At 39.7% G+C, this 72,089-nt stretch overlaps 1 long non-coding RNA gene across 1 annotated transcript; it reads right to left on the reverse strand.

Moving 5' to 3' along the window:
• Positions 1–21,470: 21,470 nt before the first annotated feature.
• On the reverse strand, positions 21,471–48,990 carry LOC145792247 (uncharacterized). The gene is made up of 2 exons (XR_014331631.1): positions 48,831–48,990; positions 21,471–21,794 (listed from the first exon to the last, which is right to left on the reverse strand). It is a non-coding gene; the product is annotated as an uncharacterized LOC145792247 (long non-coding RNA).
• Positions 48,991–72,089: the final 23,099 nt, after the last annotated feature.

Consider the following 72,089-nt stretch of genomic DNA (forward strand, 5'->3'; position numbering starts at 1 on the left):
GTAATTCATGAAGTCTGGAAACTTGCAGTTGTTTTAAAAAAAATGACACTGAACATCATGAGCAAAGCAGATAAAAGATAATCAATGATCATAAGCTACATGAGAATGTACAACTCAAAATCCAACATGAGAGCTCACAAAAAAAATGTGTGTGTGTGCAATCCATGAGAGGTCACTGAGCTAGAGTTAATCCTAGTAGTGATCGGATGGCTGGACCTCCATCAAGAGTAACTCAACAATACAGAGAAAAGTCAAACCACTAGGAATCACGGGGTATTTGTTGAGTAAATGCGGAGGCTCCCCCTCAATCAATGAGTCCTAATTTTTTAATTTATTTATTTATTTTTTTTCTTATGGGCACTCACTGGTGGCTTTCACTCTCAAGAGTGTGGAAACCAAACCAGAGAAGAATGAAATCATAAAGGATGACCTGGTTGGTGCCTCTGAGGTAGCCTTTTCCTAATGCCCGGACTTCAAGGAACTGAGGGAGAAACCATGGAAGTGAAAAACAGATGGTAGATGGTTAAGAGACTCAACATCACCCATGATATGCTAGTCTCGGTCAATTCCACTGTAAAAGTACAAGAAACACTGTTAGTGGTCCATAGAGAACTTTGATCACATGTGCGGAAACCCCTGCAACAATTAATCTCAAGGATGTGTACAGAATGAGATCATGAGGTTAATGAGCATGGGCATTCAAAATGAGCTATGACCAATGATCAATGAGATCTTGTAAGCAGCATGAGTAGCGTATATAAAAAGTTGGATGCAAGTACAACAGATATCAATGAAAATGAGATTATAACATCCAAGCATACATAAGGAAAAAACACTATCACCTACTCAAGTAACAAGTAACACTCTAGTGATCGAGCATGACACCCAAGGTCTTTCTAAGGAACTCAAACCGAAGAAGATCAAGGGGTTTTGTAAAAATATCAGCTTTTTGATGCTCAGTGGGAATATGCTCAAGAACAACAAGGCCCTCTTCTACTAACTCTCGAATAAAATGATGATGAATGTCAATGTGTTTAGTGCGAGAGTGTTGGACAGGATTTTTTGAAATGTTTATGGCACTTGTGTTATCACAGAAAAGAGTAAGAGTGTTCTGTTCTATCCCATAGTCATGAAGCATTTGCTTCATCCACAACATTTGTGCACAACAACTCCCTGCAGCAATGTACTCAGCCTCAGCAGTCGAAAGAGAGATGGCATTTTACTTTTTACTATGCCAGGAAACCAGATTATTCCCAAGGTAAAAACACCCCCCGGATGTACTTTTCCTATCATCAGCACACCCTGCCCAGTCGGCATCAGAAAAACCAGTAATCTCAGCTGTAGTATCAGTAGAAAACCAAACCCCATACCCCAATGTCCCATTAACATATTTAATGATGCGTTTGACAGCAAGAAGGTGAGACTCTTTAGGACTAGCTTGGTAACGGGCACAAACACCTACACTGAAAGCAATATCAGGACGACTGGCTGTGAGGTACAAAAGACTCCCTATCATACTCCTATAAAGGGTAGGATCAACATCAATACCAGAGGAATCTTTGGAGAGGTGAAGACTGGTGCTCATGGGAGTGCGTGCATGTTTGGCAGACTCAAAACCAAACGTAGACACAAGATTTTTTGCATACTTAGACTGAGACACAAATATACCTGAAGGAGACTGTTTAATTTGAAGACCCAAAAAATAAGACAATTCTCCCATCATGCTCATCTCAAACTCATGTGTCATGCAATCCGAAAAATATTTCACAAGATGTTCAGCAGTGGATCCAAACACAATATCATCAACATAAATCTGAGCAACAAGAATATGAGATTTAGTATGTTTCACAAATAAAGTCTTATCCACACTACCCCTTTGAAAATCATTATCAAGAAGAAATGTAGTGAGTCTATCATACCAAGCTCGAGGGGCTTGTTTCAATCCATACAAAGCCTTGTCTAACTTGTAGACATGATTAGGACATTTAGGGTCCTCAAACCCTTTTGGTTGCTCAACATATGCCTCTTCTTTCAAGTACCCATTCAGAAAAGCACTTTTTACATCCATTTGAAACAATTTAAAGCCAAGAAAACATGCAACACCAAGTAAAATTCGAATGGATTCGAGACGTGCAACTGGGGCAAACGTCTCATCATAGTCAACACCCTCTACTTGTGTGTAGCCTTGAGCAACCAACCTAGCTTTGTTCCTAACAACTGTACCATTCTCATCAGATTTATTTTTAAAGATCCACTTGGTACCTATCATATTCATGTCTCTAGGTCTGGGAACTAGAGTCCAAACTTTGTTACGTTCAAATTGACCTAATTCTTCATGCATAGCATTGACCCAACTATTATCTAGCAAGGCCTCTTTAAAATTCTTAGGTTCAATTAAAGAAACATAACACATATGTGATACCTCATCTCGAATCTGTCTTCGGGTTTTCATTCGATCCGAGACACTTCCAATCACCTGTTGAGCTGGATGATTCAGTTTCACCCTAGCTGATGGTTTAAGCTCAGGACTTATGGTGACAGGGGCAACAGGAGTGATGTCCCTTGGAGCACTCTTTGGACTTGACCTTACCTGTGAGGATGGTTCGGTAACCATTTCTTGTGATGGGTCTGCACCTTCTCCTTGATTTTGTGATTCCGTATCCAAGATTGGAGACTCATCATTATCATCCTCATTTGTTGCTGGAGCAGGTGTACCTGTGTCATCTATAACCACATTGATAGATTCCATTAAAGATGAAGTTCGCAGGTTATAGACTCTAAAAGCCCTACTAGTGGTTGAATACCCTAGAAAAATACCTTCATCACTTCGGGAGTCAAATTTGCCCAAAGACTCTCTATCTTTGAAGATGTAACACTTACTCCCAAAAGTTTTGAAGTATTTTACATTAGGTTTCAAGCCCTTTCACAATTCATATGGAGTTTGTAAAGTGCCGGGCCTTAAATACACGCGATTTATGACATAAACAGCAGTATTTATGGCTTCGGCCCAAAATTTTGGAGGAAGTTTCTTACTAAGGAGCATGACCCTAGCCATTTCTTGAACAACCCTGTTCTTCCTCTCAACAACTCCATTTTGTTGTGGAGTAATGGGTGCAGAAAATTCATGCTTAATTCCATGTATATCACAAAAATCCGAAAACGAACTATTTTCAAACTCACGACCATGATCGGTTCGGATTCTTATGATACGATCAATGGAAATACCTTGTTCATTCTGGATTTTAAAGACTAAGGCCTGGAAAGCATCAAACGTATCAGATTTTTCCTTTAAAAAATTTACCCATGAAAATCGAGTAAAATCATCAACAGTTAAAAAAATGTATCTTTTACCTCCGATGCTTTCAGTGCGAGTAGGACCCATTAAATCCATGTGAACCAATTCGAGAGGACGTTTGGTTGTAAAGCTGTTCACCTTTTGATGAGGGGCACGAGTTTGCTTTCCAAGTTGACATGGTCCACACACATGGCTCAAATTCTTACCCAGTTTAGGTATTCCCCTCGCAAGCTCTTTGTTGGCTATCTTAGTTAGGTCATTGAAATTCATGTGACCTAATCTTTGATGCCACAGGTCAATGTTACTAATGATGACAGAGTGACAAGTGAGATCATTAGTAGTAACAATCCCATAGCAGTTATCAGATGTGCGAACCCCATGTAAGACAGTATTTCCCTTTTTATCCAAAATTTCACATGCCTCTTTAGCCTTTGTGCAACGAACAACCCGTTGCTGTTCTTCAGTAGAAATTGCTCCACGAATAGTGATCAGGGCTCTCTGATTGCTCGGATTGTCAGCCCTGTCTGTATCTTCTTCAATGGCCTGCCAGCCTTCTGGATCAAAAGCTCTCAGAAAAGCTCTCATTCTGATTTTCCAAAACAGGTAGTTACTTCCGTCAAAGGTGGGAGGAAGATGCAAGTTCTGACCACGAGCTAACTCTGCTGGCTTTGGAGGAGGTGGTGTCAAAGTAGACCAAAATGCCATGAAAGCATTATCCCCATCTTCTCCAGATTCAGGTTCTTCGGGTTCTTGCTCCGACCCGCTTTCATCATCCCAAGTTACAGTGTAGACTTTCTTTCGATTCTTTTTCGAAGGGCATTCAAGGGCAATGTGACCAAAACCTTGACATTCATAGCACTTGACTCCTTGCCCCTTTACAATCTTCTTTTCAGTTTTTGAAGCAAGTTTTGGTGGAAAAGTTTTGGGTTTTTCATTACTCTTGTCTTTTGAAATAGGGTCTCTGAAATTAGGCTTCTTTTTCTTCAAAATTTTTTTAAATTGTTTAGTAAACATAGCCGTCATCTCAGACTCTAAATCAAATTCAGCCTCCGGAGTTTTTGCAGACTCATGAGCACTAGTGAAAGCCACACTTTCTTTTTGTTTTTTCTTTGAAATCTGGTGTGCTTCATAAGTCTGCAAGTTTCCAACCAATTGATCAAGCTTGAGGGTATCAACATTCTGAGCCTCCTCAATGGCTGTCACTTTTGGTTGGAACCTCTCGGGTAAAGACCTCAAAATTTTTCCAACAATTTTAGCTTCCGGGATTTTTTCCTCGAGTGTGAAACAGGAATTCACGATATCACTAAGTTTTGCATAGAAATCATCAAACGTCTCCTCATCGCGCATAAAAAGGGTTTCAAAAGCGGAGGTGAGACGTTGAAGTTTTGACCTTTTGACAGAAGTAGTACCTTCGTGAATCGTTTCCAAAATGTCCCAAGCCTCTTTTGCTACCTCACACGTGCAGATACGTCGAAACTCTTCAGGTGTGACGGAGCAAAACAGGGAATTGAGAGCCTTACTGTTCCAACTCGAGTTTTGGTAATCAATTGTGTCCCATTTATCAAGGGGTTTAGGAATATTAACACCATCAATGGTGATAGTAGGTTCACTCCACCCATAGATCACGGAGTGCCAGACTTTCTCATCGATGGATTTTAAAAACGCTCTCATACGAGCTTTCCAGTAAGAATAGTTTGTACCATCGAGTAAAGGTGGTCTATGGGTCGAGTTACCTTCACGAATAGAATCCATAATACTAGTCACACAAAATCACACTCCTATATTTTTTTTAAAAAAAAGAGTGACCTGCTCTGATACCAAATGAAAATCCTAAGTGATTCGTGATTAGATCAAGATTAAAAAAATTCCAAATCCCAAAAATCCAAAACACACAATCTAAATCAACAAGCACTTACGAAAGTGATTTAGATTGTTTGTTTTTCAGATTAAATAATAAATTGACACAAACGATTTTTACGTGGAAAAAATCACAATTGGACACCTCCAACTGTGATTAAAAAAACCACGGGCGAAACGCCACTAATCAATCCACTACTGAAGTAAAAAAGATTACAAAGATAACATACAAATTACCCAACTTAGTCAATTTGTCTTCGAATCTTCTGTAACTCTTTCTCCACGACTTCGTCTCGGAACTGATCAATCCTGAAGTTGATTCCACAACCTCACTTGTTGAATTAACAACTACGTATAAAATCAAACGCCCTTTGAAACTATACGCTTGAATCTTCGGAATCCACCGAAGAGAACTCTCTCTTGAATATAAAGTAACCAACACCTTGATGTTTGTATTTTAGATCATGAGTGAAGAACTCTTCTCAAAACATCAAGGAAAACTAACCAAAACTTCAGAAGTACACCCCAAACAAAAACCTAGGACTCTTGAATAAGATCTAGGAAAAGTAAACCTAAAACAAACCCACAAAGCGAATATATAGAATATGGGATCGCGCGGTCCGCTCGAGCGTGGGTCTTCCCGCTCGAGCGGAGACTTCAACTTTTGTGATTTCATACAGGCTCCACGCTCGAGCGGTAGTTTCCACGCTCGAGCGTCGAATCACACCATCCAGTATTTTTTCAGGCGACTGCAGAGATGCTGAGAGCTTCCAATTTCCGCTCGAGCGTACCTTTCCCCGCTCGAGCGGAGAGACCAAAATTTGAAAAACTGGAAAACTGAAACCTGTAACAACCTTGGTTTTGATCCATGGATTTTGACAACAAAGGATCCTAACAACATTTTATAGGAATATAATCATAGTGAAGTCCAAAATCTTGAAGAAGTTGTTTTATCCAAAGTAATTGTGCACAACACCCAGCGGCTGCAATATATTCTGCTTCAACAGTTGACAGAGCCACTGAGTTTTGTTTTTTTGCAAAACCAAGAAGTGAGTGAGTGTCCAAGAAAGTGACAAGTACCACTTGTGCTTTTTTGATCAAGTCTACCATAATTTGAGTAACCAAATAGTTCAAAAGTGGTTCTCTTAGGATACCATAATCCCAAATTTGGAGTGCCAACAAGATATCTAAAAATACGTTTGACTGCGGTGATGTGTGACTCTTTAGGTGCAGATTGAAAATGTGCATACATACAAACACAAAACATTATATCGGGTCTACTAGCAGTAAGATAGAGCAAGGAACCGATCATACCTCGATATTTCTTTTCATCTACCTGTTTACCTTGCTTATCTTTGTCAATTTTTATTGATGTGCTGATTGGAGTTGCTGCAGGTTTTGATGATTCCATTTCAAACATTTTGAGTAGATCCTTGATATATTTTGTTTAATTTAAATGGATTCCATCCTGAGTTTGTTTAATTTGTAGACCGAGGAAATAATTTAACTCCCCCATTATACTCATTTCGAATTCACCCTACATATGTTTAGCAAACTCTTTGAACAAATTTTAATTAATAGCACCGAAAATAATATAATCAACATAAATTTGAACAATTAGCATATCCTCCTTTTTGGTTTTTATAAAAAGAGTTGCATCAATTTTTCCTCTAGAAAAACCTTTGTTAAGTATAAAATTACTTAATCTTTCATACCATGCACTAGGAGCTTGTTTTAAGCCATATAAGGCTTTTGAAAGTTTGAAAACATGATTTGGGTATTTATGATTTTCAAAACCGGGAGGTTGTTCAACATAAATTTCCTCCAAAATGTACTCATTTAAAAAAGCACTTTTAACATCCATTTGATATAATTTAAAATCTTTAAAACATGCAAAAGCAAGTAACATTCTAATATCTTTAAGTCTAGCAACTGGTGCAAAAGTTTCATCAAAATCAATGCCCTCTTCTTGATTATAGCCTTTGACTACCAATCTAGCTTTATTTCTAGTAACAACTCTAGATTCATCCATTTTATTTCGCAAAACCCATTTTGTACCAATAATTGGATGATCCTTAGGCCGAGGGGTCAAAAACCAAACTTCATTTCTTTCAAATTGATTTAATTCTTCTTGCATTGCTAAAATCCAATTTTCATCTTTTTCAGTTTCTAAAAATTATTTTGGTTCAATTTGTGAAACACATGCTAGGTTACCACAAGCATTTTGAATAGAGGAACGAGTTTTTATACCTTCCGTTGTATCACCTATGATAAGGTTTTTAGGGTGGCCATGAGCAAACTTTCATTTCTTTGGTAGATTTGATTCATTTTCTGGACGAGCATATTCTTTTTGAAGATTTTTTATTGTGATTTCTTCTTTTTGTTCAGGAGATGGATTTTCTTCATTTGTTGTGTAAATGCTCTCTATTCTTGGATGTGTTTCTGTAGTGTCATCACTTACAAGATTCTTGGAGACAACGTTGTTAGATTCATCAAAGGCAACGTGTACAGATCCTTCAACAAGTAAAGTCTTTTTATTGAATATTCTATAAGCTTTACTAGAATTTGAATAACTAAGAAATACAACTTCATCCAATTTAGTATCAAATTTTCATAAGTTATCTTTATTGTTATTTAATACAAAGCATTTACAACCAAAAGCACGCAAGTGGCTAATATTAGGCTTTCTACCTTTCCAAAGTTCATAAGGGGTTCTCTTAAGAATATGTATAATCATGGCACGGTTTACAACATAACATCCAGAGAAAACTGCTTCAGCCCAAAAATATCCAGGTAAATTATTCTTACAAAGCATAGTACGGGCCATTTCTTTAAGAGTTCTATATTTTCTTTCAACCACACCGTTTTGTCGAGGAGTTCTAGGGACTGAGAAATTATGATCTATTCCTAAGTCATCACAAAACATAATAAAATCATTATTTTCAAATTCTCTACCATGATCACTTCTAATACTACAAATATTAAGATTTTTTTCATTTTGAATTCTTTTACAAAGTCTTGAGAAATTATAAAATGTTTTATTTTTGTGTGCTAAAAATAATACTCATATATATCTAGTATAATCATCAACACAAACAAGAGCATACGATTTTCCTCCTAAACTTAATGTTCTAGATGGTCCTAATAAATCAATATGCAAGAGTTGAAGCGATTTAGTAGTTGAAACGATATTTTTGGATTTAAAAGAAATTCTAGTTTGTTTTCCAAATTGACATACATCACAAAGTTTGTCTTTTTCAAAAACAATTTTTGGTAATCAAATGACTAATTCATTTTTTTGAAAGTTTGGAAATTAAATCAAAATGCGCATGTCCTAATCTTCTATGCCAAAGCCAACCATTATCATTTATAGCAGATAAACATTTAATTTTAAAATGAGAAAGACAAATCATGCAAATCAAACACATATACATTCTCATGTCTATAACCTATAAATAAAATTTTGTTTTCTAGAGTGTTCTCAATAGTGCAATGAATTTTCTCAAAAATTATCCTATAACCTTTATCACATAATTGACTAATGCTATGCAAGTTATGTTTTAAACCTTCAACAAGTAAAACATTTTCAATAATAGGAGAAGGATTTTTACCAATACTTCCTGCACCAATGATTTTACCCTTGCTATTGTTGCCGAAAGTCACATATCCGCCATCATTTGGTTAGAGTGTGGCGAACATAACTTTATTTCCGGTCATGTGCCTCGAACATGCACTATTGAGATATCATCTATCATTACTGGATTTTGTCTTGAAACATACCTACAAAATGTTGATTTTTCTATTAGTACCCATATTTATTTGGGTCCATAAAAGTTAGAATTTAACACTCTTGAAATATCTTTAGGGACCCACATATTTTTTTATTTTAGCAAAGGATTTCTTATAACAGGACATGAAGGTAAAATATGACCTTTTGTACCACAAAAATGACATGTGAAATGAGAGTAACTAGAAGATGCATATACAAAACTATTTTTAACAGTTTTTACTTTTGAAAAAGGTTTATATTCAATTATGGCTCTACCAAAAGTACGATTTTGATTTTTAAGAATTTTATCTAAAGTCTCTATATCTTGAGTGAATTTTGAAAGAGTATTCAAGTCTTCAATATATTCTTTCAAAATAATTTGCTCCTTTTTTAAAGACTCATTTTCTTTTTGCAATATAACTAATTTTTTCTCAGAAATTGAAGACTCTTTTCGAGTTAAAATCTCATTTTCCTTTTTCATTGTCATGGCTTCATTTTCTAAAGCATTTATCTTGGAAGTTAATGATTCATTTTCTTTTGATAAACTTGAAATCACTTTCTTTTAACAATTACTTTTCAAACTAAGTTTCTTAAATTCAGCATGCAATTCACCAAAAGCTGATTGTAATTCATCAAACGTAAAAGATTCGTCATTTACCTCATCTTCATTTCCAAGTGCCATTAAGCATATGTTAGCAACCTCATTTTTACAAATTTCGATTTCTGAGTTGCTTTCATCGCTATCTGTTCCCCATTCTGTAATCATGGCTTTCTTCTTGTCCTTCTTGAATTGTTTCTTAAGTTCTGAACATTCTGATTTGTTGTGTCTAGGTTTGTTGCATTCGTAGTAGGTAACTTCAAATTTTTTCTAATTTTCTTACCTTTGAAAATCCCTGTTGTTGAAGTCTTTTTTGAAAATTTTTTACACGCCTTGTTTCTTTTTCACAAACCTTTTGAACTTCCTAGTGATGAATGTCATTTCCTCATATCATCTAAATCATCTTCTTTATCCACTTGATGTTTCGAGGTGGATTTGAAGGCTATTCATTTTTTCTTGTTGTTGTCCTCCTCTTCCTTTCCTTCTTGCATTATGAACTCATGAGTTAAGAGAGATCCCATTAACTCATCTAGACTTAGCTTTGATAAATCCTTGGCTTCGGTAATGGCAATGACTTTTGTCTCCCAACTTTTTGGCAATGACCTAAGTACTTTTCTTACAATTTCAGCATTAGTATATATTTTTCCAAGAGAAGTTAAACCATTAATAATATCAGTAAAGGGAGTAAACATTTGAGGAATAGTTTCATTAGGCTTTATTTTAAAGAGTTCATAATTATGGTCTAGCAAACTGGCTCTAGATTCTTTAACTTGTTCGGTTTCCTTATGAGTCACTATAAGCTTATCCGAAATTTCTTTTGCGGTTTTATATATGGAGATTCTGTTGAACTTGTTGGCATCTAAGGTGCAGTACAACATGTTTGTGGCTTTGACATTAATTTGGGCCATTCTAGTATCTGATTCATTCCACTCATCTTCAGGTTTTGGTACCTTAAGGCCATCTACGGTTTTGGTAGGAATTTTTGGACCATTGCAAATAATTTTCCAGCATTCATAGTCATTTTATTGAACATGTATAGTCATCCTAGTTTTCCAATAGCTAAAATTTGTGCCGCTAAATAGTGGTGGCCTATTGGACGCTTGTCCCTCAGGTAAAGAATAACTAAGAGTTGTCATGATCTACTCTAACATAGTTAAGTCACACAAACTAGTGTCTAGACTTTGATACCAATTATTATCCTAGGTAACCTAAGAGGGGGGGTGAATTGGGTTATTAAAAAAAATTTCAATATTAAAAAATAATAAACATAATATTCAGAATTTTAATAAATAAAAAATAGAACAATAATTATCAATATAAAAGAAAGAGAGATAGGAAGAGAAAATCTAACACTGAGATTTATAGTGGTTTGGCACGTCGGACCTACGTCCACTTCCCAAAGAACCTCGTTGAGAATTTTTTTACTATCAAAATGAATCAATACACTACTAAGGCTTTAGCAAGCCTGTGAATTTTGCACAGGTCTTATTTTTATCTATTGAGCCTCACTCAACAATAAATTCCCACTCTTACAAAATTCCTTCACAAAATAATAAATAGGGATAAGAGGTACTCAACCCTCTTTTACAATAACTCTCTCACAAAGAGTAGATATGAAAGTGTAAGAACAAAGGCTACACTTAGATCTGAAAGTGAAAGAGCATAATACAATACACTCAAAATTTCGAAGCACATAGATTTTTCTCTTCAAATTCTTGATTTTTCTCCACACACAACACTTCTATTTATACCAAAAAATATACCCCGTTGGAAGATAAGACGCTCCTCGATAGCATATCTTTTCTTTGTCAGACTTTATTTTTTTTCTTAGTCCACTTTTTCTTTATCAAAGTTTACACATTTTCTTTGTCCACTTTTTCTTTGTCAAAACTTTTGGAAGCAAGTCACCAAGATTTTGAATATAAAATTCAATTCACACTCTTATATATATATATATATATATATACATATCAGATAAAAAATATATGTATCTACTCCTTCTAAAAGTTTTGTAATTATTAAAGAGATTATAAAGACACTCAAATAAAAATAACCAATCATCCCATGTGAGTATATCAAAAGGAAACAATTCATCAATATCATATTTGTCAAAATAATACAACCAATCCATCAATTTTGTCACAATAATACGATTAATCAATTTAAATTTGTCAAAAAGTGAATAGTGACCAGCCAACCAATCAATCAATTTTGTCAAAAAGTGAATAGTAACCACCCGAATTTTTCAAAATTGTGAATAGTAATATTTTCAAAATATTTCCATTTAAATAATATTTATAACAAGTATATTATACAACTTATATTTTAAACAGATAATATTTTGTGCCAAATAATATAGAATATTTATATTAAAGAATCCAAAATTCTCAAATAATATTTTAGACATCATCAGAATTAAACAACATGATTAACAACCTCTAAACGGGTGCACACCATAAGAGAACCCTAAAATAAATTAGTATAATAGCTCTATTTTCTCCTTTCTAAATCCTAATCCTCAAACCATTAATCACCACCATCCTTCGCAACCTCCTTCCAACACTCATTTCTCATCACAACCCATTCCCCTCTTATTCTCTCATGTTGCCTTCACCATGCCTTCTTTCATCTCGTTCCAACCATCCTCCATTTTGTTGTATTTCTTCCTCTTTTGCCACTCTCTCTCTAACCCATTCTTATTATTTTTGTTCTTTCTAAATCTGGATTTTTAATGTGTTGCGAGGGTAGAGGAAGTGGTGTGAGGTATGGTCGAGGCTGGAGAATAAAGGGGTATAAACATAAGGCTATAACATGACAAAATTGGGGTTGTGAAAGAAGCGACAATAGTAGGGAAATGGGATTTAGAAGAGGGAAACAATGTATTTAGGATTAGGGTTTGAAGGTAGTGGTCACCAAGTGGTAGCTAAGGTTAGGATTTAAAGATTGAAGAAGGTGGACATATTTTTGATTTAATAGGTTGTGTATTGCGTAATGTTGGACCATTTTAATATCTTATATTTATTTATTGGTTTATCTTTTTCATAATGGGGTTTTATTTCTTTGGTAACCTCTTGGTCATAAATGGAGGTTAAATAGAATTCATGAACCTGGTTAATGGTCATTATTTTGGTGTAACCATTTTCTTGTTTAATGGTCATTTTTTTGGTGTAACTGTAAGGTCCTTATAGCCTATATATATAGTCTACTCTTTTCTATCTATAGAGATAAAGCTATTTTCTATACAAGAGAGATTACTAGCAAAGAAGGGTGTTTTATTGGTGGAGCTTTGGGTTCACCATCTTGTGCAGAGTTGGCCTGAACCATACGACAAGTGGTCGGAGGTTACCAAAGAAATAAAACCCCATTATGAAAAAGATAAACCAATAAATAAATATAAGATATTAAAATGGTCCAACAATCCCCACTCATTTTAATATCAACAAGGATAAAAATAAAAATAAGAGAGATTACTAGCAAAGAAGGGTGTTTTATTGGTGGAGCTTTGGGTTCACCATCTTGTGCAGAGTTGGCCTGAACCATACGACAAGTGGTCGGGCTGTTGTATCCTGGAGGGGACAAGTCATAGTATTGTGACTGCTGCATCGGTATTTGGATTCTTCCTACCGCAGTGGGCTTGATCTCCTTAAAGAAAACGAGATATCCGTGCCTCAGCCTGATCTATTTGTATCTCATTTTCTTTGCATCATTTATCAATAATATTGTTTAGTTTCTGGTATTTTCTCCAACAATTTTAAGGAGATCAAACATGGAACAAGTACCAGAAAAAACCAATGATGGAATTGGAGATCTCAACAAACCTTTCAAGTTCAAAGGAGTTCATTTTAAGAGGTGGAAAGGAAAAGTTCTTTTTTACCTTAGCCTTTTGAAAGTTGCATATGTTCTTACAGAAAAGAATCCGAACAAAATCCCAACCGAGGAGATGAATGATGAAGACTATGAGGCACATGAAGCAAAAGTGGCTTCTTATAATACAGATGAGTATAAATGTCGCTTTTATCTCTTAAATTGCCTTGCTGATCAATTTTATGATTACTATGACACCACTTACACTTCCGTAAAGAAAATTTGGAAAGCTTTACAGACTAAGTATGATACCGAAGAGGCAGGAGCAAAAAAGTATGCAGCTAGTCGGTTTTTTCGCTTCCAAATGGTAGATGGAAAATCCGTTGTCTACTCTTTTCTATCTATAGAGATAAGCTATTTTCTATACAAGAGAGATTACTAGCAAAGAAGGGTGTTTTATTGGTGGAGCTTTGGGTTCACCATCTTGTGCAGAGTTGGCCTGAACCATACGACAAGTGGTCGGGCTGTTGTATCCTGGAGGGGACAAGTCATAGTTTTGTGACTGCTGCATCGGTATTTGGATTCTTCCTACCGCAGTGGGCTTGATCTCCTTAAAGAAAACGAGATATCCGTGCCTCAGCCTGATCTATTTGTATCTCATTTTCTTTGCATCATTTATCAATAATATTGTTTAGTTTCTGGTATTTTCTCCAACAATTTTAAGGAGAGAAAACATGGAACAAGTACCAGAAAAAACCAATGATGGAATTGGAGATCTCAACAAACCTTTCAAGTTCAAAGGAGTTCATTTTAAGAGGTGGAAAGGAAAAGTTCTTTTTTACCTTAGCCTTTTGAAAGTTGCATATGTTCTTACAGAAAAGAATCCGAACAAAATCCCAACCGAGGAGATGAATGATGAAGACTATGAGGCACATGAAGCAAAAGTGGCTTCTTATAATACAGATGAGTATAAATGTCGCTTTTATCTCTTAAATTGCCTTGCTGATCAATTTTATGATTACTATGACACCGCTTACACTTCCGTAAAGAAAATTTGGAAAGCTTTACAGACTAAGTATGATACCGAAGAGGCAGGAGCAAAAAAGTATGCAGCTAGTCGGTTTTTTCGCTTCCAAATGGTAGATGGAAAATCCGTTGTAGAACAAGCACAAGATTTCCAAATGATAGTTGCAGAAGTAAGATCTGAAGGCATCAAGATTGGTGACAACTTGGTAGTTGCAGGACTTGTTGACAAGCTACCACCATCCTGGAGAGAATTCCAAAAGAGTATGCGTCACAAACAAAAGGAGACTTCCTTAGAGACGTTGATCACTCGCATCCGAGTAGAAGAGGAGGCTAGAGGCCAAGATGCATTAATAACACAAGCGGGTAATGGCAATTCTACCACAAAGGTAAACTTTGTTTCAGCAAATAATAACTTACCCAAAGGTCATAATTCCAAGAATGCTTATTTGCAGCCTTATAAAAAGAATATGAAGAATTATGGTAAACCTCACAATAAGTGGATTAATCCAGATAAGAACCAAGGTCCATCACCTCCACAAAATTTTACATGCTTTGTCTGTGGCAAAAGTGGGCATATTGCTCGAACTTGCAAATTCCGAAAACGTGCACCTACCCCAAAGGCTAACATTATCGAGGAGCCATTTGTGGCTATGATTACAGACATTTGCATGGTTAATTATGTGGACGGTTGGTGGGCAGATTCTGGTGCTAATAGACATGTTTGTTATGATCAAACTTGGTTCAAGGTGTATACTCCCTTTAATGATGAGAAAACAATTATGCTTGGTGACTCTAGTCAAACCAAGATACTTGGGAGTGGTGAGGTTGATCTAAAATTCACCTCTGGACGTGTGCTTACTTTAAAAGATGTGCTTTATACACCGTCCATGAGGAAGAATTTGATGTCAAGTTATTTGTTGAATAAGGCTGGTTTTAAGCAAACTATGGAATCTGATCAATATGTGATTACCAAGAAGGGTATTTTTGTGGGTAAGGGTTATGCTTGTGATGGGATGTTCAAATTGAATGTTGAGATTAATAAACCATCTACTAATTCGGTTTACATGTTGTCTTCTATTAATTTGTGGCAAGCTCGCTTGTGTCATATAAATAGTAAATATGTGGGAATCATGAGTAGTTTAGAATTAATTCCTAAAGTGACAAAAAATTTTGAGAAATGTGAAGTTTGCAGTAAAGCAAAAATTACCAAGAGGCCTCATAAAAGTGTTGAAAAAAATACCGAATTGCTAGAATTATTTCATACTGATTTGTGTGAGTTTGAAGGAATTTTAACTCGGGGTGGTAACCGATATTTTATCACTTTTATTGATGATTTTTCAAAATATACAAACGTATATTTATTAAAAAATAAAAGTGATGCTTTTGAGAAATTTAAAGAATTCCTTCTTGAAGTGGAAAATCAATTCGGTAAAAAGATTAAAAGAATTAGAAGTGATAGAGGCCGGGAGTATGAATCTCTAGGATTCAACTCTTTTGTTCAGTCATTGGGAATTATTCATGAGACTACTCCACCATATTCACCTTCATCAAATGGCGTAGCTGAAAGAAAAAATAGAACGTTAATTGACTTGACGAATGCTATGCTTATTGATTCAGGTACTCCCTCAAATTTTTGGGGTGAGGCTATTTTGACAGCTTGCCATGTGATAAATAGAGTGCCACACAAAAAGACTAAAATTGTCCCTTATGAGTTGTGGCGAGGGCATAAACCAAATTTAGGTTATTTGAGGGTTTGGGGTTGTTTAGCTTTTGTGAGGCTTGCAGATCCTAAACGACCTAAATTGGGTGAACGAGCTACCACTTGTGCTTTTCTTGGATATGCGTTGCATAGTACAGCTTATAGATTTTTTGATATGGAAAATAATATTATTTTTGAATCAGGTGATGCTATTTTTCATGAAAATAAATTTCCTTTCAAATCTAGAAATAGTGGGGGTCAAATAATATCTGAAAATATTTTTAGCTCTTCTACTCCTTCTCAAGTTTTTCAAGAAAAAGAAAATTTTCAAATTCAACCAAGAAGAAGTAAACGAGCTAGAGTTGAAAAAGATTTTGGCCCTGACTATTATCTTTACAATGTGGAAGAAATTCCTCATACGGTACAAGAAGCTTTATTATCACCTGATGCTATTTTCTGGAGAGAGGCTGTAAATGATGAGATAGACTCACTACTTTCAAATAAAACATGGAAGTTAGTGGATTTACCTCCAGGTTGTAAAACTATTGGGTGTAAATGGGTCCTTCGTAAAAAACTTAAACCGGATGGAACTATTGATAAATATAAAGCGAGGCTTGTCGCTAAAGGTTTTAAGCAACAAGTTGATCTTGATTTCTTTGATACTTTTTCTCCGGTTACTAGAGTAACATCCATTAGACTGTTGATTGCAGTGGCTGCAATTCATGATTTAAAAATTCATCAAATGGATGTAAAAATAGCATTTTTAAATGGAGATCTAGATGAGGAGATTTATATGGACCAACCTGAAGGCTTTGTGGAGCCTGGCCAAGAAAGCAAGGTGTGTAAGCTAACTAAATCCCTTTATGGTTTAAAACAAGCTCCTAAACAGTGGCATGAGAAATTTGATTCCTGCATGCTTGAGAATGGCTATAAGACTAATGAATGTGATAAGTGCATATATTATAAAACTTGTGAGAATGCACATGTGATTTTTAGTCTATATGTGGATGATCTACTTATCTTTGGCTCTAATTTGCATATTATAAATGAGACTAAAAATATGCTTAATAGCCACTTTGATATGAAAGATCTTGGTGAAGCTAATTTTATTTTGGGAATTAAAGTTACCAAGACTGCGGATGGCATTTTTCTTGATCAGTCGCATTATGTTGAGAAAATTTTAAAGAAATATAATTTTCTAGACTGTAAACATGTTGCTACTCCTTTTGATGCAAGCATACACTTATCTGTTGTAACAAATGAAAAAGAAGTGATTAATCAAAAGGAATATGCTAGTATGATTGGTAGTTTGAGATATGCTACTGACTGTACTAGACCTGACATTGCATATGCTGTTGGAGTACTTAGCAGGTTTACTAGCAAACCCAGTCGAGATCATTGGCTAGCCATGGGAAGAATTATGAGATATTTATTTGGAACAAAAAATTATGGTTTGTTTTATAACAAGTATCCTGCGGTACTTGAGGGATATAGTGATGCCGATTGGAACACTTTGTCAGGTGATTCTCTCTCTACCTCGGGTTTTATTTTTACCTTGGGTGGTGGTGCTATATGTTGGAAGTCTAAAAAACAGACGATAATTGCTAATTCTACAATGGAAGCTGAGCTTATAGCGTTAGCTTCAGCATGTGAGGAAGCGAATTGGTTAAGAGATTTGTTACATGAAATTCCTTTTTGGGAAAAACCAATTCCTCCTGTGTTAATTCGTTGTGATAGCACTGCTGCTATTGGTAGAGTGAACAATCATTTTTATAATGGTAAATCCAGACCTATTAGAAGGAAACACAGTAATGTGAGATCCTATTTGAGTAATGGCATCATAACTGTGAATTATGTAAGATCTTGTGATAATATTGCGGATCCATTGACCAAGGCCTTGGCGAGAGATAGGGTCTGAAATACATCGAGGGGGATGGGTTTGAAGCCTATAAAATCAAAAACCATGTATGAGGATACCCAACCTAGGGACCAGAGATCCTGTAACTAGGTTCAATGGGAAGAACGAATCATGTGGTGGTTGTAAAAATGCACTCTTTAATATTTTGTTATCCATCCCTATGATGTAAGTGCATTTGTCCTGTAATGTTGGAGGGTTGAGTTTTTATACTCTTAATGAAATTCTGTAGCTCTTGTTGAGTGGGGTGTGTAAATTACAGGAACATCCTTGACAGATTTCACCTATGTGAGCATGAAAGTGGGGCCGCTTTCTATGAGAACTAGGCTTATTCTCAAATATGCTCATGAAAACTGGGATTAGCACAAGGCCGTAATGTGCTGGCTATTAAAGCTCATGTCAACACCTGGACTATTATGTGTGAGCAGTAATACTTTATTTCCCCTAAGCAGTCATAGTTCAAGTCTGAGACCACTACTGACTCTGGAGTAGAGGTTGCTGTTTCACTAATGAAGGTTCAATGCAGAGCACACCTTCATGATGCATACTAATCTATCTTTGTTTGGTAATCTCTCTTATTTTTATTTTTATCCTTGTTGATATTAAAATGAGTGGGGGATTGTTGGACCATTTTAATATCTTATATTTATTTATTGGTTTATCTTTTTCATAATGGGGTTTTATTTCTTTGGTAACCTCTTGGTCATAAATGGAGGTTAAATAGAATTCATGAACCTGGTTAATGGTCATTATTTTGGTGTAACCATTTTCTTGTTTAATGGTCATTTTTTTGGTGTAACTGTAAGGTCCTTATAGCCTATATATATAGTCTACTCTTTTCTATCTATAGAGATAAAGCTATTTTCTATACAAGAGAGATTACTAGCAAAGAAGGGTGTTTTATTGGTGGAGCTTTGGGTTCACCATCTTGTGCAGAGTTGGCCTGAACCATACGACAAGTGGTCGGGCTGTTGTATCCTGGAGGGGACAAGTCATAGTATTGTGACTGCTGCATCGGTATTTGGATTCTTCCTACCGCAGTGGGCTTGATCTCCTTAAAGAAAACGAGATATCCGTGCCTCAGCCTGATCTATTTATATCTCATTTTCTTTGCATCATTTATCAATAATATTGTTTAGTTTCTGGTATTTTCTCCAACACGTAAAATATTAACATCCCACGTACTCACTCAATTAATAAATCTTAATACACAAAATTAAGGCCAACTTTTATTACTTTTTGTTATGTACATATTAATTCACGCAATTTTAACATCATCAAAGATGCTTTAAAACACTTGACAAGAAAAAGTAAGGGAAACGGTCCTAAAGTACAACAACAAAAAGTTGAGTTGTCGTTTGGCAAACATTTTTTTTAGTTGGCTTTTTGAAGTCAGACTTTTTAGCTTAGAACTAAAAACTTTAGCCTATTTTGTCAATTGGGTTAAAACTAGCTTTTTAGCTTTTTGACTTTTTTGGATCATATCATCTTTCTATTTTTTTTGCATGTTCTTTTTAAGAAAAAAAAAAACTAAAAAAAAAACAAAAAAGTTGGCTTTTAATCTACTTCCCACTTTTTTGATTTTTTGACTTTTATGAGAGAAAAAATGAAATGATTATGATTTGGATATGACATTTTGTCTTATTAGCTTTTTAACTTACTTTGTTTTTTAGTGACTAATTTAGCCCCAACCATGATTGCTAAACGAAGAGTATTTTAACAAATCAAGTTATTTTAATGATTTTTTATAATGTAAGTCATTTTAAATTTATTTTTAAATCCGTATTAATTTTTTAATTAAATCCATATATTATTGTAGGTCTCATCAAACATATCGTCTATTCAAAATCAAGTTGATCAAAGATTAGTAATTACACAATCGAATTGTATTTGGCTTAGAAAAAATTGAATGACAATTATAATTTTAAATAGACCATCTATTTCTTTTAAAACAATTATAATCCATTCATGTAACTACCTTCATTCGATTAACTCAATTACTTTTACATAAATAAATTTAGGTAAAATTACCAGTCAACCCTATCAATTCGAGTTTTTACTCAATGAGTTTTGAGTGAAATTTTTATAGACATATTAGTCGTGAAAATCATGCCTTTTACGGTTGAGAATCATTGAAAAAAGCGGTGAATTTCTTGTGAGAATTGATGTGTGTTAAGAATCGTGAGTTAGCGAGTTGGGTTGTGAGAGTAAAATAAAAAATATAAACCTATCAATTTGGAGGACTTATTGGGTATATTAAATACTGTCTATAAAATTGGGCCATAAGTCTCCCAATAATTTACTTGATAGAGCCCACAAGATCGACAAATGGGTCACCAAAATTGGGCCTAAGTGGCTTACAACCTAGCAACTGGACATCTCGAGTCTCATTAAAACAATTGGAGAAAAGTTACATTCTTTAGAGCATGTTCAGTATGAAGAAATGGAATGAAATGGGAATGGAATGAAAGTGAGAATAGAATACAAGATTGAATGGATGGAATGGACATTCACATTTCCTTATTTGGTTGTCAACATAGAATGATATATGAGTAATTCTCATTCTCGTATTTGGTTATTATACCTATTAAAATTAATGGAATAGAATAAGTTTTTATTTATTATTTATTTATTTAACAAGCTTGTAACATCCCAAAATAATAACAACTATCCACATCAATATTCTGTAGAATTGATCACTAACATTATATTTAACATTTCCATTTATACTCCTTGATCATACAAAAGATGACATATGCATGTATATATTCATAAATCTTAGATCTTGAATCTATAGCATATGACATGTACACAAATTGAAATAAAAGGAGAATCAAGTACTTTCATGCCCTAATGACTAAATCTTTCCAAGTTAATGCTTGGTTATAGCAAAATGAGTTCAACTCAGCACAGTTTAAGCCCATGGCTTGTACAAAATCAATTATACTATGAAACAAAAGAAACTCTTAGCTCCAAGTCCTCCCAAGCTATGTCCTTGGTGGAGGCATATCATCAGCACTTGAAAGTTATTTTCCACATGGGGTGAACTAGAGCCCAATAGAGATACTTTAACACAATATATAAATTTTAACGAAGTCATAAGGTGAATGCATATGCATGTGATTTGTCAAACATTTTACATCTACATCTCAAAACAATTCAATGTCAAGATTATATATCAATTCATGAAAAATATCCTTTTATATTAGAAAATAGGGCAGTGAATACAAAACACCGGGAATCTCTAGATACATGTTTGTCAGTAGGCTATACAAGCACTATCAAAACTATTTCATCGGTACTAATCAGAAGGATCAGACCTAACAACACGGGTTTCTAGACTTTCATCAAGGACACACAGGCCAACATAATAACCACAACCACACCCCTAACCAGACTCACCAAGGTATTCACCAATTTTTCTCAAAACAATATATTTTCAATGTTCAAGTATGAAACAATACTCAATGTAAGATGTGTAACGCCCCGATATAATTAACAGCAATAGATCAACAATCTCCTATCTTCTATTCATTATAGCTTTGATCTTTACAAAAGGTGGCATATGCAATATATATTCACAAATCCTAGATCATGAATCTATAGCATATGCCATGGATACATGGTAAAAAGGAAATTGAAATCAAATAAGAAATTCCCTAATAGCTTACAATATCCCAAGACAGTGCTTGGTTACAACAAAATGAGTTTAAACTCAATACACATAATACCTGAGGCTTAAACAAAATAATTACATCAAGAAATAAAAAAGAAGCCTTAAGCTCCGAGTCCTCCCAAGCTATGTCCTTAGCGGAGGAATATTATTAGCACCTGAACATTGTTTCCACATAGGGTGAGCCAAAGACCAGTAGAGATACTCTAACACAATATATAAATCTTAGCAAAATCATAAGGTGAATGCACATGCATGCCATTTTCCATCTCAAAAAAATGCAATGCTAGATTATATATCAATTTATGAAAATAATCATTTTATACAAAAAAAATAGGGCAGTTGATACAGAACACTGAGAATCTCTAGGTGTGCCAGTAGGCTATACAAGCACTACCAAAGCCATTTTACTAGCACTAATCAGAAGGATTGACACCTAACCGTGCAGGTTTTTAGACTTTCACTAAGGACACACATGCCAACATAACAAAACCACAACTACACCCCTTAACTAGATTCACCACGGTATTTACCCATTTTTCTCAAAAACAAATACATTTACAATGTTCAATGTATAATGATGAACAATCCACAATGGATGAGAAATTTATTTCAATTCAACCTAATCCTCATGCAACGTCTATAACAATTAAGACTATCTTTTATCTATAGCCTAAAATAGATATTTTTATTCCATAGATAAATTTCTAATCAAAAGATACATTTTTATCAATTACAACAGGAGTGATATTACATATCCAACTCCACCATTATCATCCACATAACCATTATTCCAATTCCACAATATCCAACATCATTTTCCATTTTTCTTTTTACAATTTCAAATATCCAAAATTAGGACAAACCCATTTTTGTTCAAATTCAATTTCGGGAAAAGATTTCCATTATTTCAACACAACTCACCCACAACCATTTTCAAGAATCAATTTGGAAACCCTTCTTTTGATTTCAAATCAAACCCTAGGTTTTACCAAAAATTTCCAAATAACTAACCCATTTTCAAAGAACAAATAACTAAGCTAAAAATCATATAAAGAGTCAAAGGAATCCCTACCTCAAAGAAGAAGACATGAAGAAAAGATGGGTAGAACTTGACAGTGTCAAAAACACTAGATGCTCCAATCAAAATGAAGCCCTCGACGTGCTCAATGTTTTTCTCCAAAGGACTAGGGTGAGGAAATTCTCGGATTGAGAGTATTTGGGACTAAAGATCAAGAACTAGAGAGAGAGAGAGAGAGAGTAGATCTAGGGTTTTAAAATGTTTAGAGAGAGAAAGAGATGAAAAAGTGATTCAAAAAGGATGTCTTTCAGACTGATATACGCATAGACCGCTCGAGTGACCAAAACACTGCTCGAGTAAACAGACACGATAAGTGACACTACTTAAGCAAACAAAACCACCACTCTAGCGCACAATGACCCCCTTCCAATAGTTTAGACCTGTAAAAGTTCACTCGAGTGCAAGAAGCGTCACTTGAGCACAGATATCAAACTCTCGGTAGTTTTACAGACTGTAAAAGGCTGCTTGAGCATAGGAACGGTTGCTCAACCGAACAAGCCAAAATCTAGGCAACAACACTTTGAAAAAAAATAACTTCCCAACCTGTCTCAAATACAACCAAAACTCCCAATAGCCAAACCCAACAAACAATAAGAAGGAAAACAATAACAAGATGGAAAACAACAACAAGATGGAAATGAGCTTAATCACAATTAAATACACAGTTTCATTGATCCAAAAGTAATAAAATTGTCTCGTTAGAACTAGAATCATTATAAGATGTGTAAGTAATTAGTTTCAATTTACCTAATCCTCATGCAATTTCTATAACAATCAAAGTTATCCTCCACCGATAGCCCAAAAATAGATATTTCTACTCAACAAATAATTTCCAACAAAAGGTATAATCTCATCAATTTCAAAATGGGAGTGATACCACATATCCAACACCACTCTTATCAATCAACAGATACATTCCCTATATCTTTTCAAAACCCAACATCTTTTCCATTTTTGCTTCATAAATCAAATATTAATAGTTTTTGAACAAAACTTCCTTTACTTTCAAAATCACATGTAAGTAAAGAAATTCTAACATTTCAACATATCTCAACTATAAACACATCCCCACAACCTTTCTCAAGAACCCATTTGAAAACCCCTCTTTTACATTTCAAAAATCAAACTCTAGGTTTAACCTAAAATTTCCAAATCACTAAATCTTTTCAATGAGCAAATAACTAGGCTAAAAATCATACCAAAGGTTGAAGAAATTCCTACCCCAAGACTAGAAGAAAAAGAGAGCAAGGGTTGAAGTTTGGTAGAGCCAAAAACGATATCCTCTCCAATTAAAACAAAACTTTCTATGAGCTCTACCTTTTCTCCAAGGAACTAGGGTGGAGAAATCAATAGATTGAGAGTATTTGGGGTTTTAATGTAAGAACTAGAGAGAGAAAGAGTGAAGAAATTAAGGTTTTAGGACGTTTTAGAGAGAGAGAGAGGAAGTGAAAAAGTGATAAAATCTCATTTTTCTCGATCTGATATACGCATAGACTGTCTGGGTGACCAAAACACTTCTCGAGCGTCAGACATAATAAGAGACACCGCTCAAGTGACCAAAACACCGATCGAATGCACAATGACCCCCTCTTAGAAGTTTAGACCTGCAAAAGAGTACTTGAGCACAAAAAATACCGCTCGAGCAAAGATACCATACTTCTAGAAGTTTTACAGACCTATAAAAATACTAGAGAATCTCAAAGATCGCTCGAGCAAACAAGAAGAAAAAATTGGACAATAACACTTTTGAAAAACTAACTCTTAACCTGTTTCAAACGGAACCAACACTCAACTCAACTACCACCAAGATGAAAATGCCATGAACAATAATTAAAGACACGCAATCCCGAATCCAAGAGCAAGAAATGGATTGGATTTAATTGGAACCATTATAAAGCTTGTAATAAACAAGTTTAAAAATTATACAAATCATGATAGTGTCAATAGTCATGAAAGTGGTGATGGTGGTGATAACAGTGGTAATTGGATAGTGGTGGTGGTAGGTCATTATAGCGTTGGTAGTGGTAGTAAGGTGGTGTTGTGGTAGTGGTGTGGTGGTTATGATGGTGTCGATGGTGGTGGTTGTGATGTGGTAGTTGTGGTAGCGACTGTGGTGGTGGCAAATAATGAGAGTAGAGTGGTGGTTCTTGCGATGGTAATGGTGGTGATGGTGGTAGTGTGGCTTTTGTGACGGTGGTAGGAGAAGGCAGTGGTGGTGGTAATTGAGTAGTGGTTCTAGCAATGGTGGTAGTTGTTTGATAATTGTAGTGATAGTGGTGGTAATAGTGGTGGTAATGGCACCGACGGTAGTAGAGTGGTAGTTATATGGTGATGTGGTGATTGTAGAGGTGGTGGTGGTAGTAGCGATGATGATAGTAGTGTGGTAGCAGAGGTAGTGGTGGTTGGTGGTGACGGTGGTGCTAGTGGTGGTGATGTAATAGTGGTAGTGGCAATGATGGTAGAAGGATGGTGGTGATAATGGTGGGAGTGGTGCTGATGGCAATATGATGGTGGTTGTGTCCATGGTGGCGGTGACAATAGTGGTGATAGTAGTAATGGCAGCGACGGCAGCGACGACGATGATGATAGGGTGTAAAAAGTGTTAGAATAACTATTCTATTAGAATGGCGATTCTCACTTAGATAAAACGTTGTTTCATTGGAATGATTATTTTGACTTAGATAAAAAAATACTAAATAAGGAATGCAAAACTAGAATGAGTTTTTCATTACAGTCTTTCATTATACTAACCGTACTCTTACCTATGTTTGGTTCATAAATTTAAATAGAGATTTAGAAAAAAAAAATCAAAAAGGTGTGTGATAAACAATTATATTTTATTCAAATTTCACTTATTTATTTTTGATATTTCCTTTTCAAATGTCTAACAAAATCTTTGAACCAAACACAATGTTACTTAAAAGGGAAATTCTAACATATACCTGGTTTAAAGAAGTGGATTCGATAGAGAAACCAATTTTCACAAACAAACAAACTGATTAGGCAATGCGGTTAGTGTCCTATGCCTTGACAGATTCAATGACTTATTTGGAGGTTGTAATGTGAAGAAACAAAGATGAACAAACTGGAAATGTGATTAATACAAACTAGAAATGTGATTAATTACACTTTAACTTGTCACTTAATTACAAGAATTAGCATTATAATCGACAGGTCCAAATTGAGTTACAAGCACTGAAATTACCGTTAATCTACTCCTAAGTTACAGAACTACTCCTAAATAAGTTACACTACTCCTAGATTGCACAAGTGATATGAATTTGGTTGAAGGTCCTCTTCTCTTCAAATTCCCAACACTTATATGGCTTCATTGGCCATGACATGCTGCTACGTGTCTATTTGCTGGTTGATCTACAACTGCCCTTAACTTCATTTTCTCTTGGAAGTGCCATGTGCCTTATCTTTGATCCTTACTTTCAGACCACCATCTTCATGCCCACGATTCTTAGACTCTTAGTGATTACGCCCATGCTCCTGTCGACAGAGGATTCAAATTTTGGTGCCAACAATGCCCCTTCATTTAAGGTAAAACTATGTTTTGACTTGAATGAATATTCACTGAAAATGACATACTTCAAAGGCCCATGGAGACAAGGATAAACAAGCTTCCATTTGAACAAAAATGGGCCATTTTTGTCACCATATGACTTGTCAACAGATCCAAAAATTCTAGGATCATGTCCATCATCTACTTGACTTTTATCTCTTGTTTTCCCACATAGTTAGATAATATTTCTTCAAGTATTTATCATTAATTACTCTTTTATGTGGTTTTTTTTTTCTTTCTAGGAATGCAAAATGATATGCTCCTCCTTTAAGAACTTTAAAAATCTTGAATGGTCCTTCCCAATTAAGAGACCATTTTCCATACCCTGGATTCTTTGTTCCAAGAGGTAAAATAGTTTTCCAAACTAAATCTCCTTCAGAGAACACTTTATGCTTTACTTTCTTGTTATAGCTTCTTTTTACTTTCTTTTTTTGAGCTATCAAATGATTGAAAGCAAAAATCCTCTTTTCTTCTAAATCTTGTAATTCAATTGACATGGCTTCATTGTATTCATCCATTGGAATGTCTAACCGTTGAGCCAGTTGATTAGATCTTGCATTGAATTCCAAAGAAAGTACAACATCATGTCCATACACCAACTCATATGGAGTTGTCCATATACTATTTCTCCTAGAATTTTTGTAAGCCCACAGTACTTTAGATAATAGATTGTGCCAATCCCTAAGATTGTCCTCAATTATTCTCTCTAAAGTATTCCTTACAATTTTGTTTGTTGTCTTAGCTTGTCTATTTAATTTAGGATTTGAATGCCATACTCTTTGGCAAACTATTTTATTTCATCCCCATTGAACATAGTCCCTTGATCGATAGTAATAGACTGAGGCAAACCAAACCTATGGATCACATTCTCTTTAAGGAACTCAATAACCTAAGTTTGTGTGGCAACTTTTAATAGAATTGTTTTCACTCATTTTGTGAAATAATCAGTTACCACCAACAAATATGAGTGTGCCTTTGAAGAAGGTGGGAAAATCTAGCCTATCAAGTCCATTGTCCAACCTCTAAAAGGCCATGGTCTTAGTATTGAATTCAAACTTACAGTTGTGACCCTTTGGACATTGCCATGTTTTTGACAACTTTGGCATCCTTTAGCATGTGTAATTGTAGACACCCCATTTTTGACCGTCCTCAAGACTTGGACGTCACCGTTTGAACACTCGGTGATTACCCATGTTTGTGTTCGTTTGGAGTTCCCGGAGGTCTCGGCTCGCGCGCCTTGCCTCAGGATCTCCGAACTCGACTGTTTAGTGTCTGGTTTCACACCAAACACTTGTGTTTTGCCTTTGAGAGGCAGGGTAGGGCTTGTAGACCATCCCCATCCACCACCGGCAGTGGCTAGAGGCCACCGGCTGGTTTTTGCTGCCACCGGCAATGTATATTGCCGGCCGGCACTATTTGTTGCCGGTCAGCACTTTTTAGTACCGACCGGCACTCTTTTTGGCCAAGATGGCATTTTTGGCCGGCCGATTACTGTGCATCTGCTTTTGCAGATATTTTAAGACAGCTGTCTTGCTTTTGCTCCCCTCCATACACATGTATGGAGGGATCTCCCTCTTATGAAGCTTGTCTTGTAAGCTTTACAAGACAAGAAGTGCCATATAGAGAGAGGTGGGTCTCTTGGCTAGAGAGGTTAGAGACTTAAGATATTTTGAGAGCTTAGATAGCCATTGTTAGGGTTTGAGTTCTAGGGTTAGGGTTAGATACACATTATATCTCTCTTTCCCTCTCTTTTGTGCCCTTGTGTGTGTTTTAGTCCATACTATTGCACACAAGCACCTAGTGTTCCACCTTCCTCTTGGAACTGAGGTTCTAAGGGACTGATTTTGAGGTTTTGGTGTTGGATTCAAGCTAAGGAAGGCCATTGGAGCATCATTGTTGAAGAAGGCTTCAAGGGTAAGAATCTCACCCCTTTTTACCCCATTTTTGCATTGTATTTCTACCTATCTTAAATTCATTTTTGAGCTTAGTGTATAATACAAAAAAGTTCTGTTTTTAGACCCTCTTAGTTGTTTGTTAAGAGTGTTTTGTGGTTTGGGTAAGTTTGAACACCCTTAGGCCTTAAAAGGCCTCATTTTGTGCCCTTTTGTGCTAGCTTCGGGATTTTGGTGTTGGGGTCCCTTCACCACTGAAATCTTGAGGGATTTCAGTGGTGAAGGTGATGCCTCGAAGTCCCAAGAAGGAGAGGGCCACCCCCTCTCCTTGTTGTCCTTGAAAAGGACATGTTTTGGTCTCTAAAGGGAGCCTATGCTTGAGTGTGTGTTGAGCATGTTTAGGCTATTTTTCATGCTTATATATCCATAATATAACATGATTTTAAATTGGTTTTGGTACTCCATGCATGCCTAGCATAGTTGCCATGTAATGCCTTGTTATGCCTTAACATGTCTTAGGTTGTGTGCCTTTGTTTCTAGCATGTTTTAGGCTTACATTTGTGAAGATTTTGTGCATGTTTTGCCCTGTTCTAGGTCTGTCCTAGGTTATTTGGGTCGAATTTGGCATGCATCATATAGCCTCTTTGCATTCCGGCTTGTTGGCCTTAAGTATGTGAATGTATAGCATGCCATCCTTGCATTGTTTTGGTGATTTGAGACCATCCACCATGCCATTTCAGACCTTATTGTATACTTGAGAGCTCGCATTTGATGTCCCTTTAATGCCTTGTAAGGTTGTCATCTCATGCTCCATGTTTTGGTGATTATGCATGCCTTTGTATTTGAGTCATTTGGATGCCATCTAAGTGATCCTTAGGCCTTGTATTAATGTCCTAAAACTCTGTTTTTGGTCAATAAGTTCATGCCATGTTTGGGCTTGCTAAGTGTAGTTCAATACTCCGTTGGTTTGTTTTGAGCACTTAGGCCATTTGTTGCATGCTTGGCTTGATTTGTTGCTTGGTTTGGCACCATGTTTTGGCATGATTTTAGAGCTCATATTGCATGCTAATTGTCCATGAAATCTCTTGTCGAGTGTGCTTGAATGTTGCTTGCTTAATGCTTAAGGTTTGGACCATAACATGTGTATGTGTGCATGTGTGTTTAGCCTCCATTTTTGGGCATTTTGGCTACTGTTTTGGGCCTTATTAGAGCTGCCCAAATCATGTTTAAGACCACCTTTGCATCTATTAGCATTGCCTCATGTTTGCTTGTATGCTTGCATAAGTGCCTTGCCATGCCATGTTGCATCCTTAGCTTGCATGCTTAGGTTGCATTGCATCTTGCATGCATGCCTTGTTCCTTGACTTAGTGATAGGAATTGGGCCTTGTTTGGTTTGATTTGGTTTGCATGCATTTGAAATCAAAGTTGCATACTTGGTTCTTTGGGCCATCATGCATGGAAATCGTGATTGGTGGTCCGAGAATCGAGGCACATGCCCCTTTGAGTCATTATCATGATAAGGGACATGGTTGGTGCATATATGCCTTGAATTGCGCTGCCATGCTTTGCCTTGCCCTCTGTTGCTGTCATTTGCAGATTCTGCAGGAACACTCTGCCGACCGGCAGTGTAAGGTGCCGACCGGCAACAATTCCTCTGCCGACAGCTTCATTTTGTGTCGATGGCCACACACCACTGCCGGTGGTAATTCCACTCAGCCGGTGGCACTCCCCAGTGTCCAGGGATGCAGTCTTGAGGTTTTGACAGCCTCCAGAGGAGTGAAGAAAGGAAAACAGAGGCAGCCTATGCATGGCGGCGCGTTTCCCGAGGCGTCTTTCCTATTTTCTTAGTTTTAGTTAATTTGCTTAGTTGATTAGGTAATTTGTAATATTTAATTAACTTGCGTAGTTAATTAATTTGTAATATTTATTTGGTCTCTCCGAGTGAGGGTAAATATGTAATAAGTGTGCGTGGGTGGTGTGTATGTCTTCCAATCCCCATTTCTTTCTTCCCTTTTATTTACCTGCTTATGATGGTAGATTAGGGCACGTTTAATTTAGCATACCTTATGCTATGCATGCGTGCATCCATGCATTTGTACTGCATGCATTAGGCTCGGTACATCACGCTAACTGCATTTGTACTTTAATTCAAAAATTGAATATGTGATAGTTGATCGCATTTCATATGCCATGCTTAGGTTAGCCGAGCCTATCTAATTGCATCCTGTATGTGTTGCATTAGGCAATTTAACATGAACTAGGACACGCATGTTTGCTAACTAGTTTACTGTTTTGGCACGGAGTACAATGTAAGTATTTTCGCTTTAGCATCTCGCATGCGTGTGAATGTTAACATGACAGTATGCTTGCCATGCGGCTAAATGCTTATGTGAGATTAAATTGTTTGAATGCCTGTGGGTGAAGGTTGGATTGTTTGAGTTGGAAAAACTCATTGAAATCCGTGTTTTAGCCTACTTGCGAGTAGCAAATTCCAAAGCATTTTCAAAACAAACGGATATGCAATGTTTCTTTCCAAATTAGGCAATCTAGTCTATACTTGTTTGCTGCGCGCATAACATAGTAATTCTAGGCTAATAAATGGAATAAGAACACATAACATTTTCAAAATCGGATATCGTGGTTAGTAGAGGCCGGTCTTCGGACCGGGCGAAAGGGGGTGCTCATAGCTGACCTTCCCCGATCGTACCCAAGCTCCCGAGCCGAGACAACTCCGGTGATGACGGACATGTGGCCTTCGGCACCGAGTTAGGGTTTCCTAAGTTTCCCCATTTTAACAATATTTAGGTGGTGACTCTGTATCTGGCAAAGCAGTCCATGTTTGGCACTACTTTTTCAAAAATCTGTTTCTCAAAACGATTTGCCAGATTTGGACTCTTTGGTTCAGATTAAGAACCGCGACAACAAAAATCGCGAGTCCGAACTGTAGTAGCGAGGTCCCCCTCCGCAGGCGCGTGCTACAGTAATGTAATCCTTTCTTACAGATGGCCAAAAATAGCAATACATATTAATCAACCATCTCATTTTATCCCAACTTGATGGGCTCCATAAATGCCTTCATGTGCCTCAGCCATTGCTTTAATTTGATCTTCTTAGCCAATGCAGAACAATGTCAAACCATCATGTGCCTCTCTAAACAAATCATCACCCATGATGAAATAGTTTAGAGCTTGGTATCTTACTTGTCTGTTAGATCCTATATTAGGATTAGACAAGTATCTGATTAGAGGAAATCTCCAATCATTTTTAGATACTTCTAAGGCCATTACTGGTAAAAAAAATTCTATGTCTGTCCCTAAAGGTCAAGAAATTCCTCCTTTGAATTCTTATTATTCTTTCTTGGGCCCTTTTAGAAATCTTCAATCCTGATGCTGCTTGAGCCATCTCATTGGCTTCTTTGTTTTCTATTCTACATATGTGTGTAAATGATACATGGTAAAAAAAACTCATTAACCACCTTTTACACACTTAAACTCTCCCTCACTTTGCTTGATGACTAACTGAGAATCACCAAACACTTGTAACCTTCTAATTTTGAACTCTATAGCCAACTCAAGTCCAATTATCAAGGCTTGATATTCAGCCTAGTTACAAGACTGTACATGTTATTCATCTAATTGGTTGGAAAATCGGTACATCTATCTATTAGGTGAAACCAGAACAATACCTGCACCAACTCCATCATCTGTTTTTGACCCATCAAACATCAACCTCCAAGGTTTAATCTCTTCTATCACATGAACCTCAAATAAATCTAGTTCGATAGGTAAACATGGATGTTCTGCTAAAAAGCCTACTAAAGCCTGTCCAGGTTTAGATCCCTTCCATTATTTCAGCATGGCCCTAATGTTGCTTGGGCCAGCAAACATGGATGCACAGGAGCCCTTTGAAACAAAAATGGAGCATCATCCTCACCATAATCTTCTGCATGCCCAAATATCCCTGGGTCTGATCCATCACAGAACATGTGGTCAATGTCAAATATCTCTAAGTCACTTCCACCCATGGTATTGAATCAAAGACCAACATCCTTTCCTATTTTCTGAATCCTATTTTCTAAATCCCATTTATGACAATGGCTCTGGCTCTTTCTGTTTTAGTGTCACATCTAAAGCAAATGAACCTCTCATCAGGCTTTTGTTGAATCTTCTTTCCTTTTCCTTCCTTAGCAATTTTCTCCATTCTCTCTTTATGAAGTCTCTCTAACTCTATCAAGAGGACTCTAGGGTTTCTTCCTTTCTTTTTCTGGCCAGTCAACTAAAGGTCAGTGGACACCATATTAATTCCCACCATGTCTGGGAATGGATCACTGTCAACTGCTATTGCTCCTTAGTCTTTCTCAGTATACTTCAACTTCCCTTACTAGATCAAGTCATGCACATAGTTTCGAAATATGACAATTGTTAGTTAAGTGTCTAAAGGAATTTTGCCATTTGCAGTACTCTTTTCCAATTCTATCTATTTCTTTTGGAATGTTATGGCCAGGAGTTAAAAGTTAAAAATTTGTTGGCCAATAACTCATCAAACAAAGCATCTGCTTTTTGTAAGTCAAATGAATACTGTCTACTTGATGCAACCATATTTCTTTTGGCTGGTTGTGTTCCATCAATAGGTTTCTCAACCTTTCTCAAGGTCTCACAACCCATAGGCTTCTTTCCAATCACTTGTGCCATATCAACATCTACATCAAAGTAAAATTCAATTTTTTGGTAATAAGTACCAAGTGAAGTTGCCTTTCTTTGTTGTTCTTCTCTAAAGATTGACTCATAACTAGTTGGCCTTAAAGACAACTCACACAAGTCCCTAAACATCATTCCCTCAAATTTCTTTCTTAACTCAAAATCTAAATCATTTTGAGCCGATCTTATGACTTCTATATCAGGCACATATGCAAAACACCTATTTTTTGCTCTTTTAAACTTATCCATGTATTGTTCTGTTGTTTCTTTTTGTTTTTGTTTAAATTTCGACAGTTCTACCAAAGTAACTTCAGGTTCAGTTCTAAAGAACTGAGTATGAAATTGACTTTCCATTTCTTGCCATGTGTGCACATAATTTTCTAGCAAGTTAATAAACCAGGTAAACGCAGTTTTAGATAATGAATTTGGGAATAGTTTCATCTTTAGAAAATCATTTTGCCAAACTTCTCCACACTGTAGAACAAATATTCCTATATGTTCAAATGTGGTCTGCCTTTCTTTCCTTGTAAACAAAAAGAATTTAGGCACTTTAAAGTTCCTTGGGAGAGGTGTATTATCCACTTTTGGAGGATATGGACTTCTAAACATAAGTCTGTTTGGCCTTCTTAGACCTGGGCCATAAATTTCCTGAATTAAGTTAATTATTTGTTGCCTATTATTCATCATAGGGTCTACTCCTATGTATGCTTGCTGTTGTCCTCCTCCATGAAATTATGGTTGATAATAAGGGAAATGAGGTCCAGGCCCTCCAGGCCTTGGGTTCATAGAATGGTTGTTCCATGACAAGTTTTTCCATATTTGGAGGCCTTACTTGATTAGGTGGCCTAAGTCTTTGCTCTGCTATACCATAATGATCAACTACGGGCCTATCAAAAACATAATTATTATATATTTGTGGCCTTGGTTGCCCCCCAGGTCTTGATCCTAAGTCATTTGGATTATAATTAAAGACTGGATTTGGGGGGTATTCCCTCATTTCTATGTATTAGAACATAGGGTTTGTATTCATTCCCTCCTCATATCGTTCTTGAAGTGTAAGAGGTCTGTAAAATGATACATGTTCATTTACAATTGTGTGCTCTTGACGAGTGATATAAGGACCACATTGTACCTTGTATACTTGAGTCTCCTTCATAGATTTCCTTGATTGGCTTGGCTTGATGTTGATATTTTCAAATAAAGCTAGCAAATCATCAATCATCATCTAGTTCTCATGTGCAGACATAGAACTAATCATCTACCATGCGTGCTGTAGATAAGCCCTTCTTGGGTCTGTGGTAGGGCCACTTGTTTGGCCTGCAAAAGCTACACTCTAGCCATTTTCTTGGCCTTCTTCTTGCTTAGCCACTGAATAGCCATCTTCTACGTTGTTTTTAACTCCTTCAAACTCACCATCAAGGTCATCTCTAAAAAATCTAGAAATCCCCTAGAATTATTGATTTGTGGTCATGTATCAATTTTAATCAGTAAATAGCAATCCCAATCAAACAATCAAGACAAATCGACACAACGATTTCAACGTGGAAAAATTACAATTAGAGCACCTCCAATTGTGATAAAAAAATCATGGGAAAAAGCCACAAAACAATCCACTAAGAAGACAAAAGGAATTACACAAGTGCACTCTCAATTACATAGCGAATCCACGCCCAAATTGAACCGACCCCTATATGCCTCTTCCACCACGGTCTTTGTCACGACCCAAACCCACCCTTATAGGTTTAGCATCGTAACCGGCCAGTAATCCTGGGATTACCAAAGGCCTCTAAGACAAATTAACATAATATTAGGGCTAGCGGAAGCAAATAACAAATATACAACGTCCATTGAGCTGTGCAGACTCATATAAGATAGAAAATTTTTAAAATTTTTATATACATATATACACATCATCCTTACGTCATTAGATATATAAAAATTAGACAAAAAGAGACTTAGCCCTATTTACAAAATACACAAAGACTTGTTTAACCAAACAAGAAAACAAAACTTAAACTTTAAATCACATAGCCATAGCCACTTGACATATCCAGAACCTCCACGAGAGGCACATAGGTTGGCTGACAAAAACAGATTCCAAGCAAACGCCTCTAAGCCTGGTCACGTGCTTGATCACCTACGTACATAAACAATACAGTGAGCTAGAGCCCAGTGAATAATAACAGCGTAAAGAGTTTTAATGAATGATGTCTATACCAGATTTAGAAATCATAATTCAGATTCATAAACAGATTCATATCTGTACGGGAAGGAAATGTTCGTCGCTGTCTGTACTCCTTTCGTCCAAGCTCCTTGTCTATCCGATCGACCTGCGAGCACAACGGCGGTGAGCTGCCCGACGGTGTGTTGCCGGAAAACCCCTTCGACGGTCAAGTTAGCACACACTCAGGGAGAGAGAGGAAGAGAGAGATATAGCACAATGAGGGTTTCTCACCAAATGATCTCCCATCCCCAGCATGGAGGGTGCAGTCATGCTTATATACTTTTTGCGCTCAACTCTGCACCCATTAGTCTCTTGACACGTGGATCTACTCTCCCATCTGTCAGCACAAATCCAGCGAACACCACCTAACCAAACCGCCAGACAGCATTAGTGGGAACTCAGCAGCCCAGCGGCATCACCTCAGCCTCACACGACCATACTACGTAACGAGTCTGAGTGCTCCACTTGCCGAGCTCCAGAACAACCGAGCTTAGTAGCATTCTGGCAGAGCCGAGTTCAAGATTGGTCAAGTCGGTAAACGGAAGGCCTTTCCCGTCGAGCTAAATGTGCGAACCATGGAACCCGGGGTACCCGACGATCATCCCGGCCAAATTAGCTCGGTCCAAACATGGGACTCGGACCTCGGGCCTGGGCCTCGACCGAGCAAGACCAACTCCAGGGAAACCCAAGTTAGCTCGGCCTGAATAGTGGGCCCGAGCCTTAACCGGGCAAAACCCACTCTGAATAGGCCCAAGTTAGCTCGACCCTATCCTGTCCGGCTTCTACCACGGCCCAAAGCCAGATTATAAATCTCCTTCTCAATTGCCCCTTAATTCCGTCCGCGCAAGCATGACAGGGATTACATGATTCGAACAGGGTAGATTCTCCCTCGGTTCTTAGTTCGCAAGACGTTAACCGCGCTAATCCCTATGCTCGATTTCTTGATTTGCTCGATCAACGCCTCAACTCGCCTTCCTGTCTCTTCAATACTGACGCCGCCATCAATAGGGATACGCGTTGATCATTTATTAGCCCCGAGCAGCCAACCCAGCCGTCTCTTCATATTCAAATTTAGGCGGTTCTTTTCTCCTATAAACACGCCACTTCCCCCTGCATTTTCTTCCTACTGTCTCTCCTTCACTCCAGACGACCTGACGCTGCAGTGCCCTCCTCTCTATCAAACACCTTCCTAGCCTTGGACTGACTTTGAGCTCGAAGATTCGACTGTCGCCCTCATTCTGGTAAGTTCTTCGAATCTCTTCATTGCTTTTTCATTTGGTATTTTACATTTTACGGCATAAAGCCATAGGTTTTAGGATAGAGCTCCCCAAAAACCTCCTCTGCCCCTGTTCTCTTTACTGTTCTTCAACCTCAGTGATGAACACACGAGGATCTGGGGCGAACCGGGCTCCAGGTCTTCTTTTGATCCCAAAAAGCATCGAAACTGAGCAAGTTGCGAGTTTGCAAAACTCGTGTAGAAACCGAGGTAACAGAGTGCTGGACCGCTCCACCGGGCTAAAATCTAGTCCGCTTAAGCGGCCGAGCTTCTGGTTTACCTTTGTGACCGAGATAAACTGGCACACCATATGACCGAGCTAAAGTCAAGCTCGTTTTGCGCGACCGCGCTCCCACTTACACTTGCACTCCTTTTACTACAGAGTCCAAGGGGACCACGCACCAACACTGAGGCTCTCAAAGACCGAGCAGCCATCAAATGAGAGTTTTTGCCAAACCAACATAGCCGTGCTAAAACCAGCCAGCTACACATGGGGCGCTACCGCTTCCTGGTCGACACGCCGGTCGCATTAGCCGCGTTTCGGGAAGAATACGGTGTCCCTGCTGACGTGCATCTCGAGCTCAGTGCCGAGGACACAGGCCCTTGGGGCAGATTGGACCAGTGCCCTTTTACCGTGCTGTCCATTATCGAAGGCGGCCTTCGCTTCCCGGTGAATCCTCTAATGTGCGAGTTCCTGAGGTGCACCGAGCTAACACCAACACACATCTCAACCAACACCTATAGAATAATTAACGGGATAGCAGAGCTGAACAACCGGCTAGGAATCAGCCTAGGATTAGCCGAGATACTCCACCAGTACACCCTCGGGCATACAGGCGATGGACTTAACTACTACATAAAGATCAGACCGGGCAAGGAGAAGATAGTAACCGGCACCCCGGATAAAGATAAGCGCAACAACGACTTTTTCTGGGTGTCTGGAAACTATGAAACAGCCGACGTGCCCGGCTGGTGCATCAGCAAGAACTTCAGTTCGACATGTAAGCTGTGCTCACTGCTCGGTCAAATTATTTTCCTTCACTATTCTGTACTAATGCCTTTTCTTTTTTTCCTCATTACAGCCATCGAAGCTTTGCAAGCCAACTACCATAATCCCAATGAAGCAGTCATCAGAACTGTATTGTGGTACCGTAACCGGGATTGCCACGAATTTCTCAGCTACGTATCGACCTACAGATAGCAGTCATCAGAACTGTATTGTGGTACCGTAACCGGGATTGCCACGAATTTCTCAGCTACGTATCGACCTACAGATACTCCACTCCTCGCCGAAGTAGAGTAACAGACTTCCTCCGAGCGCCGTCTCCACCTCCCGATCCAACACTACCGGACGTGCCACTAATTCGGCTGACCGAGGAAGAGGAAATGGCCAAGCGAAACCGCATCAAGAATCTCATCACCGCCACATCCACCGAGCTGCCGAGCATCCCTTCCCACGCAGCTGCTGCCGGTCAAACAAACGGGGCCGTGGTTGCGTTGGCGTCAACTGCCGTGGTGCAGCCTAGCAAGGACAACTGCCGGGTTGGAAAAAGGCCTCGGACCGCCGACCCCTCAGCCAAGCTTGTTGCGGAGCTGAGCACCAAGCAACCCGCGGCCATAACTGAGCTGACACCTCCCTGGAAGCCTCAATTGATGCACCGGGGAAAACAGATCTCGGCCAGTGCTTCGGTCAAAGGAGATAAAGAGCATCTCCTCGCCTTTGACCTAACAAAAGCCCTGCTCCTGCCGAGCGATGTGACCGGTAGCAACCACGTGCTCGACACCCGGCTCGTGAAGTCCTCGGTCAAGTCTATGACCCGGGTAAGAATTTTGCATGTTTTATTCAAAATTTTCCAAGTGTTTGCTCGGTTCCTTTTCTCTAATCAAACTCTCTTCTTGCAGGCCATCCAAAAACAACACCTTATAATGGAGTGGATTCACAAACTCCGGCAAAAGGCGACCGACACCGCCAGCCAGGTCAAGCATCTGCAGACCGAGCCGGGATAGTTAAAGGCTTCTTTGGAGATTGCAAACACAGACAACTCCAAATTGCTCGGCCAACTTGGAGCCACCGAGAAAGAAAAGGACGCTCTCCGAGCTGAGCTGGAAGCGTTGAAACAATCAAGGAAGGATGAGGTGGACGAGGCCAACAATGCATGTTTCAAGGAGGCCGAAGAAAGCTACACCAAGCAAGTCGAGGCCACCAAGGACATATTCTTCAAGTCCGGTTGGAAGGCTGCTTGCGAACAGCTCGGCCAAGGATCTGGAACCGACGTGTTTGCCTCTCCTCCAGCTACCTTTCTGCCAACGTACATGGTGCCATACGCCAACGACGTCTTCAGTGCATTGCAGGCTGAGGCCGAGGAGGAAAGTGGGGATGAAGCCGAGGAAAATGCCGAAGGAGAAAACCACCCAAAGCAAGCCGGCCAGGTGGAGACCGGCGTCCAAGAAACCACAACTACGGTCGACCTGGAGGCAGTTGCAACCGGGAATGACTTCGCTGACCTTTCCCCCTTAGTTTAGTTTTTTTTTTTCTTTTAAGAATGTAACCGGGCTGTCTGCCCTACCTTATGTAATTCAGTTTCGCATCAATGAAAAGTTTTGATTTTGTTAACTGTTGCACTGCTTGTTGGACTGTGTTTCATTATCTCGGCAGGAACCCTTAAGCAAAACGTCAACTACTTTAGCCGGGGGAAAGCACCTCGGTTAAATCTTTTGAGTTAGGCAAATCACCAACCCTTTAGCCGGGACAAAGCATCTCGGCCAAAGCCTTGAGTAAATCATCAACTCATTCAATCGGAGTAAGACATCTCGGTTGAAACCACAGAGTTGAGTAAATCATCAACTCATTTAACCGGAGTAAAACATCTCAGTTGAAACCACAGAGTTGAGTAAATCATTAACTCATTCAACTAGAGTAAAACATCTCGGTTGAAACCACAGAGTTGAGTGAATCATCAACTCATTCAACCAGAGTAAAACGTCTCGGTTGAAACCACAGAGTTGAGTAAATCATCAACTCATTCAACCGGAGTAAAACATCTCGGTTGAAACCATAGAGTTTAGTAAATCATCAACTCATCTAACCGAAGTAAAACATCTCGGTTGAAACCACAGAGTTGAGTAAATCATCAACTCATTCAACCGGAGTAAAACATCTCGGTTGAAACCACAGAGGAGTAAATCATTAACTCATTTAACCGGAGTAAAACATCTCGATTGAAACCACAGAGTTGAGTAAATCATCAACTCATTCAACTGGAGTAAAACATCTTAGTTGAAACCATAGAGGAGTAAATCATCAACTCATCTAACCGGAGTAAAACATCTCGGTTGAAACCACAGAGTTGAGTAAATCATCAACTCATTCAACCGGAGTAAAACATCTCGGTTAAAACCACATGAGTAAATCATCAACTCATTTAACCGGAGTAAAACATCTCGGTTAAAACCACAAAGTTGAGTAAATCATCAACTCATTCAACCGGAGTAAAACATCTCGGTTGAAATCTCAAAGTAGGTATCGCAAACAACAAAATGCTTCAGCAAAAAAAAGTCACTTCTATTATATTGACAAAAAGAGTATTACATTCAGAAGTACAGGGAGAGCAAGTCCTTCCACAAAAAATTACATAAGAACATCAAATCCTAAAAATAGTACAGTTTGAGGTTGGCCGCATTCCATGGCTGGGGTATGCCTTTTCCTTTCAAATCTTCCAAGTGGTATGCCCCCTTGCCCGCCAGACCGGTTATCTTGTAAGGCCCTTCCCAGTTTGCCCCTAGCTTGCCTTCGCCCGGCACCAGTGTGTTGCTCATGACCTTTCTTAAAACCCAGTCGCCCACTTTAAACAGTCTGGGGTGCACGATTTTGTTGTATTTCCTGGACAATTCTTGTTGGTATGCGGCCATGTGGATCAAAGCTTTTTCTTGGCGCTTTTCAGCTAGGTCCAATTCCAGGGCGACTGCCTCAGAGTTCATCTCGGGCTCAAAATTTTCACTGTGGATGGTGGGCATGCCGATTTCCAATAGGATGACCGCCTCCATGCCGTATGCCAAGGCAAAAGGAGTTTCCCCGGTAGATCGCCTCGGGGTCGTCCGATGTGCCCAAAGGACACTTGGGAGTTCCTCGGCCCATTTTCCTTTGGCTTTTTCAAGTCTTTTCTTCAACCCATCAAGAATGGTCTTGTTTGATGCTTCAGCTTGGCCGTTGGACTGCGGGTAAGTCGGAGTGGAGTTGTAGAATTCGATCTTCAATTCCTCACAAAATCCTCTGAATAAGCACCCGTCAAATTGGGTGCCATTATCAAAAATCAGAATCTTGGGGACGCCAAATCGCGTTATCACATTCTGCCAGACAAACCATTTGACGTTTTTCTCCTTGATAGTCACTAAGGGCTCAACTTCCACCCATTTGGTGAAGTAATCCGTAGCTGCAATGAAGAACTTCCAGTTGCCTGGTGCCGTTGGGAGTGGTCCCACTATGTATAGCCCCCACATCGCAAAAAGCCAAGGGCTTGTGAGGGAGAGAAGTTCTCTGGCCGGCTGGTGAATTTGGTGGGCGAACTTCTGGCACTTCTCACATTTTATAACATATTTTTGAGCGTCCGCTTGCATGCACGACCACCAATATCCTTGTGAGATAGCTCGGTAGGCCAAAGATCCTCCCACAATGTGACTTCTGCATATGCCTTCATGAATCTCGTACAGGAATGCATTCACGCTGTTTGGGTGCACACATTTGATGTAAGGACAGGTGAATGACTTCTTGTATAAAGCACCAGATGGAGAGAGCCAAAACTACTCTGACTTCACCTGGACTTTATGCGCTTCCTTTTTATCGGCCGGAAGGGTCCACTCTTTCAAGAAGAGGATAATAGGGTCCATCCAAGAAGGGCCAAACTCGATGTAGAGTACTTCTGTCTGCTCGGGTTCCTCAATACTAGGCCTTGGAAGAAACTCAATCAGGAGAGGGCTGGAAGATGTTCTGTCGACCATGGAAGCTAGGCCGGCTAATTCATCCGCACAGCTGTTTTCTTCACGACCAATTTGTTGGACCCTTATGGCCTGGAATCGCTTGATGTGTTCTCTTACGAGAGCTTGGTACTTGGCCATTCTGTCGTCTTTGGCTTCATAGACCCCGGACACTTGGTTGACTACAAGTTGGGAGTCACTGTAAATTATCAGCTCGGAGGCGTGCAACTGAAGCGCGCTCTTGAGCCCGACCAATAGTGCCTCGTATTCAGCCTCGTTGTTTGACGCAGGGAATCCGAGGGTGATAGAGTGCTCGATGGTCAGACCATCTGGCGAGATCAAAACTATGCCGAGCTCGGCACCGTGACGATTTGAGGCTCCATCTACAAAAAGTTTCCACATTTCACCGACAAAGAGCTTCCAATACTCTGATAGGTCCTGGGAGGCTTGAAGGTTGATGGGATCACGGTCGCTCGGCTGTTCGATTTCTGATTGGCTACTGTTCGGTTCCATTTCATCCCCTCTCGGCGATGCGGCACTGGACCCAACAGGTTGGTCTGTTATGCCCAAGTCCGGCGTCGCATTGCCGGGCTGCAATACTGTGCCGGTTGGAGGTTCTATAGCGGGGCGCGCAAGTTCCGCGTCGCCAACATTGCCCTGCTGTGCAATTTCTGTTGAGCCTACGTTCACCTCCTCGGCTACCGTGGCAAGATCCACCGAGCATACTGGATGAATTCCAGGTGAGAATTCAGCGACAAAATCAGCCAATGTCTGTGCTTTTATGGCAGTTCGGGGTTAGAACTTGACGTCGAATTGTCCCAATTCGACTGCCCACTTGAGGATTCGACCGGAGAAATTCGCCTGCTCAAACAAGGCTTTGAGGGGGAACTCGGTCAACACGATGATTGTGTGAGCATGAGAATAGTGGGCCAATTTCCTAGAGGCCATCATCAACGCCAAAGCAAGTTTTTCCAGCGGCAAGTACCTCGACTCTGCCGGTAGCAAGGTTTTGCTCACGTAGAAGATGGGGAAATGCTAGATACCTTATGACCGGACAAGCACTACGCTAACTGCATGCTGAGAAACGGCCAGGTTAAGGAAGAGTTCTTCGTCGGGCTTGGGTGTCACCAATAATGGAGTAGAAGACAAATACGCCTTGAGCTCGGCCAAAGCCCTGTCACATTCCTCATCCCATGAAAACTTGGATTTTAGGGCTCGAAAGAAAGGGCGGCAGCGATCTGATGACCGACTTATGAATCGGTTAAGCGCGGCGGTCATTCCGGCCAGATGCTGCACGTTCTTCGCCGAGTTGGGTTGCTTCAATTCTTATATGGCTTTGATTTGTGTGGGGTCCGCCTCGATGCCTTGGTTTATGACTAGGAAGCCTAGGAATTTCCCAGATCCCACGCCGAAGGCACACTTAGACGCATTCAGGCGTAGCTTGTGCTGTTTGAGAATGGCGAACATCTCGGCTAGGTCAGACAAGTGGTCTGCCTGATGCCTACTTTTAACAACCATGTCATCGATATAAGCCTCCATCGTCCGGCCTAGCAGATGAGTGAACATTTTGGTCACAATCCTTTGGAAAATTGTCCCGACATTCTTCAAACCAAAAGGCATGAATCGATAGCAGAATAGTCCCCTTGGAGTGGTGAAAGAGGTTATCTCACGGTCGGGGCCATGCATGGCAATCTAATGATAACCGCGGTAGGCATCCAAGAAACTGAGCCTATTATGTTCGGCCGTTAGATTCACCAGCTGGTCTATTCTGGGCAGAGGAAAGCTGTCTTTAGGGCAAGCTCGGTTGACGGTCTTGTAGTCAACACAAACTCGCCACTTCTCATTCTTCTTGGGTACTACGACCGTGTTTGATATCCACCGAGGGTAGTGTATTTCCTGAATACCCCGTGCTTCAAGCAAGTTCCTTACCTCCTCCGCAACTACCTCGGCATGATGAAGAGCCGATCTCCTTGTTCTTTGAATGACAGGACATGCATCCGGGAAGACATTGAGTTAGTGGAAAATAAAGCTTGGGTCAACGCCGGGCATGTCGTACGGCGTCCAGGCGAAGACTTCGATATTCGCCATCAAGAAATCTACCATCTCGGTTCTTTCTTGGGCGGTAAGGCTTGACCCTAGCAAAAAGAATTTGTTTGGACTTTCGGTGTCGATCCGCACTTCCACCAACTCTTCCACAGCCTTGTCCTCAGCCTTGGCACCCACATCTTCAAGGACTCCCTGGCCTTCCGGTCCTTCAATTATTTGGACGAAGCCTTTGGTAGCCCAACTCCCATTCACTGCCACGAAGCATTGTTTCGACATGACTTGATTGCCCTAAATTTCCTCAATTTCCCCCATAGTCGAGGGAAATCTTATAACCTGGTGGTAGGTCGACGCTACAGCCTGCATAGTGTGAAGCCATCCCCTACCGAGGATCAGATTGTACGTAGACAGCACCTTCAATACCCAGAACTCCACCTGCTTGACCACGGATCCAGCTTTAACCGGTAAAATTATCTTTCCCATAGGCCACTCCGGTTGCGAATTGAAACCAACCAGTGGCGAAGTTGCTAGAGCCAAATCTGTATCCCGGAGTTTGAGTTGCTTGAACACATCGTAGTACATAATCTCAACAGAGCTTCCTTGGTCAATCAAGATGCGCTTGACATCGAACTCTCTGACACGGAGGGTGACCAATGCGCTCTAGGTACCTTGTGGAAAAACTAATCACGTCTTTCTCCTCGGTCTTGCCCTTTTTGACCACGGACTGGATTGACAAAACTTCCCTCATATGTTCCGCCTTTTTGATCATTCCTCAGAGCTCGCACACACGCGCTGGTTCCACTATGCCGTGGATCACATTGACCACTCCTTGAGAGGGCGCTTCTAAGTCATCCAAACCATTCAGATCAGTCGGGGCAGGATGCGCAGCTTTGACGCCCCCATCAATGTAAAGGTCTAAGTGACTGGCGGCGACTAACTCCTCCAAGTTTTGCTTCAAAGGCAAACAGTCCTCTATTTGGTGTCCTCGCTCTCGATGATATGTGCAACAGTACCGCGGATTGAAGCCCTTTTGCGCATCGCCTAACTTAGCAGGAAACCGGACGTAATCCTCGTCACGGATTTCACTAAGTATGCAATAGATTGGAATCTTAAAGACCGTGGTGATGCCCGTCCGAGCGTTCAACCTTCTGTTAGCATCAGCTGCATCATCGCGGGGGTATTCTGCTCGGTCATTTCGATGACCCCTACCCTGGTTTCAATGATTTGGTCCACGATCAGATTCCCCGGCGCGATCATTTGGACGGTTAGGCTCCTGTCCGACCGCGTGTACCTTGCCAGCCGACCTCTTATCTGTTACCATCGGAGTTGTCTTCGCGGTGGACGCTGCCGCATCATCCTCTACTCGGATGTGCTCATTGATGCGCTGCATTAGTTGCCCCATGGATGTCGGCTGGTTCATGGTAAGCGAGTCCCGCAACCTATGTCCGATCGGGAGACCGCGCTTATATTGGGTGATTGTCAGGTTGATAGGGCAATCTAGAATCTCATTGAAGGTTTCCCAGTACCTGGAGTTGTATGCCTTGAGAGTGTCACTCGACTCCATCTTGACACTGAGAAGGTGGTCCATTTCCTTTGGTGTTTTGGTATTGGTTTTGAAACGAGTCACGAATGCTTCCACCAACTGCTGCCACCTTTCGATGCTTTCCTCCGGCCGCCTTTCAAACCATTTGAAGCCCAATTCGCCCAAACTTGACGGGAAAATAAGGCACATAAGAGCGTCATTGCGCCTATGTCCGGCCATAACCTGCCAGAAGTGGCTTACATGCATGTACGGATCGGTTTTTCCGTTATAAAGCGTAAACTTGGGCTGGTGAAAGCCCGCCGGGAGCGGTGTGGTTTCTATCTCAAAGGAGAAGGGGGTGGCGTTCAGCCTCGCCAAATCTGTGTCTAGAGGGACAGACACGGCTGGGCGGGGTGGCGGCATTATGACCTCCTCACTGGCGTGACCCCCGTAAGATAGCCGCTGGAGCGCTGACACCCTTTCGGCCTTCCGTCGGTGAGCTCGCTCCTTCAAGACATCCCTCAAGTCCTCTGAACGGATGGAGTAAGAATATCCTGAAGTGGTCGCCGGACGTGAGGGATGGTAGGTACTATCTTGCGCGCTAGACTTCTCTGCAGGCATGTCTAGGTCTCCACCCCTATAGCTTCTGGTGATAGAAAGGGATGGAGTGCGCCGCTGGCTCTAGCTGCCTGAACGGCGGGGTTGGGTGCGCTCACTATGGTCTCTCACTCCAGCAACACCCGTCTCTTTGACCTGGCATTTGAGAGCTTCCATCTCTGCCGCCATTCTCTGGATGACAGTGTCTTAGTCCCTTAACTTGTGCTCCAAACGTCTAGCGTGCGATTCTTTTCACTGCCGGTGTCCGTCTGGGCTCTATGAATGACCGAAACTTCTAGCGCACTTATCTCATGTATCTCTTGAATGTCCTCCTGGGGAAGTCTCCAGGTCCACCATGTTCTAAATGGCGGGGAGTCCGTCTCTCTGTCTGGCTGATTCCGGGGTAACACCGTCAATGGCAGACAACGGTATTTCGTCGTTGTTCGCCATTGAAAGCAATCGGATGAGCTTGGAAGACAAGGTTTTGTCTGTTGAACCTTCCTACAGACGGCGCCAATTATACGGGAAGGAAATGTTCGTCGCTGTCCGTACTCCTTTCGTCTAAGGTTCTTGTCTATCCGATCGACCTGCGAGCACAACGGCGGTGAGCTGCCCGGCGGTGTGTTGTCGGAAAACCCCTCCGACGGTCAAGTTAGCACACACTCAGGAAGAGAGAGGAAGAGAGAGATATAGCACAATGAGGGTTTGTCATCAAATGATCTCCCATCTCCAGCATGGGGGGTGCAGTCATGCTTATATACTTTATGCGCTCAACTCTGCACCCATTAGTCTCTTGACACGTGGAGCTGCTCTCCCATCTATCAGCACAAATCCAGCGAACACCACCAAACCAAACCGCTAGACAACTTTAGCGGGAACTCGGCAGCCCGGCAGCATCACCTCGGCCTCACACGACCGTGCTGCGTAACGAGTCCGAGTGCTTCACTTGCCGAGCTCCATAACAACCGAGTTCAGTATCATCCTGGTCGAGCCGAGTTCAAGATCGGTCAAGCCGGTAAACGGAAGGCCTTTCCCGCCGAGCTAAACGTGCAAACCATGGAACCCGGGGTAGCCGACGATCATCCTGGCCAATTAGCTCGGTCCAAACATGGGACCTGGACCTCGGGCCTAGGCCTCGACCGAGCAAGACCAACTCCGGGGAAGCCCAAGTTAGCTCGGCTTGAACAGGGGGCCCGAGCCTCGATCGGGCAAAACCCACTTTGAACAGGCCCAAGTCAGTTTGGCCCAAACATGCCCGGCCCTATCCTATCCGGCTTCTACCACGGCCCAAAGCCAAATTATAAATCTCCCTCTTAATATCCATATTCATATTTATATTCTTGTTAAAATCATATACAGAAATTAAAGTTCATGCTTACTCATACGTGGTATATCCATTAGCGCTAACAGAACAGATACAGAACAGATGTAGAACATATTGTGGTTATGAATAACCAGTTCCATGAAAGAACCTCCGGATTCGGGTAACAGAGAATAGATATGCTGAGCCCCATGATGGAGCCTTCGGTATGGGTAACAGAGTGTAGACATAGTAAGTTTCACAATGGAACCTCCAATACCGGGTAATAGCTAATAGATATCACATAATGCTAAGGATGCCACGAATACATTGTCAGAAATTGGACAATCATTCATTGAACAGAACATATCATTTCAGAAAACAGATCTTAATTCATCATACAGAAAATAAATAAAATTGAACATAGCTTTACTAAGTTATTACTCACAGATAGCTGCAGAAGCAGATCAGACAAATTAGACAGATAAGACAAATCAGACAGACAATAACGCGTGACCTACACAAGCACATAACATATACACATTGAAATACAATATCAATTCCTTGATCAAACTTGACTTTTCTTATCTTTTTCTGTCTAAGTAGTCCAGAGTTCTACTATGCTTGCGCTTTCTTATTTAAATAAATAGGGTTCTCATTTCACATATCCTTTCATTACTAAATCATTCTTTTCTGAATAAACCAATTTCTTACTTGGCTTTTTAATAATAACTTATTCTTTAATCAACTAGTTAATGTTGATTGTTAGCTTATTAATCTTTATTGTGCCATAAATCATGTTTAGAATGCTTTGGAAAGAGATGAGAATAAAAATGTGAATTAAATGTAATTTTCCAAAATATGCTAAAGATAGGGTCTTTGCTCGAGCAGACCTTTGGTTGCTCGAGCGGTCTGAAAAGCTATATAAAAATACTGGTTGACCTTAATGTTCGCTCGAGCGGCTAGCAAATTTCCTGTGCTTTCAAAATCAACAAATAATTTCCAAACACATTTTCAAAACTTAAACTCTTCCTTGAACCAATTTAAACATGTAATTTTATTAATAAAGATGAACCCATGACTAATTTTTCAATTTCTAATACAAAAATCTCTTTGATCATTAAGATTAAAACCAATAATTTCATGAATATAATAATTTCAACATTCTTCTTCTTTGTTTTATAAAACATAAATTAAAGCTATAAAGCCTTTTCAAAATATTTACATGTAAGAAATTTAAATCAAAATCAAACTAATTTTTGATTCTCAAATATAAATTATAATTTATTTCCATATTGATTCAGCTTAACCATGTTCATGAATTAATTCTTTAATTCTTCCAAATTACATGCATGTAGAAATAAGATTCAAATTCATATAAGACATTCAAAATCAAATCTAAAATAATTAATTTCTAATTTAACTTCATAAACTTGATCTTGGCTCTAATTCTTCATTTTCTTGTCAATTTCCTAGCAAACATTGAATATGTGTAATTCAAATAAAACTAACTAATTTAATATATATTCCAAAATTTGTTTAAATTAAATAAAGTTCTTAAATTACATTGCATGCATGTGTTAATAATCAAAATCAAAATTCATATTTTCATGAACTCATGGTTTCCAAACTTTTCTTCAAAATCAAATGTAGAATAAACTTGCATGACTCAAATCCTTTCAAAACTCATGGTGCATGCAAATATACATCCCATATATATATATATATATCAAGGTTCACAAATCCAAGCTTAATTTGAAGAGTTCCTACAATTATTTCCACATTTATGCTTTAATTCTTCCAAATTACTTGCATGCAAAAATGAGACTCAAATTCATGCAAGCTATTCAAAATCAAACCAAAAATATAATTAATTTCTAAGTTTATTTCCATAACCATGAGCCTAGCTTAATTTTATCATTCAAACCCATTTCCTTACAAATTCCATGAATTGATTCCATGACTTCCTTAGTTTCAACTAGTATGTGAAGCTTGTACATGAATTAAGCATAAATCTCTTACCTAAAGCTTCAATTTCAGATGTAATGTGTTGATTTCCTCTAATTCCCCTTGTTATTCCTTCCATTTCCATCACAAAGTGGGTTTCTCTCTCTATATCCTTGAGCTCTCAAACTCACTCTGTTTCTAAGCTTCTTTCCAGTAGAAAATGGACTCAAGATAAGCTCTCTCTCTTCTTCTTGACTCACATATAACACAGACACTTCACTTCTTAACAAGGCCCCACGTGTGCACACTTGCACCTTTCTTTGAGCTCCAAAACAACACTCACGTGCACACACATAGATTTCTCTGCACATACACCCACAATTCTAGTTTGTTCCATAATTTAATTTATGTCTAGGATTAATTTAATTAAGCATCTTAATAAATTTTGATTAACACAAAATTAGTTAATTATAACTAATCTCAAATCCCACACAATTTAATTAGTCTAATTGACTTCCATTAGAGCCTAATTAAATATATTTAAATTTATCAATCCAAATCAGATTTTTAATCAAACTTCCCAAAGGCTCCAAATATCAAATTAAATTTATTTCCACCATCAATTTTGGTTTCTTGAATCATTAAGGTCTTCAATTTCAAATTAAACTTCAAAATCTTCGCCAATAAATTACATACTCAATGAATACCTTAATTGAATGCCTCATAAAGAAATTTAATTCATAATAACCTTAATTCCCAATTTTCATAACTTAATTAATTCCAATTCGGACCCAATTAATCAAATCTCAATTTTATAAATCTGAATCGAATATATAATTAAATTCTCATACGGTCTGATACTTGAAATTAAAATAATTCAATTCACCAATTATACTTTCTTGAGTAATGTAGACTTTCAACTTCTAATTCCAAAATAAATCCTCAATAGAATTATATACGTACCAGTCTCCATTGTTTTCATAAATCTCGGATTATATTGGAATAATTGACAATTAAATTCAAATCTCCTCGATTAATAAAGTGCTAATTACTATACGTGGTAGGGTTGTCACAGTCTTCACCTCGGAATCGTCTTGCCCAACGTTGAATCCACAACGCTAATGTCAAATTCACGACGATGAGTCACTCCAGAATCCACCAAAGCTTTAGGCCCAAATTTCACAAAATCCACCAAAGAACAACTCTCTTTTATATCGAACGAAACAAACAATCCTTTGATGTATACTTTTCAAACTAGATTTAAACTCAAACAAACATCAAAGAAGCTAGCAAAGAAGCTCCCGATATAAACCCTAATATCCAAGAAAAAGATCTAGAAGCCGTCAACCTAAAATCGGACTGAAACACATATTTATAGAAAACAGGGCCGCGATGGTTGCTTGAGCAAAGGATCTCTCGCTCGAGTGAGGAGACTAAAAGGTGTTCGAATCACAAATTGAACCGATCCCTGACATAGTCAGCGAAGTGGCAAACATGATAGGACTTCGGATTACAAACTCCTTTGCAAGGGCACAATTCGGGTTGGATTCGCATCTAAAAACTCATAGTCTCACTGAAATAAAAGTTGAACAAAATTATAACTGAAAGGAGTTTTGTCAAACGGGATTGCCAAGAATAAAAACCTAAAAATCTCCCCCTTTGGCAATGTCATGACAAAACACACCTAACAAATAAAATCCTAATCACCCCAGCCCATTACAGCCAACAAAAGCAAACTTCTTTCTCAAGGTTATGATCTGCAAAACAGCTATTAGTGCCACAATCTCCAAAACAACTATTAGTGCCACAAGAGTAAATGAAAAAGCAATAGACATACGACAAGATTATCTTGAAACATAAGATGGAAATATGAATAGATATAAATTGGAGATTTTAAGAACGTGTAGCATGAAAACATGAAAACTAAGACACTTGCACCCGACACATGCACCCAACACATGGCATGAATACATGAAATCCTAAGACATATGCACCAGACAACATTTCTCCCCCTTTTTGTCACGAATTGACAAAGGAAGCTCAAACAACGAAAGTAAGATAAAAAACCACACAAGCAGGGACAAGATGATGAAAAAATTAATAACCTGCGAGAAGTAAGCAATAAACAAACAATGGATAGCAACACACAGACCAACTAATGCCAAACTCCCTTACCAAACTAATCAAAGATGAACCAAACTCCCCTTCACGAATAGCAACCACAAACACTGAAAACAGTGAACAAGAAGGAAAAAAAACAAAAACAAAATATAGTGGAGCAAGCAAGGAATTTTTGATTTGTACCTTAAAACACACAAGATTATCCAAGAAACACAATTACTTGAAAACACAATGTGCACAGCCTCTAGAAGATTCCTCATAAAAGAAGTGATGCAGTATATGAAAAGCATAGATCCCATGATGAAAGTATATGTGTGACTCTTGGAGTTCGACAAACACTAGATTCAAATCGTAGTAGTGATCTGATAGCTGAACCTCTGGCAAGAGAATCTCAACACAACTAAGGAAAGTCAAACCACTAGGAATCAAGGGGTATTTGGTGAGTAAAAGTGGAAGCTCCCCTTAACCAATGAATCTTTTTTTCTTCTTTCTTTTGCACATTTTTTATTTTCTTTCTTTTTCACATTTTTTTTTTCTTTTGCACACTCATTGGTGGCTGACACGCTCAAGAGTATGGAAACTGAACCAGAGAAGCATGAATAGCCTAGTTGGTGACTCAGAGGTAGCATTTTCCTTATGCCTTAACTGCAAAGAACTGAGGGGAAAGCCATGGAGATGCAAAAAGATAGAAGGTGGTTAAAAGACTCAACATCACCCATGATATGCTAGTATAGGTCAATTCCTCTAAAAAAGCAAAAGATATAATGCCAGAAGTCCATAGAGAAAAATGATTACTAAGGCGGAAGACTCCGATATTTGCAAATCCAAGAGTGTGTACAGAATAAGACATACTAATCAAAGAACACACATTCCGAAATGAGTAATGACCAGAGAAAGCACACACATATTAACATGCAATGGATATTCTCATCAATTCCAAAATGTAACAAGAACTTCTCAAAAATTTCAAGCTTACAAAACAATACTAAGAAAATCTTTTTGTTTTTTTCCTTTTTTTTTAATTTAAAACAAAGCAAGACAAAAAATGAACAGGCACACATTAAATGATAGCACACATTAAATGACCCAAAAAGAAAAAACACACAGAAACCTAAAAACTAAAATGAATAAACAAATTAACACAAGTCAAGTTTTCTCACCCAAACCGCTTTAGTATGAACAAAGTTGTGAGAATTATGGTTCTTGGGTGGTATCTTGACGTTGTGGTTCGCTTCCCCCTTCAATGGAACCCGTCTTGACTTGGTTTCCAACTTCTTATTCCTAGGTCTAGGCAAACACAACCTCTGTTCATATTTGGTCTCAAGCAAATCAAAATAACGAGGTCTAATATGACCCTTTACCGCATTACCACCAATGAAGTGTCTCCTACCACACGAGATGTTGGAATTTCTTCCATCTCTATGAGACACTCTCTCATGTAACTCATAACAATAAGGGCAAATATGACCATACATATCACAATGATGACAAATAAAAACAGGGTGTACGTTCTTTTCTTTGACCTTACCAACTCTAGGAAGACTGAGAAGTATTTCCTCTCGTTGAATCTTTTGCTCCCCTTGCCCTTGAGTTCTTGTATCATGAGATATAGATGCACTCCGTTTTTGCTCTTTATTATCACCAAAGCCAATGCCACTCTTGTCATAACATATTTGTTGAAACCCAATGATATTATCCAAAGTTTTTGATCATTTGTTCCAAAGACCAATGGTAGCCATAGCGCACTTGAGCTCTTCCTCTTTCTTGATCATTAGTTCTTCCAAAGCAACTTGAGACATCTCGAGAGATTCAATCTTTTCTTCATACGTTGCATAGATTTGCTATAGCTCATTCCTTACTTTTTCACAAGTCAAGGGTTTTGCACAAAGAGCTTGCCGATCATTAGATATCTTGATGGCATCATTCCTAGCCTCGGAAATCTCCTCTTTTAGTTTGACATTCTCACTTTCACATGCTTTGAGTTTCATAGTGAGTGTGCCATTCAATTTGGATAAGTTAAGAGATTCCTTATTGTAACGCCCCCAATTTCTAACCCAGATGATAATACAACAATCAAGGCTCTTTCAAGGAAAACTGAATATAAATCTCCAAACTTACATTACATGGAGCAATAGTTCTTCATGCAACAATACATTAATCTAACAACAAGTAAATAAATAAATAAATACCCCCAAGGGTTTACAAGTTTCCAAGGCTTAAGCCCAGTTACACATAATGGTTATTCAAACCCACACAAATATAGCCCTCGGCTTACAAAACAGAGTCACGCAAGATGAGAGCATTGTACTCCCAACACACACACACTTCCACACCTTCAGTTAGGTAGATTCACCATATCTTTCCTTGGAAAAAAATCCTGTAGGGTGAGCATAAAGCCTAGTACGAAATTCTTAACAAAGTATATACATTTTATATAAGTCTCATGAGATGGAATGCTTATGCCATGTCACGCCTTTTTGAAAGTAAAACACACCTTCATCTTTTGAAAACTATCATGCTCAATGATGTCATGCAATTTCAACTGCTCAACATTTATCGAATTTTATTCAAGGGACGGTAAATACAACTCCGTAAAGCCCTAGGTCGGTGTCTGCAAGTAGACTATATAAGTGCTACCAATTTGTCATTTTTACCGGTATTAACCGGAAGGCTCGACACCTCTAACCTGTCATTTTTACCAGTATTAACTGAAAGGCTCGACATATATAATCTACACCACCTTTCAAGACTTACAACCGTATTTACCCCAAAATCATTTCATGAAAACTTGTTTCTCAGCATTCCTTTCTAAATGCAAAGTTTTCAAATCAAATTTCAAAACTCTTCATTATCAAATGAATTGATATGTCAATGCAATGATTAATAATACAGTACAATATTTCTTCCATTTTCAATACTCCCACACAATATTCCCATTGTGATCAAAATTCTCATTTCTCATTTCACATTTCAATGCAATTTCACAAGATAAATAAATACTTTTATTTTAATTCATCCAAGGAATAACATAATTCCCACATTTCAAACATTTCTAATAACTTAGTTATTTCAAGTCTATATCAACACTTTTAAACAATAATTTCCAAAACTTCAACAATTCTCTTATTTGATGGAAAACCATCATTTATATATAATAAATAAACACTTTTCATACATCATTTATTTTGGCACACAAAATAAATATAACAACTTATTCTAAAGATTTTCAACATCTTTCTTAAAAATCCTCAATTTCTAGGTTTTCTCACCAAAAACCATTCATCTTTAAATATTTGAGAAGATCTCACCAAAAACATCTTTCTTTTATCAACATAGTTAAAAAATCCTCAATTTCTATTTTAAAAGAAACAAGAAAGTAAACCCACCTTCAAAATCACTCATCTTCTTGAATCAACAATAAATTTTCAAAACTAATCAAAGGATGATTTCGAAAATCATCTAGATCTTGCAAAAACATACATATAACTCAAAGAAAATCCCTACCTCAAGCTTAGAAGAGAAGATGAGCAAAACAATGATGAAACTCCAAAGTTGTCAAAACCAACTTTTACTTGGATCAAAACGAAGCTCTTGATAAGCTCTATACTTAATCTCAAAGGAGCAAGGCAGGAAGATGCTTCCAAGTGAGTAGATCTAAAGATCTTAGAGCAAAAAGTGATTTTGGAGAGGAAGAGGGTGACTCACGACTTGGAAAGGGAAAAAGAGAAGAAAAAGTAAAGAAAAGGTTAAGTGAGGGACCTATTTATAGTGCTAGGTCAAAGTAAAATGAAGTCTCAAAGTCAACCCAAAAGATCAAGTCAAAGTCCTCAAAAGGTAGGCCCAAAACCGGACTAAAATCTGGAAAAAGAAATCTGTAGGGGTCGACCCTTGCAACACAAGGGTTGACCCTATGAAGAAATTTATGTTTGGCAGCACGCAAAGGGTCGACCCTTCCTAGACTGGTGTCCACCCCAATTTCCAGCAAGCAAATTTCAGAAACAAAGGGTCGACCCTTTCCAGACTGGTGTCTACCCCAATTTCCAGCAAGCAAATTTCAGAAACAAAGGGTCGACCCTTCCTAGACTGGTGTCAACCCTAGAACAAGATTTTTAAGTTCTCAAACAAATTTTCTACATAACCAAGTGTGAACGAGCAATCCTAACAAGTTTAAATTCATTTGTACTCCTGCAAAAACTAAGATACAACAACACTAAGATTCCCAAAATAAAATTAAGGATTAAAATACACTTCCTAAAAGCTTTGAAAGACACAAGTGCTACAACCTCCCCACCTTAGGAAATTTCGTCCCTGAAATTAGATCAAACTACCTAGCAAAGATTTTCAAGCGATCAAAATCACGCTACTTCATTTTCAATTCACGAAATTTGTTCTCAACCAAATCTTACCATTACATCATGGTTACCTCATTAACAACAACCTTCCAAAATACGTCTAAACATGAAGTTTCCCAATAAAAGTAAATGGTAAACCACAATAACTTCATGCTTAAAATAACAACATACACAACAACATGTGTTTAACAATTTTAATACATTTCCCTCAAACAATAGGAAATATTACAAAGGAATGTAACTTAATCATTTTCAAATAAACTTGAATACTTGGAACGCACTTCCGCCTCCTATTCCCACGTCGCTTCTTCAATCCCATGGTGTCTCCACAACACCTTTACCAATGGTATAGTTTTGCCCTGTAACGCTTGCTCCCGAGTATCTAATACCGATTGTTCTTCGTAAGAGGCATCCTCATCTATCTCCAAGTCAACCCAATCAAGCACATGAGAGGGGTCGGGTTCATACTTCCTAAGCATAGCTACATGAAACACATTGTGAACTCCCAAAAGTTGTGGCGGTAAAGCTAACCGGTATGCGACTTCCCCAATTTGCTCTAAGATCTCAAAAGGCCCAATGAACCTTGGAGATAATTTGCCACTCTTACCAAATCTCATCGAACCCCGCCTTGGAGAGATTTTTAGAAACACATGGTCACCAATTTCAAAAGATAAAGGTCTTCTTCTCTTATCGGCATTACTCTTTTGTCGGTTTTGGGCCGTAGCTAACCTCTTCCGAATGAGAACAACTTTCTCGGTTGTCTCTCTAACAATTTTCGGACCCAGTAACGGTGCATCACCCACTTCGGCCCAACAAACAGGTGATCTACAAGATCGGCCATACAAGGCCTCAAATGGTGCCATCCCAATACTAGCTTGGTAACTATTGTTGTAAACAAACTCAATCAATGGTAAGTGCCTTTCCCAAGGCCCCTTAAAATCAAGGACACAAGCTCTAAGCATGTCCTCCAAAATCTGAATGGTACGTTCCAACTGTCCATCGGTTTGAGGGTGATAAGCAGTGCTAAGAGTCAACTTAGTTCCCAATGCCTCTTGAAGGCTTTGCCATAATCGGGCAGTAAAACGAGGATCCCTATCCGACACAATAGTCACAGGGATTCCATGAAGTCGAACTATCTCTCTAATGTACAACTCTGCCAAGCATTCAACTGAGTCGCTGGTGCACATCGGAATAAAATGGGCAGACTTAGTCAACCTATCAACAATCACCCAAACGGCGTCATTGCTTGTTGTGTTCTAGGAATCCCAACTACAAAATCCATGGTAACACACTCCCATTTCCACTTGGCTATGGGTAAGGGTTGTAATAAACCCGCTGGTCTTTGGTGTTCGGCCTTCACTTGTTGACAAGTAAGGCACTTCGATACAAATAAAACGAATCGCATTTCATACCCCTCCACCAAAACTGACGACTAAGATCATGATACATTTTAGTGCCTCCTGGGTGTACCGCAAGGTAGGTTGAGCAGTCAAAGTAAACAAGGTAGGTTGAGCAGTCAAAGTAAACAAAGTAGCACTCTCGCTAGACTCACCCAAGTATAAATCAAACTTGCCAATTTCACCTAGCATAACCCATTCCCGAATGGCTACACTTGCCAAACTACTCACAGATTTTTGACTCAAAGCATCGGCTACTACATTGGGCTTCCCTGGATGATAATGTAACTCAAAGTCATAATCCTCCATAAATTTCATCCACCTTCGTTGACGTAAATTCAAGTCCTTTTCAGAAAACAAATACTTTAGACTCTTATGATCAGAGAAGACTTCAAACTTCTCACCGTACAAGTAATGCCTCCAAACTTTCAAGGCAAAAATCACCACTGCTAATTCTAAATCATGGGTGGGGTAATTTTTTTCATGAGTTTTCAATTGTCGTGAACTGTAGGCCACAAATTTTCTCTTTTGCATCAAGACCCAACCAAGTCCATCCCCGAACGCATCACAATAGACAGTGTAATTCAAACCCTTTTTCGGAATTATCAAAACCGGTGCAGTAGTCAATTTAGTCTTAAGCTCTTGGAATGACTTTTCACAAGACTCGCTCCACACAAATTTGATACCCTTTCTAGTCAACCTAGTCAAAGGTGCAACTAGTCTAGAGAAGTCCCTTACAAAACGTCGATAATACACCGTTAATCCCAAGAAACTCTGGATCTCAAAAACATTCTTGGGTTGTTCTCAATCCTGTACGGCATATATCTTTGAGGAGTCCACAGTTACTCCCTCTCTAGACACTACATGCCCCAAAAACTTCACCTCAGTTAACCAAAACTCGCATTTCTCAAATTTGGCATACAATTGGTGCTCACTAAGTAAACCCAGCACTACCCGCAAGTGAGTCTTGTGTTCCTCCTCGGAGGTTGAATAAATCAATATGTCGTCCACAAAGATGACCACAAAATAGTCCAAGTATTCTCGAAAAATTATGTTCATCAAATCCATAAAGGAAGCCGGCGCATTGGTTAACCCAAAGGGCATTACAAGGAATTCATAGTGGCCATAACGCGTACGAAAGGCCGTTTTCTGAATGTTCTCCTCCCGGACTCTCAACTGATGGTACCCCGACCTCAAATCTATTTTTGAGAAGCAACGAGACCCTCTAAGTTGGTCAAACAAATCATTTATTCTGGGTAGAGGATACTTGTTCTTAACTGTAACTCTATTCAACTTGCGGTAATCAATACACAACCGCAACGATCCACCATTCTTCTTCGCAAAGAGAGCCGGTACTCCCCAAGGTGATGTACTAGGACAAATGAAGCTCTTATTTAAAAGCTCTTGGAGTTGAATCTTCAACTCATGTAATTTGGCGGGTGCAAATCTATACGATGACATGGAAATCGGTGTCGTGCCAGGCACTAATTCAATGGAGAACTCGATCTCTCGGTGAGGTGGTAAACTAGTAAGATCTTTTGGAAATACAACCGGGTATTCACAAACTACCCTTGGTAACTCAACACGAACCCCGTCACTCTCACTATCCAAGAGAGTTGTAAGAAGGCCACTAAGTTTGCTCCTACTACGAGGGTCAACAACTGGTGACAAGGTTCTATCAACTCGGTTCCCCAGAAAATAGAAACGATCACTGCTCGAAATGCACACCGTAACTCTCTGACGGTAACAATCAATCACAGCTTGGTAAGAACATAACCAGTCCATTCCTAAAATGACATCAAAACTCGACATATCTAGCAACACAAAACAAAATGAAAGTCGACGCCTGGCAACTTCTATTTCACAATCACGACAACCGCAGTCTAAATCAACTGTACCCCCAACAGGTGACTCTACTCTGAGTGGAGACACTAACCGTGCTACTTTCAACCCCAATGCAGAAGCAAATGTAGTAGATATAAATAAATTAGACGCACCCGTGTCTATCAACACATTAGCCAAAGAATTACACATAACAAAAGTACCTCTCACAATTGAGGATTCTGGCAACTGCTCTGGCACGGTAGCAGCATACACGGGTCCCTATGGCCCTTGATTAACTTGTTCCCCTCTCGGAGCATAAGCCTGTTGTACTAACTGAGCCGAAGCGGCTCCCTAACTTGCTCGTAAAGCCTGAGTTGAATGAGCCTACTGGTGGCTCTGAGTCTGCTTCGACCTTGATGCGCCAAATGTGCCTCCTAACTAAGGGCAAGATCTCATCATATGCCCCGGCTGACTACATTGATAATAATTAAATCCTTGGCCTCTATTCTGAGACTGAGATTGAGTTTGAGATCGGTTAGGTGGTGGTAACATCAATTGTCCTCCATCCTTCTGTGGGCACAAAAAGGCTTTATGGCCCGGTTGGCCACACTTAAAACACGAGAAGCCACTCGACGCACTTTTTCCCGGACCCGCACTAGGCAAAGGAAAAGTGGATCAAGACTGCTGTGTTTGGGACTGGAGTGGATAGGCGTTCCTGCTCTTCTTATTTTGCCTATAGTCTCCTTGAGACTCTTGGCCTCTAGAATTCGAACTCCGAAGTTTCTCCTCCTCGGCTTGTATGGAAATTTCTATGTATGCTGCCGTCTCCACAAGACGGTCATATTCCCCAATCATATTCCCGACAAGCTTGAAGAAGACCTTAGTTTTCAAATTCTATGCAACGACGCTCTTCCATTGCCACCAACTTTGGTGCAAATTTGGACAAGCTAGAAAAGACCGCCTCAAACTTGGCCACGAACATGTCGAGTTCTTTGAGGTCTTTAAACTCTTGCCTAAATCTCTCCCTATGAGTGGGAGGTATGTACTTATCTTGGAAAGCAACCACCAAGGCTTCCCATGATGGTTCCACCCTACCCTTGGCATATTTCCACCATTGACCCGCATCTCCTTTAAGGTAGTAACTCACTAGAGTCACTCTTAGTTCACTATCTTCAATGTGAAGCATCTCAAATGTCTTCACCGTTTGTTCGAGCCACTCATCTGCTTTCTTAGGCTCGGGGCCACCATAGAACTCATTCGGTTTGGCCCGCAAAAATTCCCGAGTAAGGAAACTCGCTCTAGCCTCCACAGTGTTCTCTCGGTGTAGACGTGCCCCGAGGGCCTCATGCTACAGTTCGGACTCAAATGTCACAGTTCTGAATCTAATCCCACAAAGTGTAATGCGAGACTGATAAATCACCAAAGAGTCCAAATCCGGCAAATCGTTTTGAAAAACTGATTTTTAAGAAAGAAGTGCCAAACATAGACTGCTTTGCCAGATACAGAGTCGCCACCTAAATGTTTTTGTTTTGGGAAATTTAGGAAACCCTGACTCGTTGCCTAAGGCCACGTGTCCGTCATCACCAAAGTTACCTCGGCTCGGGAACTTGGGTACGATTGGGGAAGGTCATCTAGGAGCACCTCCGCTCGCCCGATCAAAGATCGGCCTGTACTAAGCATGATATTTTGTTTTGAAAACATGTGCGTTCTTATTCCGATTAATTAGCTAGAATCACTATGTGATGCGCATAACACACAAGTATAGACTAGATTGCCTAATTTGGAACAAAGCATCGCATATCCGTTTGTTTGGAAATGGTTTGAAGTTTGCTACTCGTAAGTAGGCTAAAATGCGGATTTCAATGAATCATTCCAGTTCAAGTAATCCAACCTTCACCCACAGGCATTCAGGCAGTTATATCATATAAGCAATTAGCCTCATGGCAAGCATGCTGTCATGTTAACACTCACATACATGCAAGATGCTAAAGCATAAACACTCACAGTGTACTCCGAGCCAAAACAAGAAACTAGTTAGAAATCATGCATGATCCTAGCTCATGTTAAAATGGCTAATGCATCGCATGGAAAGTGCAACTACAATAGGCTCGGCCAATCTAAAATGGCATATGAGATGTGACAATTCGATACATGTATTCAAGTAGAAATTGAAATACAATGCAGTTAGTATGATGCGCCGAGCCCGGTGCATGCAATACAGGTGAATGGTGCAAACATGCATAGCATAAGGATGCTAATTGAAACATGACCTAGAACTAACCATCATAAGCAGTTAAGTAAAATGGAGAAAGACATGGGATTGGAAGACATTTACATACTCACACACACTTATTACAAAATTCGCCCTCTCGACGGAAGGTCCGAAAGAACAATACAAATTGACTAATTAACTAACTAACTAGCTAATTAATTATTACACAACACTTAACTAATTAAACAAATTAATTAAGCTACTAAAGCGGTAAAGAGGCCTCAGAAAGAGGGACAAATGCATGCATGCTCGGCTCTGCTCGGAAATCTATCGCCATGCTCATGCTGCCTCAGTTTACACTGCTCTGCACCTCTGAAAACTGTGCAAGTCTCAAGGATGCTTCTGAATCACCTTCTAGGTGCTGTGAGAGGACATCGGCCAAGTGGAAAGGAACACCAGCCATGTGGAATTGGTCATCGACCATTTGTGAGGATCTCGGCCAAAAATGCTTAGTCGATCGGCACTGAAGATGGCCGGCCGGCCATATCTTCCTGCAGAATGCTGTTTTGCTGCAGCAGAGGACAAACAAAGCATGGCAATACATTTTCAAAGCAATGTGTGCACAACCATTCTTCCTATCATGTTATAAACTCAAGGGAGTATGGTTCTCGACCCTCGAGCCATCAATCACGTATTTCTATGCATGATGGCCAAAGGAGCCAAGTGTGCAAATCAATATGGAATGAATGCACAAAACATATGAAGGCCTCACACTCTATCATGTTGGATCAAGAGCGTCGGCGAGTAAGGATTGAGACACGTTTCGTCACTCCAAGTACGAACGTTCCTCGCTCTTCGTGTTTGGTTTGACACCCTAAACCAAACACAATGCAATGCATGCAACGAAGTACAATGCAACATAGAAATACAAGGCAATATAACATGAGCATGGCAAATGCAATGCAATGCAACCTAGTCAAGCATGTGACAAAATGCAAACTAGCAAGCATGCAAAATGCAACCTAAACGTACAAACATGCAACGTAATAGGCATGCGACAACAGTACCAACAACAAGGATGCGATAAGCATGCAACGACACACAAACCGCATGATCCATGGACTTACACTGAAACTGGGTAGGCCTCAGCCACACCAAAACAGTGGCCAAAATGATGAAGTGATAGAATGAAACGCACAATAAGCATGTACGTGCAATGGTCCAAGAGTTAAGGCATAAGGTCACAACACCCAAACATGAACGAGGGGTGACAATCATGGTAGTATGGTGACACCATAAGCTTTGAAATTATGTTAAGAGTGATGCCAAATCAAACACATAACACAAGCGAGGCATGCTAATGGACTTCAAGGTACTTGAACCATGGCCATATCAATCAAGCCCCAAAGGACCAAGGTGACCCAAAACAGTCCCAAGGCAGTCCAAAACAAGGCTAGAACATGCATGGGATGAGGCCAAAACATGCTAGAAAGGTGAGCACAAAACAAGACGCATACAAAGCCAAAAGGGGCAATTGCACTACACCTATTACAACCAAACATGGCATGACTTAGGCCAATAAAATTAGAGTTATGGCATGTTAGAATGAGCCCAAAAACCCACTTAGATGGCATCCCAAAGGCCTAAGTATGATGGCATGCACAATAACCTATTCTTAAGGCATGACACACAAACTATCCAAAGCATGGAATAGGTGATAAATGCAAGTGTGTGACCATGAAACATGGACTAAAATTACATTTCACATGATGCCAAATCATGAAAATACTTCAAGTAACACATGCTAATGAACTCAAGGCACAAAGCTTACAAGCTAGAATGCACCAAGGCTATGCAAAACAATGCATGCATGACCAAGAAAACACTTAACAGAGTTTAATCATGGTAAAACATGAGAGAAAGCTCCTTGGAGTCGAGCCAAAACATGCAAGAATAGTGGTCCAAACACAAGATGCATGTTATGCAAACATGCAAGATTACTCTACAAGTATGTGAAGCATGCAAGATGCCGTCAAACCAACATGGAATAGAGTTAAGGCAGGTCCTAAAAGCCACTAAAAAGTGCTGAAATAGAACCAAGACATGCTAAGTAAACATGCTACTCTTATAAGCCAACAACACAAGCATATGAGACATAAGGAGAGAGGGGTGTCCCCGTCCTATACAAGACTCCAAAACCAGTTCTCCACCACTGAAAATCCCCTGGATTTCAATGGTGGGAAGGTCAAAATAAGATGATCCCAAAGCTTAAAAGTAAAGGCACAAAATAAGGCCAAACAAGGCCTAAGAGGGGGTAGACAACCCCCAACCAAAAAGTGACCTTAAGAAACTAAAACAAGCATATAAAATCAGAACTTTTTGTAGTTTAGAGTCAATCAAGCTTGAAACAATATAGAAGTATGTGTAAAAGCTTAAGCAAGAATGGGGTATCTAAAGTTTAGAACCTCACCTTTGAAGAACAACTTCATGAACACAAGACCAGCAACTCTCTCTGATCAAAATCAGCTCAAGAACCTTAAAATCAACCTCCTAGTACCTCAGCACACAAGGATGGTGTAGTGCTAGGTGTTTATGTGCAATAGTAAGAACAAAACACACTTTTGGGCTCAAACACACACACAAATCTAGAGAGAGGGAGATATATAGAGAGAGATATATATCTAACTTATATATCAGATTTCTAGAACCCCTGGAAAGGGAGGGGAGGCTCCCTTCTTATAGAAATCCAATTTGCAAAGCTTCTTGGAGAAGCTAAGCAAGGGGCAAATCCCTCCATACACGTGTATGGAGGGGGGGAATTGTGCGTGCCAACTGGCACAAAATATCTGCATAAAGCAGATGAAACAGGGTTCAGCTACCAAAAATGACCGATCGACCAACATAAGGGCCGGCCGACCAAAAAAAGTGCCGACCGGCCAACACTTTTGGCCGATGGCAAGAAAACAAGGCCGATGGCTTCATGCCTTGGCCGGTGGTTTGAGGGAATGGCCAACAAGCCACCCTCTTCCCTAAGAAGCACAAACACAAGTGCTTGGTCCACAACCAAGCACAAAACAGTCAAGTTGAGAGATCTTGAGGCAAGGGGCGCTGCCGAGACCTCCGAGAACTCAAAACAAACACAAGCATGGATGATCATCGGGTGTTCAAACGATGACGTCCAAGTCTTGAGGACGGTCAAAAATGGGGTGTCTACAGTTGCCCCTCTTTGACAGAACTCGAAAGTCGTAAAAAATGACAGGAGTGAATGTCAAAGCCCAGAGACGACCCATTTTTTACAAAGCCGAAGACTTAGACAAGCATACAAGATAGCAAGATATGTGCCCACAGGCGGGGGCAAAAATGGAAAGGACATGCACACTGCCGAAAATAACTTATGATCATGCAAAGAGAGGTGTAATGAAGCATAACATGCAACGATTTAAGCAAGCAAATAAGAATCAAACTACATTTCATGCAGAAAGGACGTAAGAAAATATGCAATCTTAGCGAACATGTGCGATCGATACATAAAGCGAACGTGTGATAGATACACAAAGTGAGCATGTGTGATAGATACACAAAAGGTGAACGAAGTATGATAGATACACTAAGTGAGTATGTGTGATAGATACACAAAAGCAAACAAAGTATGATCGATACACTAAGTGAACATGTGTGATAGATACACAAAAGTGAACAAAGTGTGATAGATACACTAAGTGAACATGTGTGATAGACACACAAAAGCGAACAAAGTGTGATAGATACACTAAGTGAAAAGAGTGTGATAGATACACAAAATGAGCAAAGTGTGACAGATACACAAAGGCGAACAAAATGTGATAGATACACTAAGGTGAACAAAGTGTGATAGATACACTAAGTGAACATGTGTGATAGATACACAAAAGCGAACAAAGTGTGATAGATACACTAAGTGAACAAAGTGTGATAGATACATTAAGTGAACATGTGTGATAGACACACAAAAGCGAACAAAGTGTGATAGATACACTAAGTGAAAAGAGTGTGATAGATACACAAAATGAGCAAAGTGTGATAGATACACAAAGGCGAACAAAGTGTGATAGATACACTAAGGTGAACAAAGTGTGATAGATACACTAAGTGAACATGTGTGATAGATACACAAAGTGAACGTGTGTGATAGATACACAAAATGAGCGTGTGATAGATACACAAAGTGAACATGTGATAGATACATGAAATGAGCATGTGATAGATACACAATGTAAACGTGTGATAGATACACAAAGTGAGCGTGTGGTAGATACACAAAACAAACATGTGATAGATACACAAAGTGAACGTGTGTGATAGATACACAAAACGAGCGTGTGATAGATACACAAAGTGAACATGTGATAGATACACAAAGTGAACGTGTGTGATAGATACACAAAATGAGCGTGTGATAGATACACAAAGTGAACATGTGATAGATACATGAAGCGAGCGGAGTGTGATAGATACACTAAGCAAACAAAGTGTGATAGATACACTAAGCAAACATGTGGTAGGTGAATGAAGTGTGATAGATACACTAAAGTGAATCAAGTAAAGTGTGATAGATACACAAAGAGTGAACACAAAGTGTGATAGATGCACTAAGTGACAAAGTGTGATGGATACACAAAAGGTGAACACAAAGTGTGATCGATGCACTAAGTGAACAAAGTGTGATGGTTACACAAAAGGTGAACACAAAGTGTGATAGATGCACTAAGTGAACAAAGTGTGATGGATACACTAAGTAAAGCGAGTGTGATAGATACACAAAAGGTGAACACAAAGTGTGATAGATGCACTAAGTGAACAAAGTGTGATGGATACACAAAATGTTAATGTGTGTGATAGATACACAAAGTGTTAATGTGTGATGGATACACAAAATGTAAATGTGTGTGATGGATACACAAAGTGTTAATGTGTGTGTGGTAGATACACAAAATGTTAATGAAGTGTGATGGATACACTAAAGGAATGATCTTAAACGGAACTTTTTTGAATGAACCGTACATACAATATCGTGCATGAATGAGAAAGAATCTTGATAGGTACAATGCAATACAATGCGTGATGTTTAAGGAAACATAGCAGCGCTTTAGAAAGCACCTCATGGGATGAGTGGCGATGAACCGCTCTACTCTGATGGGGATCCGCCCCCTTGTGTTCTTCGAACACTTACCTTGCGTTCTTCGAGCTCTTACCTTCGACTCACAGTTCAAAGGTCCTGATATGCTGACAAGGGGTAACCTCTATATGTAGAAGCCACGAATGTCGTTTTCCCTCCTGATCATGTTCACAACTTTCCCTACTCTCCAACGGGGTGACAGACTAGGTTGGTTCAGTATCCAGAATTGAGTTGCGCACACGCTATCTCAACCTATGGGGCTTCCATACAGATTTCAAGCCGAGGATACACCCCTGGGTATTTAAACCAGACTTTAGTCTCAGAAATCCCAAACCTTTGCGTTCTAGGCATCAGCCATTCAAACTCTAGTGTCCACCGTCGCAGTTGGTCTCCTAGGAACTCATTGCAAACACAGCCAAGATAACTCTGGCAGGGAATGGTACTCAGGGAGAACACTTCTGATTGCCATTCTCTCTTGAAGCAAACTTGATCTTGAGCTTGAGGTAGAGGCACACTTATACTTCAGAGCATTGACAAGGCCCTGAAGAGGTACATCCGGAGTACAATCACAGAATTTTTTTGAAGTTGAAACACACTCAGATGCTCCAAACTTTCCCTCTTTTCTTTTGCTTTGCAGTCTGGAACCTATATAGCTTCAGATAGGTCCTGATTTTACTGTTCTCACATGACCTAGGTTGAACCCTGCAGTTTTATAAAATAACAAATTCTATTTTGCACAAATGTAAAGAATGGCGCAGCACTTTGAGTACAAAACGATTTATTTGAAATTAAAATTGAATTCTTGACCGGGTATTGAGCCTATGACCGACCACAACCAAAATGACTCAAAAATGGAAAATAAAGGTAAAACAACCCAAACACATTTATTGACACTCAAAGCGACTCAAAACAAGAATTGAGACAGACAAAACAAAACACAAGACTCAAATGTGCACAGGGAGCCTGTTTCTCCGGGTATTGTTTCCCACCCTTTCTCATTTGTAATTCTCACATCACTCGGCCCTCAGGCTCTGTTTTTCTGAAAAAGCCCTTTTCTCACTTTTTCTCTCAGCGCACATCTCTCTATTCTTCAATCTCTCATTTTTTATCCCTCCCATGGGTGGTTGGTGGGTAAACAAGAAGTTGCGGGCTCTTGCCCCTAGCATGCCGCTAGATTCTTCTTCTTCTGCTCACAACAGTGAACTTCTCCCACAGAGGGATTCTGGTGCAACCAGATGTGCAACAGATCTGCAATTGACATCGATTGACGATGCACTTGGCCAGTTTAGATATGATCAGACATGTCCTGATGAGGGAGTGGAATATCCTGATCCATTCCAATCCGTGCTTCGCACTTGGCTTGAAACCTCGCTGCTTGGAGGATGTGAGAGCTTTCTGCCCTTTTGCTATTAGCTTCAGTTGTGCCCTTTTCTGGCAGGTAGAGTGCCCTTTCTGGCAAGTATGTTGACAATGGGGGAAAGACAGAACACCTGACTCAACTGTGCCCCTAATTCATCATTTTGACCATTTTTTGTTTTTGCTACTACTAAAACAATTTTGACCAACATGAGAGTTAGATTAACATGCTTGTTCGATTTTTTGATTTAAAATCATGCAAGTTAGGCTACGAGCACTGAAAATTTTCCTTTTTGGGTTCAAGATATGGTCTAGTTTTGGAAAAATAGAATAATTTTCGAAAGAATTAGTCTACCTCATTAAAAATTCTCAAAAACTATTTTTGCAAAATGGCCCTTGCTCAACGAGCACGGAATTTACTCTTGAGATGCACAATCTCAGATCCAAAACAATGGAAAATTGCCCCTTGTCTGAATGGCACCACAGCGCACTGTATGGCAACGGAAAGTTGCCCCTTGTTTGAATAGCACCGCAGCACACTATAACCAGTTCTCATAGTGTGATCATAACCGAACTCTCGGATACAGAGAAGACAAAGATGATCAGAACCATTACATGGACACGGTCGATTTGGAAGTGTTTATGGCTGGACTTCATAATGAAGTTGCCTACTGTAGACACCCCATTTTTGACCGACCTTGAGACTCAGACGTCACCAGTTGAGCACTTGGTGATATTACATAACGTGCTCGTTCAGAAGTTTCAGAGTCTTGGCTGCGAGCCCCGCCTCCGGATTTCCGAACCCTCTTCTGTGCCTTGTCTCGGTTTGCGAACCAGACTCGGTTTTCTCTGTTTCTTTTCCTGAGGGAAGGGAGAGGTCCCGTAGACTATCTCTCAATGCCCGTGGGCTACATTTGGTGGCCGTAGGCCATTTTTCCCATTTCGGAGCCCGGTTTCCGGTTTTCGGAGCCGTCAGGCCGTGTGCCTCGGTTCGGGACCGCCTAACCATCTCCGTTTGCTCTGATTTTTGGAATACATCTTATTTTCTCCCTTTTGAGGGACACTGGGGTCTGAGAAACTCACTTCATGGCCGAACGCCACTTTCGGTGTTTAACGGGCAGTTTTCGGGGCCCCGAACTGCGTGTTTTGGCCCCCGAACATTCGTTTTGCATCGGTTTTCGTTCATTTTTGGCAGGTACCTCTGTTTTATCACCAGGAAGGTCAATGAAGGGTGGGAGGCTAGTAATTGTTGCAGCAACCAGTTATCTCTCCTCCGGAGCCTCCCGGCGCCCGTTTTTCTGACTTCCGGGCCAATGTTGAACACCCTGGGGTTAGTGTTGCCAACTTTCAACCACATATTTGTGATGTACACACATGGGAGGCCACTAAAAAGTGGTGGCCGGCCATTAATTCAATTTGACCCTTTTGAACCCCTCCTTCCGGGCTAATGTTGAACACCTTGGAGCCATTTTCTTCAAACCCAAACCACATATTTGTGATGTACACACATGGGAGGCCACTAAAAAGTGGTGGCCGGCCATTAATTCAACTTGACCCTTTTGACCCCTAGCTGGCCGGCTAGGGGAGGTGGCTGGCCGGCTAGGGGGTGTGGCTGGCCGGCCACCTGCAAAAAAAGTGATAGGCCGGCCGTGTTCCTTGCACTGTGCACTTTACAGCTGTGGGGCAATATCCCCCAGATATTTTCTGTGTCCGGGGGATATTTTGTGGGGGAGTTTTACCCTCCTTTTCCCCCACCTTTACACCCCTTCTTTGGCCTATATAGCAAGCAAACCTTGTTCTTTGTTGGGGTTAGAAAATTTACTCTTCAAGCTTCCATAGCCAACTCCATCTTCTTCCTCCTCAATTCTTCAAAAAACCCTAAGTTACTACACCACCATTTACACTACAACACCAAGCTCTACCACCACCACTCCATTCCAAGAGAAAGGAGAGGAATTCCAGAAGCTAAGAGGCAACAAAGTTGGCCCAAGAAGCAACAAAAGAATTGATCTTCAAGGGTAAGTCCACTTTCTCTCTTTTGAGCTCATTTTTTGCAACATTTCTTAGCCTTTCTTTCTTGTACATTTGAGCTCCGACCAAAACTGGAAAGATCATTATTTTGAGCTCATTTTCATGTCTCATTAAGGGCTCAACCCTGTTTGAGCCCTCCATGTTGCACTTGCTTCAATGTCCTCCTTAAATACCGTTTTCTTGCATGCTTTGGCAGCCCATTATGCTTCCATTTTTGGACGATTTGCAGGCCTAGAGATAGTCTTATTTTGACCTTCTTAACATGTTTCATTAAGGGTCTTTGGCCATTTGTGGAATATTTTGCATACCTCATGTTATAGCCACTTTTGAGCCTAATTTTGCATTGCATTTCTAGCATGTTTGTATTCTGTTTTGGCTGTTTTACAGTTCTGGAAATATGCTTATTTTTTGTCCCTCTTCAATGTTGTAGAAGGGAATTTTTCAGTTTGAGCATTGCATATACCACTTGCCTCTTTGGCTACCTTTTGGTTCGTTTTCTTGCGTGTTTAGTTAGCCTACCATGCTTTTGTTTTCGGCCATTTTACAGGCCTAGAGATAGTCTTATTTTGATCTATACTTCATGTTTCATTAACATTTTTTTTCTGTTTGGTGATTATTTTGTATACTTCATGTTATAGCACCTTTTGAGCTTTGTTTTGCATCACATTTTTAGCATATTTGTATACTGATTTTGAGGCTACCATATACTGTAAATGTTCATATTTTTGGTCCCTCTTCAGTGTTGTAGAAGGAAATTTTTCAGTTTGGGTTTTTCTTATACCACTTGCTTCATTACCCCTCTTTTGCCCCCTTTTCTTGCATACTATTTTTCCCTTACCTATGCTTGCTGTTTGGCCATGTTTATAACTGTGAAAGTGCATCTTTTGGGACTGTCTAGCTTTTGTCTTTGCATTGCATGTCCATATTGTGCATGTTTAGCATAGCTATAGGTCATTTCGGGTGCCTAATGTTGCATTTCGGGACATTTCCTTGCATTTCATGTCATTTCGCCTCATCCCGGGGCTGTTTTCCCCTTGTTTTGTTACTGGAATTCCATTAGCATGCTTGCATATCATTTTTGCCATGTTGCATCACATTTTATCATTGCCTCGGTTTGCGTGCCCGTGTGCACGCATTTCGAGGCACCTCATTTTTATCCGACGGCATCCTATGTGAGTGTGGCTGAGGCTCACTCATGTTGGTATAAGCCCATATCATGTTTCCATATCATTTCATCGCATTCTGCCATTGCCTCGGTTTGCGTGCCCGTGTGCACGCATCTCGAGGCACTTCGTTTTTCATTCATCGGCATCTTATGTGAGTGTGGCTGAGGCTCTCTCATGTTAGTATAAGTCCATTTCTCATTTTCCATGTCATTTGCATTGCGTATGCACCGCCTCGGTTTGCGTGCCCGTGTGCACGCATTTCGAGGCACTTCATTTTCTGCCATCGGCATCTTATGTGAGTGTGGCTGAGGCTCTCTCATGTTAGTATAAGTCCATTTGTCATTTTCCATGTCATTTGCATTGCGTATGCACCGCCTCGGTTTGCGTGCCCGTGTGCACGCATTTCGAGGCACTTCATTTTCTGCCATCGGCATCTTATGTGAGTGTGGCTGAGGCTCTCTCATGTTAGTATAAGTCCATTTTGTCATTTTCCATGTCATTTGCATTGCGTATGCACCGCCTCGGTTTGCGTGCCCGTGTGCACGCATTTCGAGGCACTTCATTTTCTGCCATCGGCATCTTATGTGAGTGTGGCTGAGGCTCTCTCATGTTAGTATAAGTTCATTTGTCATTTTTCATGTCATTTGCATTGCGTATGCACCGCCTCGGTTTGCGTGCCCGTGTGCACGCATTTCGAGGCACCTCATTTTCTGCCATCGGCATCTTATGTGAGTGTGGCTGAGGCTCTCTCATGTTAGTATAAGTCTATTTGTCATTTTCCATGTCATTTGCATTGCGTATGCACCGCCTCGGTTTGCGTGCCCGTGTGCACGCATTTCGAGGCACCTCATTTTCTGCCATCGGCATCTCATGTGAGTGCGGCTGAGGCTCACTCATGTTGGTATAAGCCCATTTGTCTTTTTTCATATCATCGCCTCGGTTTGCGTGCCCGCGTGCACACATTTCGAGACACACATCATTTTCTCGGTTTGCGTGCCCGTGTTCACGCACTCCGAGGCATTTCATTTTCATAGCATTCTGCATTTTCTCGATTTGCGTGCCTGCGTGCACGCATTTCGAGGCATCTCATTTCATACCATTGTGTACGTTAGGATTGTATCTTAGTTGAATTTCATGCATATCATGCATATTGCATCGTGTCCGGAATAGGAGTTAGCCCGGGCACGGGAAACGAGGTACATTTCGTACTCCGAGTGACGGAATGTGTCTCAATTCCCCAGTCACCGACACTCCGGATTATCCATGATGGAGTTAGGTTTTAGCTGTAATTTCATGTGCATTCATCCTATATTGAGTTGTGCATTTCGACTCCTCGGCCATCATGCCTCGGTATGCGTGATTGGTGGCACGAGGATCGAGACATGCATATATTTGTGCAAATACATTGCTATGCCCCTTTCCTGCTCTCTGTTGCAGCAAAACCAGGAATCAGCAACTTTCCGGGACTTGGCACGCTTTTCAAGAATAACAGGTGTAAACAGAGGCTAATTGGGGCATTCCGGTGGATTTCCGCGCAAGACAATTCGGACATGCATCATCCATCAGAAGCAAAGCAGTCCCTGGCTTGCACGCCAGATTTATTTGCTTTCTTAGTTAATTCATTAATTAATTAGGATTTTGTAATATTTTGGACTGTAATATTCTTTTATTCGGGACTGTAATATTTGGACTGTATTATTTATTCGGACCCTCTGCGCGA

This window comes from Camellia sinensis, chromosome 6, assembly GCF_055761805.1.
Source record: "Camellia sinensis isolate YWXY chromosome 6, ASM5576180v1, whole genome shotgun sequence".
In the NCBI taxonomy this organism is placed as follows: Eukaryota; Viridiplantae; Streptophyta; class Magnoliopsida; order Ericales; family Theaceae; genus Camellia; species Camellia sinensis.